The sequence below is a fragment of the Hordeum vulgare genome, chromosome 4H (assembly GCF_904849725.1).
Source record: "Hordeum vulgare subsp. vulgare chromosome 4H, MorexV3_pseudomolecules_assembly, whole genome shotgun sequence".
NCBI lineage: Eukaryota > Viridiplantae > Streptophyta > Magnoliopsida > Poales > Poaceae > Hordeum > Hordeum vulgare.
In genome coordinates this window covers 599,395,580-599,467,318 of record NC_058521.1, presented here as the reverse complement: position 1 = coordinate 599,467,318, position 71,739 = coordinate 599,395,580, and the positions used below count along the sequence as shown (strand labels likewise).

General features: G+C 45.8%; 3 protein-coding genes and 2 non-coding genes across 6 annotated transcripts in view; 1 reads left to right on the top strand and 4 right to left on the bottom strand.

Annotated features, from left to right (window-relative positions):
* Positions 1-3,878, top strand: part of LOC123450892 (putative ATPase, plasma membrane-like) — a 5,610-nt gene extending 1,732 nt beyond the window's left edge. The window contains exons 4-16 of the mRNA XM_045127937.1: positions 1-360; positions 434-568; positions 652-868; positions 916-966; positions 1,108-1,221; positions 1,320-1,466; positions 1,692-1,930; positions 2,036-2,065; positions 2,157-2,238; positions 2,604-2,764; positions 2,842-3,015; positions 3,399-3,522; positions 3,608-3,878. The exon at positions 1-360 is cut by the window's left edge and continues 612 nt beyond it. Coding sequence (XP_044983872.1) covers positions 1-360; positions 434-568; positions 652-868; positions 916-966; positions 1,108-1,221; positions 1,320-1,466; positions 1,692-1,930; positions 2,036-2,065; positions 2,157-2,238; positions 2,604-2,764; positions 2,842-3,015; positions 3,399-3,522; positions 3,608-3,747 — 1,974 coding nt within the window. The 3' untranslated portion in view covers positions 3,748-3,878. The remainder of the gene's footprint in view (positions 361-433; positions 569-651; positions 869-915; positions 967-1,107; positions 1,222-1,319; positions 1,467-1,691; positions 1,931-2,035; positions 2,066-2,156; positions 2,239-2,603; positions 2,765-2,841; positions 3,016-3,398; positions 3,523-3,607) is intronic.
* Positions 3,879-6,523: 2,645 nt separating this feature from the next.
* Positions 6,524-9,302, bottom strand: LOC123449943 (silicon efflux transporter LSI2). Its single transcript, XM_045127316.1, has 2 exons — positions 7,992-9,302; positions 6,524-7,256 (listed from the first exon to the last, which is right to left on the bottom strand). Exons 1-2 carry the CDS (start codon positions 9,145-9,147, stop codon positions 6,988-6,990), a joined length of 1,425 nt encoding a protein of 474 aa, XP_044983251.1. The 5' UTR covers positions 9,148-9,302; the 3' UTR covers positions 6,524-6,987.
* Positions 9,303-36,004: 26,702 nt separating this feature from the next.
* On the bottom strand, positions 36,005-36,076 carry TRNAC-GCA. Its single transcript has one exon. It is a non-coding gene; the product is annotated as a tRNA-Cys (tRNA).
* Positions 36,077-39,329: 3,253 nt separating this feature from the next.
* TRNAC-GCA lies at positions 39,330-39,401 on the bottom strand. Its single transcript has one exon. It is a non-coding gene; the product is annotated as a tRNA-Cys (tRNA).
* Positions 39,402-39,769: 368 nt separating this feature from the next.
* Positions 39,770-41,757, bottom strand: LOC123449942 (small nuclear ribonucleoprotein Sm D2-like). Of its 2 annotated transcripts, none has more exons than XM_045127314.1 (5): positions 41,653-41,757; positions 41,451-41,512; positions 41,265-41,342; positions 40,202-40,306; positions 39,770-40,109 (listed from the first exon to the last, which is right to left on the bottom strand). In XM_045127314.1, the coding sequence occupies exons 2-5, from the start codon at positions 41,472-41,474 to the stop codon at positions 39,993-39,995; spliced, it is 324 nt and encodes a 107-aa protein (XP_044983249.1). In that variant the 5' UTR covers positions 41,475-41,512; positions 41,653-41,757; the 3' UTR covers positions 39,770-39,992. The 2 variants fall into 2 exon arrangements, with proteins under 2 accessions (XP_044983249.1, XP_044983250.1); XM_045127315.1 differs by having other exon boundaries at positions 41,265-41,339.
* Positions 41,758-71,739: the final 29,982 nt, after the last annotated feature.

Sequence of the window (71,739 nt, the reverse complement as noted above, 5' to 3'; positions counted from 1 at the left end):
CCACAGCGTTATGCTCGACCGGGGCAACTTAAAGAAGGAATCATGGTTGCTGGCTGCTTTTGCTTTTCCCTTATACTTGTTGGTACTCTTGCTGAGGTAGTCTTAATATTGCTCTTCCGCAAACACAGCCCTGGGGGCATGCTGCACAATTGCCACTTTATGCCATTGATTGGTGGGATTCCAATGGCAATGCCTGTTGTCATCTACCTGGCATTGGCATTGGGATCTCTAAGGCTTTGTTTCCTGGGAATTGCTAGCCGAGGAACAGTTGCACTCGAAGATCTGGCCAGCATGGATGTGATGCTCTTCAACTTGACTGGTACCTTGACGTGTAATAAACCCTGTTTTTCAAGGGACAAGATCGAGTTGTTTGCTAATGGTGTTGACAAAGATCAAGCTATTATATTAGCTGCACGAGCATCAAGATCTCAACATCGAGTTGTTTGCTAATGGTGTTGACAAAGATCAAGCTATTATATTAGCTGCACGAGCATCAAGATCTCAACATGAATTCTATGTAGAGCCAATTGATGCAGCTGTTCTAAGCCTCTTGGATGATCCCGAACAGGTTCCTTTTCTCTCACTATTTTGTCTTTTAGTTCCTATATGTATTAATGTTTAATAAACTTAACAAGCATACTGACAATGTAGGCAAGAGCTGGTATTGAGGTCTTAGAGCACCATGAGCGCTTCTTTGTTGCACTGAAGTTGATGTTCCTAACTACATACATTGATAGCAACGGAGCCAAGTGCTGCGTATTCAAAGGTGATCCATCGAAGGCAAGTCACCGTGTCAAAAAACATAGAGACAAGCAACCAAGCCCCACTGCCATCACCATGCATGCGTTTGCAATTTTCCACATATTGTGTTAGTACAGGCTCATTCCTTGGTCATTTTTTGTTTTCATGCTATAGGTGGCTCATCAATGTGGCTCCAGCAGAGCAGTCAAAGAGAAAATAAGCATGGTAATGGATAATTTTGCTCTTGATGGGTATCAAGCCATAGCTGTAGGACACCAGGTGTGCAACTGAATTTCACATTAGCATTCTGCAATGCCCAAATTTATTGCATGTGTCATTTAATTTCTATTATTTTCCTCCAGATAGGCTCATGCTGGGAGTTCATTGGCCTTCTACCTTTCAGAGATGACCTTAGAAGTGATAGTGTAGCTTCTATTGATAGCCTTATCGATTTGGGTTTGGATATAAGAATCCTCACGGGTTATTCAGCCATTCAGCCATTCAGCTATCTTGCTTCAGCTATTGTCAATTCCTGTAATACATAGCTCTTCAGCAAACAGTTCATTTTCTCTCCTCAGAAAGTCCATTGCTGACTACAAAGCAAGTATGTGGAAAGCTTGGAAAACTAGGCATCAATGTGTTACCTGCCCACTCGGTGTTTGAGTTACGTCGTAATAACAGAGAAGTTCACTTAAACGTCAATGGGATTTCCGATCTTTTTCCAGGTATATTCTTATCTTTGGAGCGACATCCATTATTCACACTGCTGTCCCCCCTGCCAAAGGAAATCTTTGAAGAATTTTCTGCTTATTGTGTACAGTTTGAGTAGTACTTCTATGCTCTCAAGAAAGCAACAGCACACCCTTTTTTAATATAAAGGCTTTCTTTGCTTTGCAGAAGGCACAAAGGCACTAGTCTTACCATTTTGCTATCTTGATTTATTAGTGCAGAGGACAACAGTGATATAGTGAAAAGGTTAAGGGATTTCGGATGTCGTTGTGCAATGGTTGGGTATGAATTCCTTGATCATGATGCCATAGGTGAAAGCCATATTGGAATTTCAGTAGCTGAGGCCACTGATTACACCAAAAGTGAATCTGATCTTGTTTTGACTCAGCCTGGCCTGTTACCTATTTCATCAGCTGTGCAAATCAGTAGGGAGATCTGTCAGATTATGAGGGGTTACACGGTAAGTCATTTGAATGCATTTAAAATGTTTGGTTGCTGACATGGTATTTGGTGTCTAAATCATGATAGATGGCTGATCACTTGCAATATGTTGCTTTTGTTGCAGATCTACACTGTGTCATCAACTGTCCATCTTGTGAGTACAATTATGACAGTATATTGTGTTAATAGTTTTTATAATTGACTGTATTGTGCAATGCTAACTACGATCACTAATTTTATTGAAGGTTGGTATCCATGTCATTTTACTCTTGTGGAACTTTAATTTGTCAAGTTTCCTGGCTTTGGTGATCTCCACTTTTAGCTATTGTGAGTCTCAACTGCAAAATGCCCACAACCTTAATCTACTTCATACTCCTTCCGATCCAGAATATATGTCCTTTTAGACTTGGCCACAAGAATTAAGGGTGTATGTACAATGCCAATACTACCCTTCAGTTATTTCTACAATTTTCTTTCTTTCCTCCCAAATATCATAATTTCCTGAATTACAGGCTCAATTAATGAGCAGCGAAATAGGAACAACATGAGAAAAAGTTCAATGTGACCTTAGTAGGATCTACATTTCAGTTAAAGTTGAAAATGCTAAAAATACTTGCATTATAGATCGGTGGGAGTGTATTATTTGTATCTTCATTTTAGTGTTCAATTGTTATTGTCCTCTTGACTTGCAGGTACATCCTTTGCAACATTATTCGAAAGGGTGGAACTGAGTAATTCACCAGATAGATGGAGAGTTAAGAAAATCATTGCAAGCGGTGTTGTTTCTGGTAGCTACATAATTCTTAGCACAGCCATTTTTTTCAGGGCTGCAACACTTACAGACTTCGTTTCAGTGAGCTTTCTTTCTTCCGGTTTATATACGTTGTTTTGGTGTTGAAGTTGTTAGCTGATGTTGTAGTACATGAGCAGTATAAATTCGAAGGTAGATCGCTGATGGGCTCCGATGAAGAAACTAGAGCTGCCTTGTTCCTTCAAATGAGCATAGTGAACCAGGCTGTTGTACTGTTTGTTCATTCTGACGATTGCTGCCTTATCAGATGTCCTGGACCTGTTGTAGCATGTACTTTTATTTTTACTCAGATGGTGAGCTCATTTCCTCTTATGTATGTGTGTTTGCTGAGACCCTTCAATGCATGATAATTTCATCGAACTTCTGCCTTCTTATCAGCATGATAATTTGGCACAGGAACAATGTGTCTGGCTAGGAATGATTGTCTAACAGTTGACCATGTTAAGAGTTAAGCCATTGTATGGAATAAAGCTTGTGCTATTAACACATTGTTCAAGTAGGACGCTCATGTCATTCTTTCCTCCAATCAGTCCCGCCCACCTGAAAGAAAACAGAACAGATTTGTATTCATCCTATGAAGATCGTGTTGTGTAGAGATTTTGGTAGAGACAGTAAAGTTTCTTAGTGCTAGGTATGTCTCTTCTCGATACTCATCATATCAACTGTTTTCTGTCAGGTGGCAACCCATAAAGCCGTATATGGTGACTTGGATTTGGCACTACCAAAGGGTGTTGGTTGCCTCAGAGCAGGATTGATATGGTTGTACAACTTTGCGGTGCTCATGACCCCTCTTTTAATTTGTAAGTTTACTAGACATGGAATTACTTGATGTTCTTTCCTTCCACCCTCTGCTGCAACAGTAATTAATCTTCTGCTCTTCCGCAGGTCACACATGGAGACGCGCAAACATGACTGCTGAGAAATTGTTGGCAATATGCATACATTCAGCCATCATGCGTATAGCTTCGCTCTGGTTACTGTATGTAATACTTGATGTCAGGCTGCAGCAGCCAGTCTGTACTTAGATGCCTAAAGTATAGGAAACATTTTTGTAGCCGGTCATTTCGCAGTGTATAACCTGTAAATGCCCGAATATTGCTTTTGGCTCCCGAGCTCACTGGAGGCCTTTAAATTCAAACTTCAAATTCAGTGAAAATTTGTATTTTAATGTTTCAAAAAATTCTGAAAAAAAATACATAGATAAATGAAGGTATAATACACAAGTGTGTAAATTTTCAGAACAAAATACGTTGAAATGAGGGCTGTGCAAAAAAGACAAATCTGAGGCTGTTTAACACATGTTACTATTCATCATTTCAGACCATGAATTTGTCTTTTTTGTACAGATCACGTTTTAAAGTATTTTGACCTGAAATTTTACACACATGTCGGTTACATCCTTACATACATGCATATTTTTTTTCAGAATTTTTTGAACCATAAAAATTGAATTTGAATTTTTCAAAAATAAAGGCCTCCATGGCTCCCGGGAGCCAAAACGCCATTCTCGTAAATGCCTCAAGTGAATATATCTCGATACCAATTAATGCATTGGTCCCTCTTTATTCAGAGAACAGAATTCCGGTTTCACAGTATTGTACAAAAGTGCATTTCATTTTTATTTTATGCTTTACTTTAGATGTTTTCTGATATATATTTTTCTTTGCGTTTTCCTTAAAATCAGTTTATGGATTCTAATGCCTTCTGTGTCTTATCATTTGTCCTGTACCATGATGTCAGCTAGCTGAAAAGAGTTCATCGCCAACATGGCACCTTACTGAAAGTACTACGCTGAAAAGGTCAACCTCTAGTGTGAAGATAAGTAGATGTATCAAAATTGATTAATAAGCATGCTCTCTCTTTTTAATTGGTTTGTCATCTAGACAGTAGAAACAATAAATGCAGGTTATGTCCTGTAAAATATATATTTCCATCCTGTAAAATGATATGGCTTAAATGTCATCTGAACTGTCATTTTGGTAACTGTGCAATGTATCAATTATTAGGATTGCGACACAACAACTTCTGGAGTCCTCCGTAGATACTTTCTACGTTCCCAAGTGATGCGTAAAGATATCTTATCTTACCACATTTTGAGTTAATTTAGTTATCGCGGTGGCACTTGTGCAGGTCATGCGTGGCCATGGTCGCTGGGGAAACTCTCCAAGCCTGCATTTGCATATGCTCAATTGGCGCCTGCATCAGCAATAATTATATGGTGGTGCAGTTGGCATGTGTGATGGTGGTTGTTAGCAGGTGAGTTCCCAGCGTCATTCCTAGAAAATATTGTTATTGTGCAGATATTTATACAGTAGCAAAAAAATGTGTTGTCGGATGCGCAACGCTAGCATCGTAGTGGCATGCCTGCATGCATCATCCTTGAAATGTCATTTCAATTTTAAACTATGATGTAGATATTTATATGTTATGAAGTGGAGAATGTGTTGTCAGATGCACAGGAAGTCCATTTGCACTATAGGAAGGTTGCATCATCCTTAAAAGTATTCCACCAATTTTAAAAATGTGTTGTCAGATGGGCATTGGAGCAGGCGAGGTTCGCATCACCCTGTGAATTATAGAAGAGGGGTGGTTAGCAAGATATGAAGTTTTATAGCAGGAACTATGTTGGGATTGGTTAGCCATTTCCTGTAGAGAGAGGTCGTTAATAAAATGTAGCTTTTGTTGACCTTTTTTCTTGCCAGTGAGGAGAATATATTTATCAGATATTTTTCCTCGTGTATTCGGCACCTTCTCTTTTGAAATGCCGAATGTGGGGCAAAGATAAGACTTCTGAATATTTAAGTGTCGACACAGAAAGCATATATATACACGCTTAAGACTCAATCTTACAGGATTTGTTTATCACCGGCTGTATATGCTTGCGCTAAATATTCTACATTACTAGACATCAAGTTCCAGCTCATGAATTTAAGGGTCTGAACAAACTATGGTTCTGTTTCAAGATTCTTCTTTGTTGCTCTTAACCTGAAGCCCTGTTTAGGACGCGTAACTTTGGGTTTTGGGGCCTGAAGGTTTAAAATATCGCCACCTTTCTTTTTCTTTCTACAAAGGGGAAATGATCATCTTTTGGAGAATAGATCCTTACTAATTCCAACTGACCATCATCAACACTTGCGGAAACGCGTATGATTTTGCTCATAATTACTCTATTTTAGCTTCAACTTTGAGGAGAGGCTTTGATCCACAAGTACATGGCAAACAAGCTGCATATCTGACCGGCGGGATATTTGCAGCATAAATGAGACTTGAAGGAAAACACACTTGTGTGGATTCACCACCCCTCTGTCTCCCAACCTTAATTAGATCACTGGAAGCAAGAAAACATTGATGATAATTGCTTTTGTTTGCAAGATGGGAATACCCTCTTAATATGTATATTCTGTTGGGTAGGCTGCTGTCTTGGTAGCAAGACAAACAGCATGAGGTTAATTTTATTATAATACTAAACTATACTATGCCAGTAGAACAGGTGTTGGATACTATGATTGCCTTTTATACTACTACAAAACTAAAGCCAGTGAGATTTGCCATTTGGAAAGAGACGCTTACTTGCTTGATTGTCACCATTCTTATAACAAAGAGACAGAGGACCAGCTGATTCCCTGTCTCTGGGAGTTCCCAACAGCTGCCTAACAATACTTTTAGTATATCTTAGTACTAGTAACAAACAAGCTTAATTATGATGTACTTCCTCCATAAACTAATATAAAAGCGTTTAGATTAGTAATCTAAACGCTCTTATATTAGTTTAAGAGGGAGTAGTAATGATTAGTTAGGAGAGAAACCAACAGGAGATTTCTTTTCTTTTTTCTTCAAGTGCCATGCAAACACATGCAACCACATATATTGCACTTGCATATATAACATATGTGTTCTCTGGTCTGATGAAGCAAATCCATTAATCCATGCAGATCAATCACCAGTACAGTCCACAGTGCACTGCTTAATTAATTAGCACACCGTGCATGATAACCATCTCCCTCTCCCTCTCTTCTCACCATACATACATACATATACTAATTAATCAACGACGCACGCAGCAATTAACACACATACGAAAACGGAGGCTAGGACCTGTATGTACGTACGTACAAAGTGCCCGTATATACGCTTGTGTATGCACGTACGTATGTACAGGCTGCTGGTATATATATATATATATATATAAGGAAATTAAAGTGTATATTGCATATAGTTGGATCGGCGGCGGTGGTGTGGGCGATGCTGGTAGATGCATAGGGTGGCTACATCTTTCCGATGAGGGGGATGCCGACGGCGGTGACGATGAGGGTGGAGGGCACGCCGAAGATGAGGTGGTTCCAGAAGGTGAGCTCGTAGGCGTTGCGGGGCGCCCGGCGTGCCTGCTCGCACACGATCAGGTTCGCTGCTGACCCTAGCAGCGACAGGTTGCCCGCCACCGTGCTCACCCACGCCAGCAACAGCCAGGACCGCGTCACCGCTGCCGGCGAGATGAGCGCCGCCGCGGTAGCCACCTCGTTCCCCATCAGCAGCACTGCACATACCAAAAACACATGACCGTCACTTACACCGCCGGCAGGGACGGAGCCAACATGCAAGCATAGGGGGGCAAGTTTGTACATGAAGGGGGCAAAGTTCATATGAAATAAAAAAAATTGGCTACAACAATCACTATTATAATAGAAAAATCAATTTGTTAGGGGGGCTAGGCCCCCCCCATAGAATCGTCCCTGACCGCCGGAGCTTCCATTTGATTTACAACTCTAAAATAAGATTGATAGTGATAGTTAGAGTATTTAAGTGGGTGAGGATAAAATTAATCTTCTTAAAATTACTAAATTTGTTGATCTTTTGATGTTGGCCACTGGTCACCTATCACAAAAAACACCAAAATTAACTAATTAGGCTCGCTAGAGTCTAGTGAGTGAGTGATGACTAGACAGCAATTTTGGTCCGTTTCATCATACTTTAAAATTTGCTTGTTGTATTCGAAAAGAAAAACCATGCATGCGTGCAGCCGCACCAACATAATCAATTGCTACTTTGATTTGTTTGGAATATGCAGCAATTGATATTTTCTGTTACCCCCTGCTTTTTAATCGATATTTTCTACCGTTTTGAGTGCTTCAGTGTGTCACCCTTGACCCTTCTACATGTGACAAATTAGCTAGCTAGGGGTGTGCGTGTGTTTTATGCTCCTATATACAGTATTTATATATTTTGTGTACATGTTTGTAGTAAAAAAAAGTCCATGCATGCGTATGTATACCTGTTGGTACGTTGGAGGCGAGGTTGGAGAGGAGGAGGATGATGACGGAGAGCACGGAGATGCCGCCGGCGCTGTCCACCTTGGAGTAGGGCGCCATGAAGTTCCAGATGGCGCCCGGCAGCCCCGTCTTGTTGAAGCCGCTGACGGTGATGAACATGCCGGAGAAGAAGACGAGCAGCGAGTAGGAGACCTTGACGAGGCAGGGCTCGGCGTCCCGGAAGTCTACGACAACCAGCGCGATGGCGGTGGTGATGGCCGTCCACGACATGTTGAGCCCGGCCATGTAGGCCACCACCATGCCCACCGTCACGATGTAGGCGAAGCTCTTGAGGAAGAGCTTGCGCCGGTGCTCCGTGCACTGCATGAACCAGGGGTGCTTGGTGGAGAGGTTCTCCTCCATCATCGACTCGTTCCCGTCGTCGGCCATGGTGCCGTTGAAGGGGTGCGGGCTCTTGAGCGACGCCACGGACGGCGAGCGGCCGCCCTCCTCCACGACGGCCATCTGCTTGCCGTCGGCGTCGGGGGCCACGCCCTCGAGGTCCTTCCAGTACATGCAGAGCAGCATGACCATGTTGACGGCCATGCCGGCGAGCATGGCCGGCAGGATCCCGATGAGGAACCTGGGGAAGGAGATCTTGCTGTTGAAGGCGATGACGAGGTTCTGCGGGTTGCCGATGGGGGTGGCGCTGGAGCCGATGTTGGCGCTGGAGGCGAGCGCGAGGAGGAAGGGCTTGGCGGGCAGGTTGCGCTCGGCGGCGAGCTCGAGCACGAACTCGGTGAGCACGACGCAGCAGGTGTCGTTGGTGAAGAGCGCGGAGGCGAGCGCGGTGACGACGCAGACGCGGCAGAGCAGGTCGCGGCCGCCCTGGCTCTTCCACGCGAGGAGGGTGCCGAGGTGCTTGAACATGCCGGCGTTCTTGAGGTACCCACCGACGACCATGGTGGAGAAGAGCAGGCCGAGGATGGGGAGGTCGATGGAGGCGTAGGCGTCGTCGGGGCTGATCACGTGGAAGACGATCATGAGCACGGCGGAGAGCAGCGACCCCGCCGTCCGGCCGATGGGGAGAAACGGCACCGACGGGAACACCGCCATCATCCAGAAGACGGCGAAGGCGAAGGAGCCCAGCACCACCTTGGGGAGAGACGCGAGCGCCATGGCTGGCTGCCGGTGTGAGAGATCGAGATCGAGATCGAGCTATCTATCGTCTAAGGTTAGTGGCACTGCACCTGGAAGGTAGCTAGTGTGCATGCACCAGTACGTGTGGTGCTGGGCTCTGCTGGCTTGTAAGTAGTGAGGAGGACGGTCGTGGATCGGGGGTATATGTAGTGCTCGGGCGGGTGGTGGTGGCGCGCATGGAGGACAGGGTTGGAGCGGCATGCACTCCACTGTCGCTAGCAGGGTAGGGGTGCAAGGGGCCAAGGAGCTAAGAGTCAAATGAGGTGAGATCAAAAGGGTAATGTAAACTAAAGGCGCCGCTCCCGACGTCACCGCCCAATGTACGTGTGCACTGGGATATTATTGGCCCAAAACTATCTACCACTCCTACTAGCTAGGTGTGGCAAAATACATACATGTGATGTCAACTTGGACACCGTACGTATCACCAACCAATGTATGTATGCACTTGGGCTACACTATGTACACGGTATCCTCCCCACCCCCCAACCCTGACAGAGATCAAGTGGCATGTCACCGTATGACTTGCGGCCTAAATTCAAATTTAAACATTACGAAAAAAACTGAAAAAAAATCATGCACTCCATGCGCCCCTTGCACCCTACCCTGCTAGCGACAATGGAGTGCCCCTCCAACGTTAAATGCATGTGTGACAGAAGTAGTGCAAAGCATCTGATGGACGGTTCATGATGTATATATTTGCATTTAATTAAGCTATGTCTATTGTAGTTTAATCTTGAGCTTGTGAGTAGTATGATCTTTTGACTTTGAGTCTGCATCAGGAGGTGGAGAGTTTACACTATGAAATTGATTGATATGAATTTGAACTTACTAGTATTTAATACCCGGAACCTGATTTATGGAAGAAACCTACTTTGGTTCGTGCACATTAATGCCCCTAAAATGATCACTTATTGCATCCGTGACTTGCTTATATGTTGTTTGGAGTCTGCTCCGCTTGTTGCATTTTTCATATTTCATGTTATGTTTAATTTGCCTCTCATGTGTTGTCCCTTTCAGTGTCAGGATGTCTCAATATTCTAGAAGAGGAAGACAATGGAGCCACACTGTCGTTATATGATGCCACTTCTTCTTTTAGTGTTGAATAGGCTATGTTTTGTGTAATACCATTTGTCTGGGATGTGCAATTTTAGTTTGGAAAATTTATTTGTGTAATTTTACATTGGGGAATGAAAGTTGGTACAGTAGCTGAATGTGTTGTGCACATCACATAATGTTGATACAGTAGATGGATCAGAATAATGTTGTGAAAATAATGTATTGCATATAATGTGTGGCCCAACAAAATGCAATTTTTTTATAGGAACACTTTTTGGGCTTGGCCCATTGGGCTTGTAAAAATTTATATTGATTTTATTGCATCCCAACCCATGCCATGTCATATCTGACGTGTGGTACATGTCATTATTTTTGCCATGTCATATGTTTGCCACGTGGATGATGCCACATGAGCTTAGCCATGTCAGATCCTACATGGATGAGGCACAAGGGTAATAAACAAAATTTTGGCCATGACCTAATTCTTTTGGTCATGAAAATAGTGACCAAAACTTTAGAAAGGTCAAGTTTGTTCGTTCTTGACGGCCAACTGTTGACCTCCTCATTTTGGTCATAAGAAGGTCATAAATTGAAAATAATGACGATTCATTGACCAAAAAGGAGGGTCATTGTCGACCATATTTCTTGTAGTGAACACCCCATGCGCGCCATCACCACCCGCCCGAGCACTACATATACCCCCGATCCACGACTGTCCTCCTCACTACTTACAAGCCAGCAGAGCCCAGCACCACACTGGTGCATGCACACTAGCTACCTTCCAGGTGCAGTGCCACTAACCAAGCACAGCGAGCACTAACCTTAGACGATAGATAGCTCGATCTCGATCTCTCACACCGGCAGCCAGCCATGGCGCTCGCGTCTCTCCCCAAGGTGGTGCTGGGCTCCTTCGCCTTCGTCGTCTTCTGGATGATGGCAGTGTTCCCGTCGGTGTCGTTTCTCCCCATCGGCCGGACACACACAGTGGCGGAGCCAGGATTTGGATATAGCCGTTGATAGGGGGCAAATACATACACACTTGCGCACATCAGGAAAATATATACTAAATACTTAAGGTTTCGTCGATCGTTGGGGGGGGGCTGCCCCCCCCCCCCCCGTCTCCGCCCCTGCACACACACACACACCTCCATTCTCCAACCCTATACGTTGTCGTCATGGTCTCCTCCTCGCCCCTCCCTCTCTTTTCTTCTCACGGCCGTTCCCTTCACCCGCTCTTAGTCATGCCATTTCCCTCTTATTTTCTTGTCATCGCTCGCCACCAAGGGTAGGGGGCACCATGGCGAGTCAGCGACCCGCTAATGCATTCCACTAAAGCATCACTACGCTCATTACTCGTCGAATGTCCCAATGCATATTATGTGTGATCGTCATAGCTAGGTCATCGTTGTAAGTCACCTCGTCAATGCAGGTGGACACCATCGCATCGTCTCTTCAGTTGTGGGTTTCCATGGTAGCCCCCCCCCCCACACACACACCTCCCTTTCTCCTTCTTATCCGCCTCCCCCACCCCCACCCTCACCCCACTCCACCCCGCTCCCTCACATCCCATCCCCAACCATGGTTGTCGTCACCGCAGTCATCCCAAAGCAAAGTTTAAAATCATGTTAATAGGATTTGTTGGCCTTACCAAAATACCCAACATTTCAAAGAACAAATGCTTTTGGATTTCGATCCATGAATTCTATAAGTTTCAATGAAGTTGGGCCTGATTAAAATTTAGTTTGAATCTGGCTTGAAAGTTTGAGGTTATACAAAAAAAGGTAGCCCTCGGGCGCCTCTCCCGCTCTTCTTCTCGATCCCAGCTTCTCCCTCCACTCCACGCCGCCGCTCACCACCGAGTTAGGTCACAAAGTAACCTGCTAAGGCCTCACACTAAAGCATCATTATCGTGTGCAGCTAGTTGTAGGTCGCCGTTGTTGGTTGGCCCATCAGTCACATGCGTCGATGTCAGACCCCCCCCCCCACCACCACCACCGCCATCAATTCATCACATGTTAGATAAAACGAGATAAATGAGACACGAGAGAGACATATTTTTACGTGGAAACCCTTGCGGGAGAAAACCACGGATGCACGAAGGCGCAATCACTATGAGGGTGGAGTATTACAAGCACGAGACGACATGCCGTCTTTAGGTGTGACTATGTGGAGTATATATGAGGGGCAATACATGAGAGTCCTTGGAGGACAAGTAAACGAGTTGTACTCGTACGCGTCGGTACCAACGCAAAGGCCCACACCGTTTGTACTACGTCTAGTTCAATACGGTAGAATTTGGATCACAATTTAACAATCTCCACCTTGAGCCAAATTCCCTCCAGTAGTCGAAGAAAGTAAATAACTCCATCCAAATCAGCATAAACACCTTGTGCGTCAAAGTCCATAGGACTAGTGAGAAATACCAACTAAGCCTGAGCAAAGCTCAAACTTATTGGTAGGAACTGGCTTTGTCATCATATCAGCAGGATTATCATGAGTACTTATCTTGCATACCTTCAAATCACCTTTAGCAACAACATCTCGAACATAGTGAAATCTGACATCAATGTGCTTTGTTCTCTCATGATACATTGGATTCTTTGTAAGATATATAGCACTTTGACTGTCAGAAAATATGGTAGGGCAAGATGAGTCTTCACAAAGCTCAGTGTATAAACCTCTCAACCAGATAGCTTCTTTGCATGCCTCAGAAATAGCCATATACTCGACATTAGTAGTGGAGCAAGCCATATATACTGCAAAGTTGCTCTCCAACTCACAGCACAACCACTAATAGTGAAAACATAACCTCTGAGTGATCTTCTATTATCCAAATCACCAGCAAAATCAGAATCAACAAAATCAACAAGTCCATCTTCAGTTTTCCCAAACTGTAAATAAGCACTAGAAGTACCTCGCGGGTATCTGAAAATTCACTGAACTGCTTTCCAATGCTCTTTTCCAGGATTAGCCATGTATCTACTAGCGACACTCAGTGCATAAGATAAATCCGGACGAGAACAAACCATGGCATACATAAGTGAACAAACTGCACTCGAATAGGAAACTCTAGACATGTACTCAATATCTGCATCTGACTCAGGACATAAGCCTGATGATAATTTGAAGTGTGCAGCTAATGGAGTACTTACAGGCTTGGCATTATGCATATTAAAACGACGAAGAACTTTATCAATATATCCCTTCTGACTGAGATATAACCTCAGCTCTGATACCACTTGTTAGATAAAACGAGATAAACGAGACACGGGAGACACAAATTTTTACGTGGAAACCCTTGCGGGAGAAAACCACGGACGCACGAAGGCGCAATCACTATGATGATGGAGTATTACAAGCACGAGACAACATGCCATCTTTAGGTGCGACTACGTGGAGTATATATGAGGCACAATACATGAGAGTCTTTGGAGGACAAGTAAACGAGTTGTACTCGTACGCGTCGGTACCAACGCAAAGGCCCACACCGTTTGTACTACGTCTAGTCCAATATGATAGAATTTGGATCACAATTTAACATCACATCCTCCTCTTATTTCTCTTTCTTCCTCCAATTGGCTCTGTCAGGCTGAAGCTAGTGTGTTGGCCCTCCACATAGAGTGCAGTTTTGTCATGGTTTCGCTCTGAGCCAGGGACGATTCCACGGGGGTCACATTGCCCCTTGATAGCGATCAGGTATTAGCTGATTTTTATGTGTACGAACACAATTTCTGGTTGTCTCGCCCCCCCCCCCCCCCTATGCCTCCCATAGCGAAAGCCATGTATATATCACGTGGTGATAACAGGAAGCGCACCACAATAAAGCTCATGTATATTCACGCAAAGGCAGCGGTCGAATGCCCAAATATTAAGAAAATTATAAAAAGAAAAACAGCCCACCGTGAAAGAAACCGTCCCTGCGATTGAAAAAACCTACTCATCGCCGGCGCCTAGATCATCTACCGTCGAGAAGGGAAGGCGACTGGCAAGAGCCATCGCGTAGATCCACAGGCACATTCCGGTCGGCCGTCTATACGAATGAGTGACCAAACGTGGACAAAGGGTTAGTTTATTTTTCGATTCTCCAATTGTGTTTGTGTAGACATGAAGATGAAGAGAGATGAATCAATTCATATTTTTTAATGTCATGTGGTTCAAGCTGTCAGCCATGTGAATATGATTCAAACACAAACGATCTGCAACCTAGCCAAGAGAACCATCCTAATCCTCTTGAAGGTCATTATCAACGATTATTGTCTTAGCCAGCATAAAGTGGATTAAGGGCAGCACCATCACAAGGGACCACCATGGACATAACAATGCATGACTTCCTCTATGCCTCCATGGTACGACCCCTCTTATCAACTTCAAATCTTTTTTTTGTCTAACATGAATAATCGTTGATTGATTGGAATCAATTATTTGTAGTACACTGTACCAAATTTTGCTATATAAATTTGAAAACTGAAGTTGTCTTGCCAAAGATGGACAATTTGGTAGTGTTTACAGCAATGAAGGATGTGGCGATAGTGGTGAGCATGGACGCTGTCGTGGGTATAAGTCTGACAGTAGATATGTAGGGTACGAAAGGATGGGCAAAGCCTTAGCTACGGCGAGGTTGTATGAGTTCAGGCCCCTCTACGGTGGAGGTAAAATCACTACGTCTCAGTGCTCTTGGGAGCTTGATGTCGAGTGGAATATGGATTACAGTGAAATGCTAACCCCTGCACCAGTAGGGAAGGGCGGCTTATATAGAATGCGTTGCCCTTCACAACGGTTCGGTGCACAGGGGTGGAGTAGTGGCGAATAAATGCCTACGTTACAGGTATCGTATGCCTTAAATGCTAATAAAGGTACGTGAAAACGTATGACCGTTGCCCTCCAGGGGGGTTACGATGTACAGAGTGGAATCCAGTCGGTAAGTTTGATACGTTTCGAATGCTCATCTCCGACTGGATGATGGAGGGATCGTCACCGACTGGATGATGGGAAGTCCTTAATTCAGTCGAAACTGACTAAGGGCCTTGTCCCTTATGAAGGGTAGTCCTTGGATAGGACCTATAGGGCAGGCCTATGACCCTACCCTGGGACTATAACCCCATCATTAGTCCCCGAATGGATCGGGGTTGGAACGACGAAGCGATGCTTGGAGTACGGATCCGACTGGTATGGATGCGACTTTGGCGTTGTTTGCCTCGACCCATTTTATCCTCTTGACCAGTGATCCGAGTGGGTATATCTATGAAACGAACCGTCAGAGACCGAGTGCTTCCGCAGAATCTTTTGACGTGACCGGTCAACTGACAGCGGCGGATTTTCTGGGATCCTCAAATTTCGGTTGCCGTGCGCTCAGCGGGGATGACGACATCGTCATCGAGTAGTTTTTGCCGCCTCGATTACCGCGCCTTCATCTCCTCCACTAATACCGCAGCAACCGGTCGGGGGATAATATTTCGGGGCCACCTACTAGTGACCGAGTCGGAACCTTATTTAAACCTCTCCAGTGAAGGTTTCTCGTTGCGCTCGCCTGATAACTCACACTCGCCCCGCTTCTCCCATGGCTTCCTGCGTACCCCAAGCTTCTTCCTTCCTCTCCTCCCCCACAGATCTGCAGCCTCCACCATGACGAAGGGCATACGAGCAAGCTCGAGGCGCGAAAGAAGAATAAGGCGGCGGCTCCTGCTCAGCGGCGACAGCGGGCACTGCCGGCGGGTTGGATCCAGGGGGATTTCCTCCCCTCCACGGTGACGGCGAACGACATGCTGGAGCTGGTGGAGCAAGGTATGATCGAGAACAAGTCATGGAGGCTGCCGGCGGAGGGCGAGACGGAGCCGGCGCCCCAGGAGGGGGAGCGCGTCTTGCTGCTCAGTCACGTGTACCGAGGCTTCTCTCTGCCTCCTCATCCCTTCTTCAGAGGTATCATGAACCACTTCGGGGCGCAACTCCACCATTTTCCTCACAACGCAATAGCTCATCTTTCTGCCTTCGTCGTGCTTTGCGAGTGTTTTATCGGTTGTCCTCCCCATTGGGGGCTCTTTAAGCACATCTTCCCGCTAGATCCCAAACCATCAAAAGACTTAGCCAGTCGGACGACAAAACTCATATCCTCCAGCTCTGCGGAGGCTTAGGCTTCTAGAAGAAAAACAAAAGTAGCTATCCTGCTCTTCAGTTGTCTGAGTCCGTTAGGAACTGGCAGTCGACTTGGTTCTACTGCCAGGACGTTGCTTGTCTGAATGCTGCAACTGGACTGCCACCCTTTAGCCTAGACCGACCGGCTCCGCCCCGGCAGCTTGCGCTCACGAAGATGGAAAAGATCCAGATTCAGCCTCTGGTCGATGCGCTGGTAGATGTCGTCCGCAAGTGAGTCACCGGCATAGATTTGCTGGAGAATTTTCTGGGTCGGCGCATCCAGCCTTTGCAAGCTCGACACCACGCCATGTGGCACGACACGGGGCCTGAGGACTCCACTCAGACTCAACCCGAATGCGTGACTGGGGAGGTTGTGACGGCGTGGGTCTGCAGCATCACACACGCCTGCGATAACCCCAGAGGAGCCCGGCGAGTGAAACCCTTCAGCGCGGACAATCCTCCTCCGAATGAGGTGAGTATATCTTGTCGAGTGCTCACAATTGTCTTAGTTTTACCGTTTTTTTTCTTGTATCACTGTCTGACGTCTGATGTTGTCGACTGTATCTCGTGCAGGCATGGACCAACTGGTTTTCTCCCGTCTCGAACGGGAATCCGGCTGAGGAAGAGGAAGGTAGCCAGGAGGGCAGCGTGGAGAGCGTCGAGTACGTCTCCGACAGTGGGGAGACGGAGGAGGAGTCCGAAGAGGAAGAGGGGGAAGATGAGGAGCAGAGCTCGCCACCCCCACCACCAGAGCCTCGAACTAAGCGCCGTCACGAACCCGTGACTTCGTCGGCTCCTCCAGCGGCCCCGAGTGCCCCGCCAGCTCCTCTCGTGGTTCCGAGCGCCTTGCCAGCCACTCCCATGGTTCCGAGTGCTCGGAGCACAAAGAGGACCAGGGACGCTGCTGCTGAACCCACGGGCCAACCTTCCAAGGTGGCCAAACCGAGTGGATCCAAGCCCCAGAAGGCTTTGCCTCGGATGAGGATCGCCGTTCCTGTTGCCTCAGCGTAAGTGTCTTGTTCTCCTATCTTCTTTCAGTATTTGATTGAACTCGTGCTTATTAGTCGAGTGGATTTTACTCGACAGAGCTGCTACCTCCGCCACTTCTCCGCCATGCCAGGAAAACGATCCCATGGATACGGACAACGTTGCCACATCCCAGCAAGGTACGTCGTGACGACTCCGAGAGCTTACATTATTGTTTCGCGAATTCAGTCTTTGATTTTGCCCTTTTTACTGTGGTCTCACGTCGTTCAGTCGGGCTTCCTTCAGAGGTGATTCATCTGGAGGGGGACGACCAGAAAAGGTCCGAGCAAGCTTCGGTGCCTGTCCTTGAGGTTGTTCCATCTGCTACCGCTCCCGCCATGGACGCGCCGCCAACCAAGACGATGATGTCGACTGAAACAGTGCTCATCGCGGCTGAACCGACTGGAGCAGGACTTGGGATGCCCAAGGAGTCTCTTGTCGTGTCAGGTCCGTCGACCGTCCAATACGACGCCCAACGCCTCCCGGAAGATCAAGTGGGAGCTGCCAAGGAGGTCATGGTGCAGGTGGAGTTGATGGCGGGTGATGCCAAGAGTGCGTACGACTCCATCGCATCTGTGTACAAGCGAAGCTTGGAACTCCGGGACGATATCCGAGTAAGTGGGCTAGTAAGTATTTGCTTTCCTCTTGTAACCCACTGGGTGTTTAAGCGATATACTCGGATACAGTATGATTATTTTGCAGTGGGTTCACTCTGAGTGAACCCAGTGGGTGTAGTCCCCGAGACTTCTGTCGAGTGCTTGCACCGGCAGTTGTCTTTATATACATTTTCTTTAACTTGATCAGATCAAAACTAATCTGTCCGAATGTTACCAGTGGGGGCACTCCGAGTGCACCTACTGGAAGTAGTCCCCGAGAGTAATTTTACTCAGGTCGGGTAGTAGTAGCCTCGTAGGCTTGTTTTTGTTATGTAGCTCAATAGGGCGGACCTGTTTGCGCCTCATGCCAGTGGGGTCACTCTTAGTGAACCCACTGGGTGTAGTCCCCGAAACCGCTGTCGACTGCTTGCGTCGGCAGGGGTCTGAAGAACTTTGAGCTTTTATTGTTTTCCTTGTTGAATTTGTTTGACCTTCTCTTCGCGCTGATTTGCAGAAGACTTGCGAGATGGGATGAGCGTACAACGCTCTGAAGGCTGAAAAGATTCAGTTTGCTGCGGAACTAGAGGCGGCTGTGCATGACTTGGTTGGCGTGAAGGGTGCTCTTGCTGAACGAGAGAAGTCCTTGGAGGAGTCCCGTGAGGCAAACAAGGCATTGGTGGCCGAAATTGAGAAAATGGGGAAACAAAGAACTGAGCTGATGGGTCAGATGAAGTTGATGAACAGTCGGTGCATATCGCAGGAGAAGTACGTCAGTGACTGGGCTAGGAAGATGATTGCGCTGCTCGGTGGTAAGTTTATTCCGAGTGCTTCTTGACTTTGTATTTCATTCTGCGCTTACTTTCTGCTCGTCTTGTCTTTGCAGATTTTTGTATGAACGCTGAGACTAAAGCAGCTGACGTTGAGCGGTCGGTTATTCCAAACGTTCCACTCGGCGACGACGCTAATCGAGACATGCTCTGAGCGCACATTCGCCTTGGCAAAGTGGGACCTTTCATCGGTCGCCTGAGAGAGGTCGTCGGCTGAATCGACAAGGAGTTGTGGCCCGAAGACGAGTCCCGGCGAGAGATGGAGGGGTTGATGACTCGGCTGGAGGACGTCCCGAACCGAGTGCAGGCGTGGAAGAAGTCTGCTGCTCGCTCTGGTGCGGACGTGGTGCTGTCGCTGGTCTGAGTGCACTGCAAGGAAGCTCGCGAAGAGAAGTTGAAGGCGCTGCAGGTCGTCAACACCAAGAAGCTTCGATTCAAAGATTTCATGGAGACCTTCCTTGAGAGCGCCACTCGCATCGCAGACGGGATCGACCTCGACACTTTCGTGGAGCCTGCCAGTCCCAGTGCCAGTCCTGACGACGCTTGAAAAACTTTACCTCGGCATGCCGAGTGGTAGTTGTATCAAACTTTGGCCACTGCTGTTGGTCGTCACATTTGTGGTTCACATTTGCTGTTGGTAGTTGTATCTACACCGAACCGACTATCTTTAAACCAACTTTGAATTCGAATCGAATATTTTCTCTTCCTTTGTCAAAAACTGTTGGAATTATGCCCTAGAGGCAATAATAAATGTATAGTTATTATTATAATTCCTGTATCAAGATAATAGTTTATTATCCATGCTATAATTGTATTGAATGAAGACTCATTTACATGTGTGGATACATAGACAAAACACCGTCCCTAGCATGCCTCTAGTTGGCTAGCCAGTTGATCGATGATAATCAGTGTCTTCTGATTATGAACAAGGTGTTGTTGCTTGATAACTGGATCACGTCATTAGGAGAATCACGTGATGGACTAGACCCAAACTAATAGACGTAGCATGTTGATCGTGTCATTTTGTTGCTACTGTTTTCTGCGTGTCAAGTATTTATTCCTATGACCATGAGATCATATAACTCACTGACACCGGAGGAATGCTTTGTGTGTATCAAACGTCGCAACGTAACTGGGTGACTATAAAGATGCTCTACAGGTATCCCCGAAGGTGTTAGTTGAGTTAGTATGGATCAAGACTGGGATTTGTCACTCCGTGTGACGGAGAGGTATCTAGGGGCCCACTCGTTAATACAACATCACACACAAGCCTTGCAAGCAATGTAACTTAGTGTAAGTTACGGGATCTTGTATTACGGAACGAGTAAAGAGACTTGCCGGTAAACGAGATTGAAATAGGTATGCGGATACTGACGATCGAATCTCGGGCAAGTAACATACCGAAGGACAAAGGGAATGACATACGGGATTATACGAATCCTTGGCACTGAGGTTCAAACGATAAGATCTTCGTAGAATATGTAGGATCCAATATGGGCATCCAGGTCCCGCTATTGGATATTGACCGAGGAGTCTCTCGGGTCATGTCTACATAGTTCTCGAACCCGCAGGGTCTGCACACTTAAGGTTCGACGTTGTTTTATGCGTATTTGAGTTATATGGTTGGTTACCGAATGTTGTTCGGAGTCCCGGATGAGATCATGGACGTCACGAGGGTTTCCGGAATGGTCCGGAAACGAAGATTGATATATAGGATGACCTCATTTGATTACCGGAAGGTTTTCGGAGTTACCGGGAATGTACCGGGAATGACGAATGGGTTCCGGGAGTTCACCGGAGGGGGGCAACCCACTCCGGGGAAGCCCATAGGTATTTGGGGGGTCACACCAGCCCTTAGTGGGCTGGTGGGACAGCCCACCAATCCCCTATGCGCCAAGGAAGAAAAAAATCAAAGGAAAGAAAAAAAAAAGGAGAAGTGGGAAGGGGGAAGGACTCCCTCCCACCAAACCAAGTAGGACTCGGTTTGGGGGCGGAGAGTCCTCCCCCCTGGCTCGGCCGACCCCTTGGGGATCCCTTGGACCCCAAGGCAAGGTCCCCCTCCCTCCTCCTATATATATGGGGCTTTTAGGGCAGATTTGAAACGACTTTCTCACGGCTGCCCGACCACATACCTCCATAGTTTTTCCTCTAGATCGTGTTTCTGCGGAGCTCGGGCGGAGCCCTGCTGAGACAAGATCATCACCAACCTCCGGAGCGCCGTCACGCTGCCGGAGAACTCTTCTACCTCTCCGTCTCTCTTGCTGGATCAAGAGGGCCGAGATCATCGTCGAGCTGTACGTGTGCTGAACGCGGAGGTGCCGTCCGTTCGGTACTAGATCGTGGGACTGATCGCGGGATTGTTCGCGGGGCGGATCGAGGGACGTGAGGACGTTCCACTACATCAACCGCGATCTCTAATCGCTTCTGCTGTACGATCTACAAGGGTACGTAGATCACTCATCCCCTCTCGTAGATGGACATCACCATGATAGGTCTTCGTGCGCGTAGGAAAATTTTGTTTCCCATGCGACGTTCCCCAACAAAAAATTCTTGACACGATTTTGGCTCGTGGTTTCTGTTTGGCGTTTCTTGGTGAAGCCAGTGGCAAACATGCGGAGCATGTAATTGTCAGTTGTCTTGACATCTGCATGAGCCTCAGTGAGGGTCTGCTAAGCCTCCGAGTGGATCTCTAGGATACACTCGAAGGGAGTTGTTTACTTAGGCGATTCTTGATCGCAGACAAGTCCCCGAGTGCGGTGTTTAGAGCACACTCGGAGAAAGTTAGTTCTTAGGCGATTCTGGATCGCAGCTAAGTCCCCGAGTGCGACGTTTAGTGCACACTCGGAAAAAGTTTGTACTTAGGCGATTCTTGATCGTAGCTAAGTCCCCGAGTGCGACGTTTAGTGCACACTCGGAGAATATTAGTACTTAGGCGATTCTGGATCGGAGCTAAGTCCCCGAGTGCGACGTTTTAGTGCACACTCGGAGAAAGTTTGTACTTAGGCGATTCTGGATCACAGCTAAGTCCCCGAGTGCGACGTTTTAGTGCACACTCGGAGAAAGTTTGTACTTAGGCGATTCTTGATCGCAGCTAAGTCCCCGAGTGCGACGTTTAGTGCACACTCGGAGAATATTAGTACTTAGGCGATTCTGGATCGCAGCTAAGTCCCCGAGTGCGACGTTTTAGTGCACACTCAGAGAAAGTTTGTACTTAGGCGATTCTGGATCGCAGCTAAGTCCCCGAGTGCGACGTTTAAGTGCACACTCGAAGAAAGTTTGTACTTAGGCGATTCTGGATCGCAGCTAAGTCCCCGAGTGCGACGTTTAGTGCACACTCGGAGAAAGTTTGTACTTAGGCGATTCTGGATTGCAGCTAAGTCCCCGAGTGCGACGTTTAGTGCACACTCGGAGAAAGTTAGTACTTAGGCGATTCTGGATCGCAGCTAAGTCCCCGAGTGCGATGTTTAGTGCACACTCGGAGAAAGTTTTTTTTTTGAGACCGGAGTCTGCCAACGCGGAAGAATTTTGAATCTGCAAAAACTCAATCTGCTTTGTATTACTTCAACGATACTTGTTCTTTACATTGCTTCAGTCGACGGTCACGTGTAGAAGCGCTTTAGGAAATCTCCGTTCCATGCTCGCGGCTCGTCCGTTTCCGTGTCGAGGTTGTAGAGTCGATATGCTCCGTTGTTCAGCACCTTGGAGATGATGAAGGATCCTTCCCAGGCGGGAGCCAACTTGTGAGGTCTCTGTTGATCCACTCGGAGCACCAGGTCGCCTGCTTGGAATGTACGACTCCTGACGTGTCGCGCGTGAAAACGCCGCAGATCTTGTTGATAAATGGTTGAGCGAGTCAGTGCCATCTCGCGCTCCTCCTCTAGAAGATCCACTCCGTCTTGCCTTGCTTGCTCTGCTTCGGCTTCGGAGAAGAGTTCAACTCGTGGAGCGTTGTGAAGCAAGTCACTCGGAAGGACTGCTTCTGCTCCGTAAACAAGGAAGAACGGGGATCGCCCTGTAGATCTATTTGGGGTTGTGCGGAGACCCCACAGCATCGAAGGCAGCTCGGTGACCCATGCGTCGGCAGCATGTCCTACTTCTCGCAAGAGTCGAGGCTTCAACCCTTGAAGAATAAGTCCATTCGCCCGCTCTGCTTGCCCATTTGTTTGGGGATGCGCCACAGATGCAAAATCCACTCGGATACCTTGGCCTGTACAGAAACCTTTGAATCTGTCCGAGTCAAAGTTTGTGCCATTATCAGTGATTATGTTGTGCGGTACCCCGAATCTGGAGATGATGTCCCTGACAAACTTGATGGTCGTAAGGGCGTCGAGCTTCTTGATGGGTTTGGCTTCAATCCACTTGGTGAACTTGTCGACTGCCACCAACAGATGAGTGAATCCTCCTTGGCATGTCCTGAATGGACCGACTGTATCTAATCCCCACACTGCAAACGGCCAAACAAGAGGGATTGTCTTCAACGCATATATTGGCTTGTAGGACTTGTTCGAGTAGAACTGACAGCCTTCTCATCGGTCGACCATATCCTTCGCCATTTCATTCGCCTGCAACCAGAAGAAGCCAGCTCTGAATGCTTTGGCGACGATTGCCCTTGAGGAAGCGTGATGACCGCAGGTTCCCAAGTGAATTTCTTCCAGGATTAACTGTCCCTCCTCAGGGGAGATGCATCGTTGAAGGACGCCTGAAACGCTTTCTTTGTACAACTGGCCATCAATGACGGTGAACGACTTCGACCTGCGGACGATCTGTCTGGCTTGAACTTCGTCTTCTGGTAATTCTTGCCTCAGGATGTATGCAATGAACAACACAGTCCAATCAGGGATGATAGCAAGAATCTCCATGATCAAATCAACCATAGCAGGGACTTCGACTTCAGTCGGATCTGTCGAGCTCTTTGGTTGTACTAGTTCCTCTGTGAAAGGATCTTCTTTAACTGAGGGAAGGTGAAGGTGCTCGAGGCAGACATCACTCGGGACTGGTCTCCGAGTGGATCCAAGTTTTGCCAATTCATCAGCTGCCTGGTTTTTCAGTCGCGGAACATGGTGGAGTTCCAGACCTTCAAACTTTTTCTCGAGCTTCCTCACCGCATTGCAGTATGTGGTCATGGTGGGGTTCCTTACATCCCACTCCTTCATCACTTGATTAACTACCAAATCTGAATCGCCATAGACCATCAGGCGACGGACGCCGAGTGCGATGGCCATGCGCAATCCATAAAGGAGAGCTTCATACTCTGCCTCATTGTTGGAGGAATCGAAGTGTATCTGCAACACATACTTGAGTTTGTCACCTTTTGGCGATATGATCACAACGCCAGCGCCGGAGCCATTCAACATCTTGGACCCATCGAAGAACATTGTCCAATGATCCGAGTAGATGTGGGTCGGTTGCTGTTGTTCTACCCATTCTGCTATGAAGTCCGCCAGAGCTTGAGACTTTATAGCTTTATTGGCCTCGAACTTGATGTGGCAGTATAGCATCTCCATTGCCCACTTCGCCACTCGGCCCGATGCGTCCCGATTGTGGAGGATTTCCGACAACGGAGCATCAGAAACGACAGACATCGAGTGGTCTTGGAAATAATGAGCCACCTTCTTCGCAGTCATGTAAATCCCGTAAATAAGTTTTTGATAGTGGGGATACCTCTGCTTGGAAGGAGTCAGGACTTCGGAGACATAATACACTGGCCGCTGAACCTTGTATCCTTTGCCTTCTTCTTCGCGTTCGACTGTGAGAACAGTGCTGATGACTTGATTTGTAGCCGCGATGTACAGAAGAAGGGGTTCTTTACTGAACGGAGCAGTAAGAACCGGCTGGGTGGAAAGTAGGACTTTGAGGTCGTCGAATGCGATTTGGGCTTCGTCTGTCCACTCGAAAGTATATGATTTCTTCATGAGTCGGTACAGAGGTAGTGCCTTCTCGCCGAGTCGAATGATAAACCTGCTCAAAGCCGCTAGGCAACCTGTGAGCCTTTGAACATCGTGTATTCTGACCGGCCGCTCCATTAGGACGATGGTCCCGATCTTTTCGGGGTTGACATCGATCCCTCGTTCGGAAACGAAGAAACCGAGTAACTTTCCGCTGGGAACACCGAATGAACACTTGGCTGGGTTGAGCTTGATATCGTACCTACGAAGGTTGGCGAATGTTTCTGCCAAGTTAGTCAGCAGGTCGGAACCTTTGCGTGACTTGACTACGATATCATCCATATACGCCTCCACATTTCGACCGATCTGGTCAAGGAGGCATTTTTGGATCATGCGCATAAAAGTTGCTCCTGCATTCTTCAAACCAAATGGCATAGTGATGTAGCAGAAGCACCCGAATGGGGTGATGAAGGCTGTTTTTAATTCATCGGGGCTATACAAACGGATCTGATGATAGCCCGAGTAGGCATCAAGGAATGACAAACGCTCGCAACCCGCAGTCGAATCGACAATTTGATCGATGCGCGGGAGCGGGAAATGGTCTTTCGGGCAGACCTTATTGAGATGCTTGAAGTCGATGCACATTCGGAGAGACTTGTCCTTCTTGGGCACCATAACAACATTGGCGAGCCACTCGGAGTGGTGTACCTCGCGAATGAAGTTGGCTGCCAAAAGTTTAGCCACCTCTTCTCTGATTGGCTTTCTCTTGTGCGCGGCGGACTGACGCAGGCGTTCTCGGACAGGCCAAGCAGCAGGATCCACATGTAGTCGGTGCTCAGCCAACTCCTGGCATGTCAGCGGGCTTCCATGCGAAAATGTCCCAGTTCTCACGGAGGAATTGGATGAGCTCGGCTTTCTATTTTGGATCGAGGGTGGTGGAGATGTTCGTCGGGGCAGCGGTGTCGTCCGTCGGGTGGATGCTGACCTTTTTCGTTTCTCCCGCCGACTGGAATGCGGACTTCGAAGCTGGCTTCTTCGAACGCATCAAGTCAGCGGGGTCGGCTGTCTTCTTGTACTCCTCGAGCTCGAGGATAGCCATCTGCTGATCGGCGATCCTCGATCCCTGCTGCAGACATTCCTCGTCCCGCTGCCGATTGGCTATGACTGTGATCACACCTTTGGGACCTGGCATCTTCAGATTTAGGTATATGTAACATGGACGGGCCATGAAACGCGCATACGCCGGACGGCCGAGAATCGCGTGGTATGCACTCTAGAAGTCCACCACCTCGAATGTCAGCTTTTCCTTGCGGAAGTTCTTGTCGGAGCCGAAGACGACGTCCAACGCGATCTGGCCGAGTGACTTGGCCTTTCATCCAGGGACGACCCCGTGGAACTGCATGCTACTCTCGCTAAGTTTGGACATCGGAATGCCAATCCCTTTGAGAGTGTCGTCGTACATGATGTTCAAGCCGCTGCCGCCGTCCATGAGGACTTTGCGCAGTCGGACTCCTTCCACCACCGGGTCGACGACCAGGGCCTGCCTCCCTGGGGTGGGTACGTGCGCTGGATGATCCGACTGGTCAAAGGTGATCGCAGTCTGAGACCATTTGAGGAACGTGGGGTTGGTTGGAGTGGCCATGTTCACCTCCCTGTTCACCAGCTTCAGCCGACTCTTACTTTCCACGTCAGCAAAAATCATCAGTGTTGCATGGACTTGGGGGAACGGATCCTCCTTGTCCTCTTCATCTTGTTCATTGTCCTTTTCACTCGGCTACCCTTCGCCGAACCCCTGGATCAGGAGGCGACATTGTCGAGTGGTATGCTTCGGAAATATGGCGTTGCCTTCTTCATCCATCTTCGTGTGGATTGGACATGGCTGGTCCAGGATGTGGTTTCCGAACTGCTTCTTCTTGGGGGTGAACTGAGCCTTCCCCTTGCCCTTGAACTTGGCATTGGTAACGGCTGCGGCCTCTGCCTGCGGAGTGGACGGAGCTTTCTGCTTCTGCTTCGGAGTGTTGTACCCATCTCCATCGGCGACTGCCTTGTGCTTGCCGCTGTGAATGCGGTCCTCTTCTTCGCCATTTGCATAGCGTGCCGCTATCTCCATCACCTTGCTCATGGAGATGTCGCATGTCCGACCAAACTTCAGGTACAGATCTCTGTACCGCACGCCTGCCTTGAAGGCGCAGACTGCTTGGTGCTCTGTGACGTTCTCCACCGTGTGGTAGAGGGTTGTCCAACGCTGGATGAAATCGCGCAGGGGTTCATTCTGCTTCTGGACACAGTGCTAGAGCTCCACGAGACCAGCAGGGCGTTTGCACGTCCCCTCGAAGGTCCTGATGAAGACTCGGGCCAGATCTGCCTAGCTGTAGATGCTTGAAGGAGCCAACTGGTTCAGCCACGCTCGTGCCGAGCCGTCGAGCATCAGGGGGAGATGTTTCATGGCGACCTGGTCATCCCCACCGCCGATCTGGACTGCCACTCGGTAGTCGTCCAGCCACGTTTCTCGCTTGGATTCTCCTGTAAACTTGCTGATCCCCGTCACCAATCGGAAGTTGGGAGGGATGTCAGCCGAACGGATGGCTCGACTGAAACACTCGAGGCCAGAGACGATGGTCCTGCTTCCACTCGAACGGTCTCTATCGTGACCATCGCGGTGGGCTCGGCCCCTGTCGACCCTCCTCTGGGCGATGTGTCCTCTTGCGTCGGGCCTTGGATCATAAGTGTCACCGATCGAACGCCGATCATCATGATGTCGGGGCCCGTAGGGCCCACCCCGCGGAGGGGTGCGTGAACGGCGACGATCTTCGGGATTCATGGAACGACTGCATCCTCTGTGTCGCTCATGAGAATCGGGGCTGAAAACTGACCGATGCGTGTTCACGTGAACAGAACTGTTGTGGATCCTGTTGTGCGACTGGGAGACCGCCGAATTCTGCTGTTGCGCCGTGTGCAACAGGGCACGAATCTGCTCGATCCCTCTGCCAGCCTCTGAATCAGTCGGCTGGAGGGAATCGGCTATCTTGGCGACGACGGCGAGGTTGAGGACGGGTGTGCGGAATACCTCCACGTTGCTCTGACGAGTGCGCCGACTGGCAGAACGGCGGGGCTGACTGCGAGCGCCAGATGTTTCATCGACCTCGTGCTCGTTTCGACCGGTTTGGCGGGGACTTTCATGTGAATTGGCCATGTACACTTCGGCTGCAGGCTCGCGACCCAAGTACTCGGAAGGCAACTCAGTCGGAACCGAGTCCGAGCGCTGGGACGGCGGCGCAACTACAACCGATTCGAGGACCGCCACTTGTGAAGACGCGTTCTGGCGCGCCTGGGCGTGTTGCACCCAACGTTGGAGCCGCGGACGGCGAGACCGCTTGTTGCGGCGCGCGACGGGGGCGAAGGCCGACACCGGAGCCGACTGCTGGAGAAGAAGGATGCCGCGGGCGCCAGCACGGAAGTGCGTAGCCCCGCGATTGGGGAGCGCCTCGACGTCGAGAGGAGCATCCCGAAGCCATGCCAAATCATCGACGACGAAGGAGAGAGCGTCGAAGAGGATCTCATGACCCATGCACAAATCTCCACCGGATCACATGATGAAAAGATGTAGTCGCAAACTCGCCGGAAGTCGCTTAGACGCCTGCCCCACGGTGGGCGCCAACTGTCGTGGGTATAAGTCTGACAGTAGATATGTAGGGTACGAAAGGATGGGCAGAGCCTTAGCTACGGCGAGGTTGTATGAGTTCAGGCCCTCTACGGTGGAGGTAAAAGCCGTACGTCTCAGTGCTCTTGGGAGCTTGATGTCGAGTGGAATATGGATTACAGTGAAATGCTAACCCCTGCACCAGTAGGGAAGGGCGGCTTATATATAGTGTGTTGCCCTTCACAATGGTTCGGTGCACAGGGGTGGAGTAGTGGCGAATAAATGCCTACGTTACAGGTAATGTATGCCTTAAATGCTAATAAAGGTACGTGAAAACGTATGACCGTTGCCCTCCAGGGGGGTTACGATATACAGAGTGGAATCCAGTCGGTAAGTTTGATACGTTACGAATGCTCATCTCCGACTGGATGATGGAGGGATCGTCACCGACTGAATGATGGGAAGTCCTTAATTCAGTCGGAACTGACTAAGGGCCTTGTCCCTTATGAAGGATAGTCCATGGATAGTACCTATAGGGCAGGCCTATGACCCTACCCTGGAACTATAACCCCATCAGACGCCATTCATCTTCTTCGAGGCGCCATCTTGAGGTCCTACCATTGCTCCTACCTTGCCATTCTCAAGGGGTCAAGGGTGATCCGGATTTGGCGGCTCAAATGACAATAGTCCCCGAGATATCATGATCATGCATTCATGCACGCAAGTTCGGTCGCAACAACGTGCGTTATAATTTTTAGAAATGCAATACAAACACGGACCCTCGCATACATCCTAGTGATAAACTAAACAATCTTCTTGGGAATGATTTGGCTAAAAGTCTGTCAGCTGATCAATTCTGTCAAAAAGTAGGGTTGCCATATGGATCAGAGCCCTTGACACTGGGCAAAGGTAGGCAGCCTGAGCCTTCACTCTCCATGGAGCTACGGCTACCGACGCTCGATCTCCAAACAGTATATGGAGTGTGCTTCCATTTCAAAAGGTGCTGATAGTTAGTGCACTTTGCTCACATCGTCAAAAAGGCTGATGGACAAACAAACCCCTGATCCATCTCCCTCTGCACAAAACCACATACATATACCACTAGTATATTAGCTACTGCCTAATGATTTTCCAGCTGGCCTGGCACGATTAGGGCGGGGGGATTAACGACTCACGATCAGGCACCAGTGATTAGCGCGTGCGTGCCCGTCGGTGCTAATCGTGCGCTGACGCTGATTAGCAGGCTAGTTAGGCCATCGTTCGGGCTTCAAAACAAACCGGCTATATATGGAGCAGTTGAGCCCGGTATATATTTGCTCCCTTCGTTCTAAATTAATTACTTGGAACTTCTAACTTTTGTCTTCAGTTCGACTGTTCAGGGCCTCTTCGACTTACATGATTTTTCCTAGAATTTTTAAACATTTGGAATGCTTAAGGATTTTTTTTTTCTATGCTGGTTGTTTGTTCGCACGAATAAACCTTATAGAAAAAAGAAGTTCTAAGGTTTTCTTTGATAGGAATGTTGTCATGCACTCAAAACTCGTGAAAAGAAATCTTTAATTTTGTTTTTGTGGTGCAATCAAACAAGCCAAAATCACGTGGGGTTCAGAAGGGCGTGTGATCGTGTGAATCTACGATTATTTTTTGATTCCTGCATTTTTTTTAAAATGTTGTGAATCAAAGATGCCTTTAATTTTGACCAAGTATGTAGAAAAATATGCTGATATCTACAACATCAAATAAAAATATATACTGAGATTATGACAAACCTAATGAAACTACTTTGATATTGTCGATATTAATTAACATGCATGTTTTTTCTACAAGCTTGATCAACCATAATACAAGCTGAACTTAGGGCAAAACCAGAACTTTGAGTAATTCGGAGCGTAACGAGTACAACTTATCAACTCGCACTGCCACTTTCAGAGCTAGCTGCTAGCTAAAGTACAGATGTTAATCAGGCCGCAGCCGACTGCTCTCTTTCATTATATGCACTTTAGGCAAGTGTCAGCTTCAACCTTTCATCAACAATTAATTAATCTTTTAACTGGTGGTGATTAACTTAACGGGGCGATTGATTAGAAGGGGCCACAGCCGGTACTCTCACGCCATTGGCCCTGGCCAGCATTAGACGCACGAGAGAACTAACGCGATATGATTAAATAGGATGATGTGTCGGTCTGGCATCCGTCGTGGAACATTTCGTGGTGGGGCGTGGCATATATGTGTACGGCACGATCCAAGTGTGTGCTGCCATGATGCAAGCAACCATGGATGGCACAAAAGAATACTACTCCACATGTCACATCTCTTCCACATGTCAAACTCTAGGGGTTTTATCGCCTTTTGGCAAGAAAGGGGCATGCTTAACTGACGAGTGTGGGTTCTTAGCACATCCTTCTATCTAGGCCATTCATCTTTACATCAAGATCCATGCTCCCTTGCGATAGAAGTTTTTTTTTACTTTGGTGTGACATAAATATCTTGAATGGGGGAGTTTAGAACAAGATTTGTTATTACTTTCATATTTATGGTGCACCAAGAAACCGAAAATATCTCTGCAGAGTGTGAGCAGCATGGTTACACTCCCACGAGGCGGCCAAGACAACAAAAGAAACCTAAATGTCATGATGAATCTTTTAGTTTGTTTGTAGCATGCTTTTGTTTGGTACTCATTTCTTAAACAAGCTCCCCTTTTCGACGAGTTCCTTAACTAAGTAGTGCTTTTGCAAAGCTCGATCACTGACCATATCCGTTAGTAAACAGTAGTTGAAAATATGTATGAAGATCCACAATACTCTAGCTAGGTGCAATGTGAGGTTAAAAAGTGCAACCACTGTTTAATTATTTAATCGATTGATTAACTCCACTGCTTCCCAAGTGGTCTAGGTAGTGAGCATATAAATTAGGGAACCTAATCAGCAAATTGCCAATTAAGGGGAAAAGCTGGCTCAACTAGCCTAGAACCGGAAATATCACACACCACACGCCATACGTGCATGCATGTTGCCCTGCAAGCAGCACGCCAAGTGGAATGGATCTCCCAGCCCACCATCTAGCTAACGATTGACATGCATGAAATATCTACATTTAGTACTTCTTAAGGCGGCTACTAATTACCTCATGTGGTTAGTTAATTGGGTGTGTCTAGGTCTCAGCCGATTGAGACTTCGCGAAGTCTCAGTCAAGTAGTATAATATGCAAGAAGAAAAAAAAACTAAAGAAAAAAATATGCACGAATCTTAACGTAAAATCAATGGATTATAGTATCGACTGAGACTTCGTGAAGTCTAGCAAAGCCGTAGTTAATTACTATCGTGGTCACAAAGTCACAAACGCATGATCTGATTTGTCTTCCTCGATTGCGTATTCAAGCTAGTACTTGCGCTTGTCACCTAGATACATTCATTTGAATGACAACTAATTTTGAATGGAGGGAATAGTTGTTAGGATATTAAACACATGATCTGATTTGTCCTCCTTGATTGCGTACTGAAATTAGTCATAACACGATGAGTGTGCTATAGTATAGCACATATGACGGACGGGAACGTTTGGTGTTCCTGGGTGTATATACATCATATATACGAAAAAATATAATAATTCAATAAAAAGTTAAAATATTCTGAAAATATTTTTGAAATAAATTTGACCTTCCATTATGCTTGTAAGAAAATTTCCACACAAAAAACTTACACGTTGACGTCTTTTCAAAAAGACAAATTTTTGGTCAAAATAGTATGAATAGTAACCTATAATAGCAAATAAATTTTGCCTTTTTTGCCCAGAAGTCTATGTTAGTTTTTTTCATGAAATTTTTGATACTACTGCATAACAAAGTCAACTATAATCCCAAAATATTTTTGAACTATTTTAACTTTCTTATTTAATTATTAAAAAAAATCATATGATGTACATATGCAACTAGAAACCAAAATGTATTTCCCACATGACGGACTAGTTGCATCTAGCAATTTCGCATATGAACCATATGGGTTGGTTGGGAAGTTTTACGGGTGCAGGTTCTCAAGGGGCGCGGTTTGAAAGGTCTGCCATAGAACCATGCCCCTTCCTATACGTACATGGGCTCTCCCTTCTGTCTCCTCTAATAAGAAACGTTTCATCAACAGGTTGGAGCATATATTGACACGTATATCTAGAGATTTACACTAGCAAATAAATGTTAACTCTTTTGACACGTAACATACCACTAGCTCGAACCTGATTTAGTCAGTTCTTTTGGTGGCTTTTTTGAGCTTCTAGAATAAGCTGCTTCTTACCCAGCTTATTCTAGAAACACAACTAAAAATATTTTTATAGAAGTCTACTAGTCAAGTCTTAATTAATAGACTTCTAGAAAAATAAATTTGATTGGGCTTCTAGAATAAGCTGAGTAGGGGATAGCTTATTCCAGCTTATTCTAGAAATAAGCAAAAGAACTGGCCATACGTGGCACGTGTCTGGTAGAGGATGAGTCAGGCGAGTGTGTGTGCGCCCTTGCTCTCTTTCCTCGTGCTATACTCCGTCCGCGAATAAGTGTATTTCTACCTTTTGTCTTAAGTCAAAGTTCTAAAATTTTGACCGATTTTATAGAAAAGAGTGGTAACATATATGACATCAAATTATTATATTATGAAAATACATTTGAAAACGGATCTAATGATACTAATTTAGTGCTATAAATGCTACTACTTTTCCCTATATATAAAGTTGATAAAAAATTTAAAACTTCAACTTAGAACAAAAACTAGAAGTACACTTATTCACGGACAGAGGGAGCATGTTTATGCATTGGTGTTTTCCTCGTCCACTTGCAATGTGAGGCCAAACTTTGTACACATTTCATCCAAGTCAAATGGGCCTGGGATTTCAAAATTTCACTGGTCTAGGGTCTATATTTTAGCGGGCTGACGCCCACAAAATTCGAACAATAGCATACATGCAATTGGTAATTACTCCAGTGATCTAATTTACATATTTTTACAGAGGAGGGTACTAATAATTAGCGCAAGGAAGGAGTTAGGAAATCTACATGCAGGATCAATCAGCAAAGAATGATCGCATACAAAGTTTCAGACACTTGGGCGCTAACTGCATATACACGTCAGGCATGACCAATCTAGCACGCTAGCTGGCTATAATCAAGCTAGCTACTGCGATGGAGGAGAAGAGAACAAGTGCTTCTACTCATACTCCTCCTACTAATTAATCCCCAGAGAAAATGGGGGTCAGCTAGTGAGCTAGCAAATGCGTCCAACTTGCAGTAGTTATCTGCCTGGTCGTAGGCATATGCAAGCTCGATCGACCAGCCGGCGACTGAACATGTCGGACGATCACAGCCTCCGATCCCCTCTTCCCGTGGCGATTAGCAGCTAGCAGCTAGCAGCTAGCTAGAATATATAGCTCCGTGAGACTCTGATCGATCGACTGAGCGTACTACACGTTGCACAGACAAGAGAGATTGACCATCACGTACAAAACTTGTTCCCAGTGTCCATCCTAATTGTGTTTTCTAATTAAAGCCTAGCTAGCTAGTTCACATTCTGTCTGACCCGCTTTTAACCTGACGGGCTACATCGATCGATAGATAACCAATGCAGTAGCTAGGTTCTGAATATCTCTGTGTACTAGTGTTGTCCCATCAATCCATGACTTAACACATATTGCTGCATATGTAAGTGCATGCGGCGTCAGACTTCATGGTGGCTTTAGTTTTGCGCCTTCCAATCGATTTGGCTGCACGCATGCAGATGATCGACGCAGCAGTGCTGCTGATTTGATGCAGGGTGATTGTGTTGCTTGCTACCTAGCACACCTTCGCTCCCACGTCTGTCTTCAGCACTTGCTTGCATCATCGGTCTCGAGACAAAACAAAAAGTAGAAACCATATAAAATCAGGATCATACATAGGAGGATGATCGCCTTTCTTTGTTTCTATACATGGATAATTTCATCGGGTCTGGTGTCTGGATAATTTCAGGTAGCGGGGAAAGTATATTAAGCAATTGGGTCATGGTTTTCCACAGTATCAAAACCTGAAACTAATAAGTATACAATTACTAATATAGAAAGAAAAATGACTTAGGTATTTGGTTGCCGTTTCCTTTTTGAATCAACGGGCATTGATGTGTATGACCTCTTTATGTTTGTTACGCCTTGATCGGACGTTAAGAGACTCGGTAACATCTCCCATTTCTCGAAGTCTGATCGTTTTCATCGGTCACATACGACTGAAAGCCGTTTTGTTTTTGTTTTACTCCATCGTCTAACTCTGACGAACGTGATACCACGCAACCATGAGTTTCACTTGTGGAATGATTACACGTGAACGACATGAGCCATCAGTCATGTCTTGAGCTATCTATCTTCAATCTTCTTCGCCCTGCGACTTGTGGTTGTGGAGCCTGCGTCGGCACCAACATCGATCCTCCTCACTGCATGCAAGTGCAACAAGCCAGCCACTAGCTAGTAGTTGCTCACCTAATCTACTGTTAAGAAGGTTGTCATCCATCCTGATCGATCAGATGCATGCTTAGTGCATGGTCATTACCTCACTCATTCCCTAGCTTAACTCCATTGATTTCGGGCGTACTGGCCTCCTTTTTTTTGAACCGGGCTTCTCCCCTTTCCATTATAACATAACGGAAATACAATGTCATTCGAACCAGAACCAGAGAAAGAAGGGAAAAGAAAGAAGCGAGCTCGTGACAATACCAGGAAACCCACCGTCTACGTCTGTCATCAGAAACACAGACTATGGGACGAAAATCTGGTATCATCAAAAACCACGTCAAGCAAACTACCCTACCAACTCAAAAATACCACCAAACATCCCTTACAGCACAGCACCAACCAGGCTTACTGGCCTCCTTTTGCTCTGCCTTGGCAAAACTTCTTCTATGTCATCTCCTGTATGGGACATTGGGGAACTGGGACCCACGTGTTAGACTAACTAAGGTGTATTAACATTGGGAACTGGGGCCCACGTGTTAGACTAACTAAGGTGTATTAACATTGGGAACTGGGACCCGCGTGTTAGACTAACTAAGGTGTATTAACGTGGGAAACTTTACGAAAGAACAAAAAAATAAAACGTGAAGAAGGGCCCAACCGGGTTCGAACCGGTGACCTATTGATCAGATGCATGCTTAGTGCATGGTCATTACCTCACTCATTCCCTAGCTTAACTCCATTGATTTCGGGCGTACTGGCCTCCTTTTTTATGAACCGGGCTTCTCCCCTTTCCATTATAACATAACGGAAATACAATGTCATTCGAACCAGAACCAGAGAAAGAAGGGAAAAGAAAGAAGCGAGCTCGTGACAATACCAGGAAACCCACCGTCTACGTCTGTCATCAGAAACACAGACTATGGGACGAAAATCTGGTATCATCAAAAACCACGTCAAGCAAACTACCCTACCAACTCAAAAATACCACCAAACATCCCTTACAGCACAGCACCAACCAGGCTTACTGGCCTCCTTTTGCTCTGCCTTGGCAAAACTTCTTCTATGTCATCTCCTGTATGGGACATTGGGGAACTGGGACCCACGTGTTAGACTAACTAAGGTGTATTAACATTGGGAACTGGGACCCACGTGTTAGACTAACTAAGGTGTATTAACGTGGGAAACTTTACGAAAGAACAAAAAAATAAAACGTGAAGAAGGGCCCAACTGGGTTCGAACCGGTGACCTATTGATCTGCAGTCAATTGCTGTACCACTGAGATATAGACCCTCTGATGATACAATTTGTTCACAACATTTGAGAACAAACAATCCTTAATCAACGTCCGGGGAATGTGGCACGTTTCCCTCTTCTTCTTTTGCGAAAAGAGCAAAGTATTGTTGCGTGGTACTCCCTCCATTCCATTGTTGTTTGTATTTATTCCTGGAAAGGATTGTGATATTGAAAAGGCATTTTTTTTAATATGTATACTCTAAAAAATGTGAATTCTTGGGTTAAATACTACGTGACCGGATTTTGTTTGGCTTTCTGTGTTTTTCATTTCTCTTGTAGATACCGAGGCAAAGGGAGGGGGGGGGGCAACTTACCATGAAAACAGGCGACCACATTCTATATGGTCACGGATCGAAAGTCGTTCCTACTAGATACATATACAAGGCTTTTTTTATTATCCTTTTAAATAATCACATTTTACACACACAAACCATTATATGAAACAACAATTTGATGCATAGAATCAGCACTGCAAGTGACATAATGACATCAAAAAACCGTCCATATTCCTCAAAGTACTTAATTAAGAATTAATCTACTCCTTTGTAGGAAAAAACATGTTTCGTGCACACATATTTCTCGGAAATGTAATGCAACCAAAGGCATAAAGGTGGGTGGGGGCTATACTGAAAAAATGTGCATTAGAGGGGACCAAATGCAATGATTAACTACATTGAAGCTAAATTTTCAAGAGTCGGTTTCAATTCTCAGCCTTTGAAGAATAATTAGATGAGAAATTTGTATTGGTTGGATTCCGGGAGCTTATACTTTCCTAGATTGGTATACAATGCAAAATGACCTAGGTATTTGATTGTCGTGCCGTACATATATCTACGTACTCATGCATTGCATGAACTCTCTAGGTTTGTTTCTGATCGATCGATCCAGCGTCAAGAGAGTCAATGAAAATCTCCCTTTTTGTCGGAAATATGATCGTGTTTGCCGATCACGACTGAAAGCGATTTAGTGTTTGCTCGACCGTTTAGTCTCTCGGCCACGTGATACGCCAACCATAAGTGGAGTGCCTTAGTTTCAGTTGCAGAATGATTACACACGAACGACATGAGCCATCATTCATTCATGTCTTATCTTAAGCTATGTGTTCTGTGAATCCTGCAGCGTCAGCACCAACATCCTCCTCCCTTCCTGCAAGGAGTCAATCACTACTTCCTCACCTAATCTGCACTGCTCTTTCTTTCTTTCTTTCGTTCTTTCTTTGCTGGTACATTGTACTTATACTGTTATTACGGTTGGCAATCATGCCAGCTGCTGAATCAGATATTCAGATGTATGAACGAACGAATGAAATGAAGCCATCGGTGCATGGTCATCAGTCTCATCATCTGCCTAGCTTAGTAGCTCCTTTGATGCCAGGTGTCTCCTTTTGTGAGCCGCCGCCTCCCGTCGCCCCCCCCCCTCTAACCCCCTCCGGTCGCCCCCGTGGGCGACCAAGGGGTAACCCTAGCCGCCGCCGTTGGTCCTCCCTCGCTCCTCCTTCATCCTCGCCGCCGCCAGCAGTGTCGCCGGGCGAAGCCTGGCCGGCAAGGGCGGCGGCAAGGATCCTCTCCCCTTCACGCGACATGGGTGGCGCGGGACGGCCGTTCGTGAGGAGGCACCGGACTAGCGCGCGGTGCGGCGGCGCTGCATGTGGATCCTAGCGGTGGCGTGCGGAGCGCGTCGACGACTGGGGTTCGTTCTTGCAGCGCAGTGTGGCGGCTGCAAGAGGGGCAAGACATGGTGGTCGCGTGCGTCGTCGAGTTCGGGTCAAATCCTTCTGGATCCGGCGCCCGGAGGCCGTCGGCCAGCGCAGGGTGGTGGTACTCGTCACTGTTCAGATTGGATCTTCATTGATCCAGATACCCGCGGTGTGCTTCTCTCCTGCGGTTTCCTGGCGTTGCTGGCATGGCCGCAGATGAAGCTGGTGGAGGAGATTCAGATAAGGGGAAACCCATTGGTCGGCCCTCGCCGGCCGCGCCGCCGACCATGCTCAAGGGCGCCGTTTTTCTTCCTGGAGACGTCGGTCTACGTCTGCTCCTCCACTTCCTACCTCACTACCTCTCGGGTGAAAACCCTAACTCCGGTGGGCGGCGGCGGCGTCCTTGACGTCGTGACCTTCCTGAAGGCGTCGCCTTGAGGGCTGAGTGGTGGTGGGCACTATGTGGGTCCTGGACAGTTGCTGGTGGTGGGCACTGCTTCGGGGGAAACCCTAAGATCTGACTTTCCAGATCGGACGATGGCGGTACTGCGGTGACGTTTTTCTCTTGGTAGCATCGTTTGTGGAGCAGTGCTGGATGACAGAGGCGGGAGATGGAGCGGCTTCGTCTGGCCCGAAGATTTGGTGAAACTATCAAGTCATGCCTATCCGACAAGTGCTACGCTATGTCATGCCTGGTTGGTAGGTGTTACGCACGACAGTTCTTCCAGAATCTTCGTGTCTGGACGAATGAGCGCATGGCAGTGACGCTGTTTGGCGCCATGGTGGCGTCGATCATCTTGCACGGAGCTTTCGGTGGAGATGTCAAGTCATGCCTGGCTGACAGGTGCTACGCTGTGTCATGCCTGGTCGTCAGGTGCTACGCACGACAAATCTTCCAGAATCTTCGCGTCTGGACTGACGAGCCGTGGTGGCGTCGACGGATGGACGGACTGGCAAGGATGGTACAGATCTCTGTCCTGAAGATGGGTTAGCGGCCTGGTGATGATGGCGGCATCTAAAACGTGTGCATGTGGTGTACGCTTTAGGTCTACTGCACCGGTTGTGGGTTCCGATACGTTATGTGGATGTATCGGTGACGACACCGGTTTTAGATATGGTTTCTTGTTAGACCTATATTGAATAATTAATAAAAATGGCCGTATGCATCGATTGATGCAAAGGCGGGGGGTTTGAACCTCCTTTTCCAAAACAAAACAAAAAAAGGTGTCTCCTTTTGTTTTTGTGTTGGCAAAACTTATTCCATGTTTTCTCCTGTACATCCATTGGGAATTGGGGCCCACAAACTTTAGGAAAAAAAAAGGCCAAAAACAAAAGGAGAAGAAGCCAAGAAGGGCACAACAAACTTTAGGAAACAAAACAAAAAAAGGTGTCTCCTTTTGTTTTTGTGTTGGCAAAACTTATTCCATGTTTTCTCCTGTACATCCATTGGGAATTGGGGCCCACAAACTTTAGGAAAAAAAGGCCAAAAACAAAAGGAGAAGAAGCCAAGAAGGGCACAACAAACTTTAGGGAAAAAACAAAAAATAGTGACGAAGGGCCCAACCGGGTTCGAACCGGTGACCTATTGATCTGCAGTCAATTGCTCTACCACTGAGCTATGGACCCTTGGATGTTCAGCTTCATGTACTCAATTTACATGTATTTACCAATACGCATTGATTTCGATGTTATTATTTTATTTTTGAAATAGATTTCGATGCTTCGTTGTCTGGGCCACGTTCTTTATGGCCGCTCTCCTTCGAAATATAGTGTGAATGACTCCCAAGGATTCAGATGGAAAATATTCCTGAGGATACAAATCCTGTGCAATTCTTATAAATCAAAGGAGCCAGCGGTATTTGAGATCCAGAAGGTGCCGTGCAAATGGATTGCGCTGCAATATGATATGAACAATCAATACACGATGCCTCCATACGACTGAACTGAACGGGCAACTGCCAATTCACAAACTCGATGGAACGCGAAACAAAACATTCTGAAACTGAAAACTCTCTTCAGACGATACTATCACTTGCACGTTGTTAGATTACTACAAAAGACATGAATTCATAACACATCGAGACTACAGCGAAAAACCACTAATCAGTAGCCTTGATAACGTCTCTTACACACTCACTGATTCAGAGCATCCAGCATACAAACTAACAGCAGCATAGCGAAAAGAAACTCTTCTGGTTCACGCCGAGTCGTCCAAACTCATTTCGGGTTCCTGAGGACGATGATGACCGAATCCCCGCGGAGGAACATCTTGCTTATGAACCTGTCCTTGTTCACCGGGAGGGCCTTCTTCTTGCCTTTACCAGTCTTTGGAACCTGTTACAAGTGGAATGGTTGTCAGTGGACGGAGAAATACAACACAAGGCAAGGAAACGGTGCATTTAACGGTTGGGATAATTTCCTCATACCTCAGTCCACATCTCCCTGACGTTCTCGAGAACCATGTTGCAGTGACGGTCAAATGCCCTCACGCGACCAAGCAACTTCTTGTTGTTCCGGCAGTTGATAAGCACCTACAGGAGAAGAGAGCACACATTATCAGAAGGACGGGTAATGTGGAAAACATCATCTACCGTATTTGTTACTGAGTAGAAAGTAAAATGACTAGTGAACTTTGAAATTACCATAATCAAATAAAGCATCAAAATCTGCGACAGCAAAATGAATAATTATGCTATATTACGTGTTGATGCATTTAACTTTGCAGTAGTAAGTGGGGCGCAAGTGCAGAAACCTACAGGGTAGAAGAAAATAACCAAAGCATTTGCGATTTACATGATAATCACATCAAGCAATATAAAATCTCTGATAAACGATAACATGATAGTTAAGTCTGCTCATATATTACACGTTGAAGCATTTAACTTTGCATTACTAAGAGAGCAACACTGGGTAATTGGTTGACCAAATGGGTACAGAGAAAACTATCGTATCTACTCACAATTACATGATTGGGCAGCTATTACCAAATGCAATAGACAAAAGGCTGCACAGAAACTATGGTTAGTACTCAACGATTACTCGTACACGATGGTGAATATACCCTTGCAGTACTAGACTATTACCAAAGGCATTCGACCAAAGGTTGCGCCTAAAGTATGGTTAATTACTCGTATATCAAGTGATGCTGCACTAAACTTGGTCGTACCAAGAGAACAGCATGCATTACTGCCAAAGGCATTTGACGATCGCATGGGAAGAAACTGTGGTTAAATACTTTCATATATCACTTGATGTTGAAGTTGAACTTCATTTTGTAGTAAGGCATTACTGCCAAAGCCAATTGGCGAAACTACAGTTCACTTGCAAGGCGGGATCACAGGCAACTGAATCGACTGAAACACGAGCAGGTGAGGTGTTCAGTCCAAACAGATATGCAGACGGACAGCAGGTACCACTAGAACATAGAATCTGCCCTTGATAAGCTGCTGAGATCTCAATCAACAGAGGCGAGAAGTCGACCAAGCCAACCTGGGTGTTGTTCTTGACGCTGAGCATGAGGATGGAGAGGGGGCCCGTGCTGAACTCCTCCTCCTCCTTCTTCCCCTGCTGCAAACCAAGCAAAGAGAGAAACCAACGACCGTGTCAGCTCAGCTAGCTGCGATGTATGAGAAGGCATGTGGCTCCAATAAGCTGCGAGAGGTGCCGGGTGCTTACATCGACAGGCGCCACCTCCGCCATGGACGCGACGGCTGGCTGACGGGGCGAAGGCCGGCGACCTGCACGCGGAGCAAACCGAATCAGTGCGAGATCCGCGCGGCAAGAGAACCCTAGGCTTCGGCGGCAGCGGCCACTGGGCAGGGGCGCGAGATCCTGGAGGCGGGACTGGGATAAGAGGCGTATGGGGAGGAGCTCGTACCTCAAAACCGGGGGCGAACGGCGGGGAAGGACGGGAGCGGCGATGGCGGCGGGTCGAAGTTTTGGGGAGGGGGAGCGCGGTGGCGGGGGTGCGGCCGGATAGAGAGAGAGGCCGGAGGAGGGGCTTCTTCGTTTCGCTAGGGTTCTCGCGGGCCTCTGGGCTTCGTTCCACTGTTTCTTTGTCGGTGCCAGCCCGAACCAAAATAGTAGGCCTTGTCTGTTTAGTGGGCCTTTTGTGAACAGGCCGAACCAAACACGTTTCTTTATCAGCTGCATGGTCTTGTCTCAAAATAAAAAATAAACAGCTGCAAGGGGCCGTATCCTCCTCAAAAGTCGGAAACAACCTCTCGATCGGTATTCTCTACAACTATTAAACAATCAAACAAGAACTTTCCTACGTGCACCCTATAAATTGTCTCACAACACCGTACGACCGATCAACACCGTACGATTAGCCCCACAAATCTTAATCTAACGACCATCACTGATTTAATAGTTTTAGGTGTGCATTTAGCAATTTCCAACGACTGGCCGTACTCCATCACCGGAGGATGCCCGCATCTCTTCTCGCCCTGCCTCCTCGCATCTATCGCCGCCGCCCCTTTCTAAAAAAGAACCCACATGCCCGGCGGCGCACAACCCTCCTCCATCGAGTAGCGGGAGCAGAGCGGGGTGCAGCAGGATCGGCCTACGTCGACGGGCGGCTTGGTTTCTCTCCTCCATCGAGCAGCGGCGGCCTTGCGGGACGCAGCAGGCTCTGCCTTCGTCGGTAGCTATGGGGTCCTGATACGTCTCAAACGTATCTATAATTTTTTATGGTTTCACGCTGTTATCTTGTCTTCTTTGGATGTTTTATGTACCTTTTATATCTTTTTGGGGACTAACTTATTAATTCAGTGCCAAGTGCTAGTTCCTGTTTTTTTCTGTGTTTTTTACTCTTTTCAGATCTGATTTTGGAACGGAGTCTAAACAGAATAAAAAACCCGAAATGACTTTTTCCCTAACGGAAGCAGATCGGGGGGCCTCTAGGCCAAGCCACGTGGGCTCCAGGGAGCCCACAAGCTCCCACTCCGCCACCAGGGGAGGCGGCGGTGTGAGGGCTTGTGGCCTTCCTGACCGCCCCCTGACCTAGATCATTGGCCTATATATATTTCCAAATATTCAGCAAAAAAATAAGGGGAGCCTCGAAAATACTTTTCCGCCGCCGCAAGCTTCCGTTTCCGCGAGATCTCATCTGGAGACCCTTCCCGGCGCCCTGCCGGAGGGGACTTTGGAGTTGGAGGGCTTCTTCATCATCATCATCGCCCCTCCAATGACTCGTGAGTAGTTCACTTCAGACCTACGGGTCCGTAGTTAGTAGCTAGATGGCTTCTTCTCTCTCTTGAATCTTCAATACAAAGTTCTCCATGATCTTCATGGAGATCTATCCGATGTAATCTTCTTTGGCGGTGTGTTTGTCGAGATCCGATCAATTGTGGACTTGTGATCATATTATCTATGATATATATTTGAGTCTTTGCTGATTTCTTATATGCATGATTTGATATCCTTGTAAGTCTCTCCGAGTCTTGGGTTTTGTTTGGCCAACTAGATCTATGATTCTTGCAATGGGAGAAGTGCTTGGTTTTGGGTTCTACCATGTGGTGACCTTTCCCAGTGACAGTAGGGGCAGCAAGGCACACATCAAGTAGTTGCCATCAAGGGTAAAAAGATGGGACTTTTATCATTGGTTTGAGATTATCCCTCTACATCATGTCATCTTGCTTAAGGCGTTACTCTGTTCTTATGGACTTAATGTTGGAGAACGTCGCATGGGAAACAAAAATTTTCCTACGCGCACGAAGACCTATCATGGTGATGTCCATCTACGAGAGGGGATGAGTGATCTACGTACCCTTGTAGACCGTACAGCAGAAGCGTCAGTGAACGCGGTTGATGTAGTGGAACGTCCTCACGTCCCTCGATCCGCCCCGCGAACAATCCCGCGATCAGTCCCACGATCTAGTACCGAACGAACGACACCTCCGCGTTCAGCACACGTACAGCTCGACGATGATCTCGGCCTTCTTGATCCAGCAAGAGAGACGAAGAGGTAGAAGAGTTCTCCGGCAGCGTGACGGCGCTCCAGAGGTTGGTGATGACCTTGTCTCAGCAGGGCTCCGCCCGAGCTCCGCAGAAACGCGATCTAGAGGAAAAACCGTGGAGGTATGTGGTCGGCTGCCGTGGAAAAGTCGTCTCAAATCAGCCCTAAAACCTCCGTATATATAGGTGGGAGGAAGGGGACCTTGCCTTGGGGTCGGCCGAGTCCAAGGGGGAAGGTTCCCCCCCCCCAAACCGAGTTGGACTTGGTTTGGTGGGAGGGAGTCCTTCCTTCTCTTCCCACCTCCTCTTTTTTTTTCTCCTTGATTTTCTTCTCTAGGTGCATAGGGCCCTCTTGGGCTGTCCCACCAGCCCACTAAGGATGGTGTGCCACCCTCAAGGCCTATGGGCTTCCCTAGGGTGGGTTGCCCCCCCCCCCCCCCCCCGGTGAACTCCCGGTACCCATTCGTCATTCCGGTACATTCCCGGTAACTCCGAAAACCTTCCGGTAATCAAATGAGGTCATCCTATATATCAATCTTCGTTTCCGGACCATTCCGGAAACCCTCGTGACGTCTGTGATCTCATCCGGGACTCCGAACAACATTCGGTAACCAACCATATAACTCAAATACGCATAAAACAACGTCGAACCTTAAGTGCGCAGACCCTGCGGGTTCGAGAACTATGTAGACATGACCCAAGAGACTCCTCGGTCAATATCCAACAACGGGACCTGGATGCCCATATTGGATCCTACATATTCTACGAAGATCTTATCGTTTGAACCTCAGTGCCAAGTATTCATATAACCCCTTATGTCATTCCCTTTGTCCTTCGGTATGTTACTTGCCCGAGATTCGATCGTCAGTATCCGTATACCTATTTCAATCTCGTTTACCGGCAAGTCTCTTTACTCGTTCCGTAATACAAGATCCCGCAACTTACACTAAGTTACATTGCTTGCAAGGCTTGTGTGTGATGTTGTATTACCGAGTGGGCCCCGAGATACCTCTCCGTCACACGGAGTGACAAATCCCAGTCTTGATCCATACTAACTCAACTAACACCTTCGGAGATACCTGTAGAGCATCTTTATAGTCACCCAGTTACGTTGCAACGTTTGATACACACAAAGCATTCCTCCGGTGTCAGTGAGTTATATGATCTCATGGTCATAGGAATAAATACTTGACACGCAGAAAACAGTAGCAACAAAATGACACGATCAACATGCTACGTCTATTAGTTTGGGTCTAGTCCATCACGTGATTCTCCTAATAACGTGATCCAGATATCAAGCAACAACACTTTGTTCATAATCAAAAGACACTGACTATCTTTGATCAACTGGCTAGCCAACTAGAGGCTTGCTAGGGACGTTGTTTTGTCTATGTATCCACACATGTAAATGAGTCTTCATTCAATACAATTATAGCATGGATAATAAACGATTATCTTGATACAGGAATTATAATAATAACTATATTTATTATTGCCTCTAGGGCATAATTCCAACAGTCTCCCACTTGCACTAGAGTCAATAATCTAGCCCTCACATCATCATGCGAATTACATTGTAATAAATCTAACACCCATACAGTTCTGGTGTTGATCATGCTTTGGCCGTGGAAGAGGTTTAGTCAGCGGGTCTGCTACATTCAGATCCGTGTGCACTTTGCATATATTTACGTCCTCTCCTCGACGTAGTCGCGGATGAGGTTGAAGCGTCGTTTGATGTGTCTGGTCTTCTTGTGAAACCGTGGTTCCTTTGCTAAGGCAATGGCACCCGTGTTGTCACAGAACAAGGTTATTGGATTCAGTGCGCTTCGCACCACTCCAAGATCCGTCATGAACTGCTTCATCCAGACACCCTCCTTAGCCGCCTCCGAGGCAACCATGTATTCCGCTTCATATGTAGAATCTGCTACGACGCTTTGCTTGGAACTGCACCAGCTTACCGCACCCCCATTAAGAATAAATACGTATCCGGTTTGCGACTTAGAGTCGTCCGGATCTGTGTCAAAGCTTGCATCGACGTAACCTTTTACGGCGAGCTCTTCGTCACCTCCGTACACGAGAAACATCTCCTTAGTCCTTTTCAGGTACTTCAGGATATTCTTGACCGCTGTCCAGTGATCCACTCCTGGATTACTCTGGAACCTACCCGCCATACTTATGGCCAGGCTAACATCCGGTCTAGTGCACAACATTGCATACATGATAGAACCTATGGCTGAAGCATAGGGGACGGAGCGCATATGCTCTCTATCTTCATCAGTTGCTGGGCACTGAGTCTTACTCAATTTCGTACCTCGTAAAACTGGCAAGAACCCTTTCTTGGACTGTTCCATTTTGAACCTCTTCAAAACTTTATCAAGGTATGTGCTTTGTGAAAGTCCTATCAGGCGTTTTGATCTATCCCTATAGATCTTAATGCCTAGAATGTAAGCAGCTTCTCCTAGGTCCTTCATAGAGAAACATTTATTCAAGTAATCCTTTATGCTCTCCAAAAACTCCACGTTGTTTCCAATCAGCAATATGTCATCCACATATAATATTAGAAACGCCACAGAGCTCCCACTCACTTTCGTGTAAATACAAGATTCTCCAACCACTTGTATAAACCCAAATGCTTTGATCACCTCATCAAAACGTTTGTTCCAACTCCGAGATGCTTGCACCAGTCCATAAATGGATCGCTGGAGCTTGCACACCTTGTTAGCATTCTTAGGATTGACAAAACCTTCGGGTTGTATCATATACAACTCTTCCTTAAGGAAACCGTTAAGGAACGCCGTTTTGACATCCATCTGCCAGATTTCATAATCGAAAAATGCAGCTATTGCTAACATGATTCTGATGGACTTAAGCGTCGCTACGGGTGAGAATGTCTCATTGTAGTCAATTCCTTGAACTTGTGAAAAACCCTTTGCCACAAGTCGAGCTTTATAAACGGTCACATTGCCGTCAGCGTCCGTCTTCCTCTTAAAGATCCATTTGTTCTGAATAGCCTTGCGGCCCTCAGGTAGTACCTCCAAAGTCCACACTTTGTTCTCATACATGGATCCTATCTCGGACTTCATGGCTTCTAGCCATTTGTTGGAATCTGGGCCCACCATTGCTTCTTCATAATTTGCAGGTTCATTGTTGTCTAACAACATGATTGATAAGACAGGATTACCGTACCACTCTGGAGCAGCACGTGGTCTCGTCGACCTGCGTGGTTCGACAGAAACTTGAACCGGAGTTTCATGATCATCATCATTAACTTCCTCCTCAACCGGCGTCGCAACGACAGAGGTTTCCCCTTGCCCTGCGCCACCATCCAGAGGGATGAGAGGTTCGACAACCTCGTCAAGTTCTATCTTCCTCCCACTCAATTCTCTCGAGAGAAACTCCTTCTCGAGAAAAGCTCCGTTTTTAGCAACAAACACTTTGCCCTCGGATTTGAGAAAGAAGGTGTACCCAACAGTCTCTTTTGGGTAACCTATGAAGACGCACTTTTCCGCTTTGGGTTCCAGCTTTTCAGGCTGAAGCTTTTTGACATAAACATCACATCCCCAAACTTTAAGAAACGACAATTTTGGCCTTTTGCCATACCACAGTTCGTATGGTGTCATCTCAACGGATTTTGATGGTGCCCTATTTAAAGTGAATGCAGCTGTTTCTAATGCATAACCCCAAAACGATAACGGCAAATCAGTAAGAGACATCATAGATCGCACCATCTCTAATAGAGTATGATTACGACGTTCGGACACACCATTACGCTGTGGTGTTCCAGGCGGTGTTAACTGTGAAACAATTCCACACTGTCTTAAGTGAGTACCAAACTCGAAACTCAGATATTCACCCCCACGATCAGACCGCAGGAACTTGATCTTCTTGTTACGATGATTTTCCACTTCACTCTGAAATTGCTTGAACTTTTCAAATGTTTCAGACTTGTGTTTCATCAAGTAGACATAACCATATCTACTCAAATCGTCAGTGAAGGTGAGAAAATAACGATATCCGCCGCGTGCCTCTACGCTCATCGGACCACACACATCGGTATGTATGATTTCCAATAAGTCACTTGCACGCTCCATTGTTCCGGAGAATGGAGTCTTAGTCATCTTGCCCATGAGGCATGGTTCGCATGTGTCAAGTGAATCAAAGTCAAGTGACTCCAAAAGTCCATCAGCATGGAGTTTCTTCATGCGCTTTACACCAATATGACCTAAGCGGCAGTGCCACAAAAATATGGCGCTATCATTATTAACTCTAACTCTTTTGGTCTCAATGTTATGTATATGTGTATCGCTATCAAGATTCAATATGAACAATCCTCTCACATTAGGTGCATGACCATAAAAGATGTTACTCATAGAAATAGAACAACCATTATTCTCTGACTTAAAAGAGTAACCGTCTCGCAATAAACAAGATCCAGATATAATGTTCAGCTCAACGCAGGCACTAAATAACAATGATTTAAGTTCATCACTAATCCTGATGGTAACTGAAGTGAAACTGTGCCGACGGCGATTGCATCAACCTTGGAACCATTTCCTACGCGCATCGTCACTTCATCTTTCGCCAGCCTTCGCCTATTTCGCGGTTCCTGTTTCGAGTTGCAAATATGAGCAACAGAACCGGTATCGTATACCCAGTCACTACTACGAGAGCCGGTTAAGTACACATCAATAACATGTATATCAAATATACCTGATTTTTCTTTGGCCGCCTTCTTATCTGCCAGATACTTGGGGCAATTGCGCTTCCAGTGACCCATACCCTTGCAATAGTAACACTCCGTTTCAGGCTTAGGTCCAGCTTTGGGTTTCTTCGTCGGATTGGCAACAGGCTTGCCGCTCTTCTTCGAATTACCCTTCTTGCCTTTGCCGTTTCTCTTGAAACTAGTGGTCTTATTCACCATCAACACTTGATGCTCTTTACGGAGTTCAGACTCTGCGACTTTCAGCATCGCAAACAACTCGCCGGGAGACTTGTTCATCCCTTGCATGTTGTAGTTCAACACAAAGCCTTTATAGATTGGCGGCAGTGATTGAAGGATTTTGTCAGTGATAGCCTCTTGCGGGAGTTTAATCCCCAGCTCAGCTAGATGGTTTGAGCACCCAGACATTTTGAGCACATGTTCACTGACAGACGAGTTTTCCTCCATCTTGCAAGCATAGAATTTATCGGAGGTCTTATACCTCTCGATCCGGGCGTTCTTCTGAAAGATAAACTTCAACTCCTGGAACATCTCAAATGCTCCATGACGCTCAAAGCGACGTTGAAGTCCCGGTTCTAAGCCATACAAGACTACACATTGAACTATTGAGTAGTCCTCCTTACGTGCTAACCAAGCGTTCTTAACATCCTGATCAGCCGTAGCGGGTGGTTCATCTCCTAGCGCAGCATTAAGGACATAATCCTTCTTCCCAGTTTGTAAGATTAGCTTAAAATTACGAGCCCAGTCTACAAAGTTGCTTCCATCATCTTTCAACTTAGCTTTCTCTAGGAACGTATTAAAATTCAGGGTGACTGTCGCGTGAGCCATGATCTACAACACAAATATATTCAAAGTGGACTTAGACTATGTTCAAGATAATTAGAGTTTAACTTAATCAAATTATTTGCTAAACTCCCACTCAAAAAGTACATCTCTCTAGTCATTTGAGTGGTTCATGATCCACTTACACTAGCTCAAGTCCGATCATCACGTGAGTTGAGTATAGTTTCAGTGGTAAGCATCCCTATGCTAATCATATCATCTATATGATTCATGATCGACCTTTCGATCTCATGTGTTCCGAGGCCATGTCTGCACATGCTAGGCTCGTCAAGCTTAACCCGAGTGTTCCGCGTGCGCAACTGTTTTGCACCCGTTGTATGTGAACGTTGAGTCTATCACACCCGATCATCACGTGGTGTCTCGAAACGACGAACTGTAGCAACGGTGCACAGTAGGGAGAACACAATTTCGTCTTGAAATTTTAGTGAGAGATCACCTCATAATGCTACCGTCGTTCTAAGCAAAATAAGGTGCATAAAAGGATTAACATCACATGCAATTCATAAGTGACATGATATGGCCATCATCACGTGCTTCTTGATCTCCATCACCAAAGCACCGGCACGATCTTCTTGTCACCAGCGCCACACCATGATCTCCATCAACGTGTTGCCATCGGGGTTGTCGTGCTACTCATGCTATTACTACTAAAGCTACCTCCTAGCAAAATAAAAAAACGCATCTGCAAGCACAAACGTTAGTATAAAGACAACCCTATGGCACCTGCCGGTTGCCGTACCATCGGCGTGCAAGTCGATATTTTCTATTACAACATGATCATCTCATACATCCAATATATCACATCACATCGTTGGCCATATCACATCACAAGCATACCCTGCAAAAACAAGTTAGACGTTCTCTAATTTTGTTGTTGCATGTTTTACGTGGTGACCATGGGTATCTAGTAGGATCGCATCTTACTTATGCAAACACCACAACGGAGATATATGAGTTGCTATTTAACCTCATCCAAGGACCTCCTTGGTCAAATCCGATTCAACTAAAGTTGGATAAACCGACACTTGCCAATCATCTTTGAGCAACGGAGTTACTCGTAACGATGAAACCAGTCTCTCGTAAGCGTACGAGTAATGTCGGTCCAAGCCGCTTCAATCCAACAATACCGCGGAATCAAGAAAAGACTAAGGAGGGCAGCAAAACGCACATCACCGCCCACAAAAACTTTTGTGTTCTACTCGAGAATACATCTACGCATGAACCTAGCTCATGATGCCAATGTTGGAGAACGTCGCATGGGAAACAAAAATTTTCCTACGCGCACGAAGACCTATCATGGTGATGTCCATCTACGAGAGGGGATGAGTGATCTACGTACCCTTGTAGACCGTACAGCAGAAGCGTTAGTGAACGCGGTTGATGTAGTGGAACGTCCTCACGTCCCTCGATCCGCCCCGCGAACAATCCCGCGATCAGTCCCACGATCTAGTACCGAACTGACGGCACCTCCGCGTTCAGCACACGTACACCTCGACGATGATCTCGGCCTTCTTGATCCAGCAAGAGAGACGGAGAGGTAGAAGAGTTCTCCGGCAGCGTGACGGCGCTCCGGAGGTTGGTGATGACCTTGTCTCAGCAGGGCTCCGCCCGAGCTCCGCAGAAACGCGATCTAGAGGAAAAACCGTGGAGGTATGTGGTCGGGCTGCCGTGGAAAAGTCGTCTCAAATCAGCCCTAAAACCTCCGTACAAGGTGTCCGTTGAAGGTTTTAGGGCTGATTTGAGACGACTTTTCCACGGCAGCCCGACCCCATACCTCCACGGTTTTTCCTCTAGATCGCGTTTCTGCGGAGCTCGGGCGGAGCCCTGCTGAGACAAGGTCATCACCAACCTCCGGAGCGCCGTCACGCTGCCGGAGAACTCTTCTACCTCTCCGTCTCTCTTGCTGGATCAAGAAGGCCGAGATCATCGTCGAGCTGTACGTGTGCTGAACGCGGAGGTGCCGTCCGTTCGGTACTAAATCGTGGGACTGATCGCGGGATTGTTCGCGGGGCGGATCGAGGGACGTGAGGACGTTCCACTACATCAACCGCATTCCCTAACGCTTCTGCTGTACGATCTACAAGGGTACGTAGATCACTCATCCCCTCTCGTAGATGGACATCACCATGATAGGTCTTCGTGCGCGTAGGAAATTTTTTGTTTCCCATGCGACGTTCCCCAACAGTGGCATCATGAGCTAGGTTCATGCGTAGATGTCTTCTTGAGTAGAACACAAAAGTTTTTGTGGGCGGTGATGTGCGTTTTGCTGCCCTCCTTAGTCTTTTCTTGATTCCGCGGTATTGTTGGATCGAAGCGGCTCGGACCGACATTACTCGTACGCTTACGAGAGACTGGTTTCATCGCTACGAGTAACTCCGTTGCTCAAAGATGACTGGCGGGTGTCAGTTTCTCCAACTTTAGTTGAATCAGATTTGACCGAGGAGGTCCTTGGATGAGGTTAAATAGCAACTCATATATCTCCGTTGTGGTGTTTGTGTAAGTAAGATGCGATCCTACTAGATACCCATGGTCACCACGTAAAACATGCAACAACAAAATTAGAGGACGTCTAACTTGTTTTTGCAGGGTATGCTTGTGATGTGATATGACCAACGATGTGATGTGATATATTGGATGTATGAGATGATCATGTTGTAATAGATAATATCAACTTGCACGTCGATGGTACGGCAACCGGCAGGAGCCATAGGGTTGTCTTTAAACTAACGTTTGTGCTTGCAGATGCGTTTACTATTTTGCTAGGATGTAGCTTTAGTAGTAATAGCATGAGTAGCACGACAACCCCGATGGCGACACGTTGATGGAGATCATGGTGTGACGCCGGTGACAAGAAGATCGTGCCGGTGCTTTGATGATGGAGATCAAGAAGCACGTGATGATGGCCATATCATGTCACTTATGAATTGCATGTGATGTTAATCCTTTTTGCACCTTATCTTGCTTAGAACGACGGTAGCATTATGAGGTGATCTCTCACTAAAATTTCAAGACGAAATTGTGTTCTCCCCGACTGTGCACCGTTGCGACAGTTCTTCGTTTCGAGACACCACGTGATGATCGGGTGTGATAGACTCAACGTTCACATACAACGGGTGCAAAACAGTTGCACACGCAGAACACTCGGGTTAAGCTTGACGAGCCTAGCATGTGCAGACATGGCCTCGGAACACATGAGACCGAAAGGTCGAGCATGAATCGTATAGTTGATATGATTAGCATAGAGATGCTTACCACTGAAACTATTCTCGACTCAGGTGATGATCGGACTTGAGATAGTGGATTTGGATCATGTACCACTCAAATGACTAGAGAGATGTACTTTTCGAGTGGGAGTTCTTAAGTAATATGATTAATTGAACTAATTGTCATGAACATAGTCTAATGGTCTTTGCGAATTACGATGTAGCTTGCGCTATAGCTCTACTGTTTTTTATATGTTCCTAGAGAAAATTTAGTTGAAAGTTGATAGTAGCAAACTTTGCAGACTAAGTCTGTAAAACCGAGGATTGTCCTCGTTGCTGGGCAGAAAGCTTATGTCCTTAATGCACCACTCGGTGTGCTGCACCTCGAGCGTCGTCTGTGGATGCTGTGAACATCCGACATACACGTTTTTGATGACTACACGATAGCTCAGTGCAAAATACTTAATGGCTTAGAAGCAAGGCGCCGAAAACGTTGTAAAACGTCACGGAACATAAGTGATGTTCTAAAGAGATGAAATTGTGATTTCATGCTTGTGACCTTGTTAAGAGGTACGAGACCTCCGACAAGATTCTTTGTCCACAAAGTAAAGGAGAAAGGCTCAATCGTTGAGCATGTGCTCAGATTGTCTGAGTACGACAATCGCTTGAATCAAGTGGGAGTTAATCTTCCAGATGAGATAGTGATAGTTCTCCAAAGTCACTGCCACCAAGCTGTGAGAGCTTCGCGATGAACTATAACATATCAAGGATACATACAATGATCCTTGAGCGATTCGCGATGTTTGACACTGCGAAAGTAGAAATCAAGAAGGAGCATCAATAGTTGATGGTTTGTAAAACCACTAAGTTTCAAGAAGGGCAAGGGCTAGAAGGGATACTTCGTGAAACGGCAAAACAATTGCTGCACTAATGAAGAGACCCAAGATTAAACCCAAACCCGAGATTAAGTGCTTCTGTAATGAGGGGAACAATCACTGAGGCAGAACAACTCTAGATACTTGGTAGATAAGAAGGCTGGCAAAAGTCAAAAGAAGTGTATTTGATATACATGATGTTGATGTGTACTTTACTAGTACTCCTAGTAGCATGTGGGTATTGGATACCGGTTCGGTTGCTAAGTGATTAGTAACACGAAATGCAAGCTACGACATAAACGGAGACTAGCTAAAAGCGAGGTGACGATACGTGTTGGAAGTGTTTCCAAGGTTGATATGATCAAACGTCGCACGCTCCCTCTACCATCGGGATTGGTGTTAAACCTAAATAATTGTTATTTGGTGCTTGCGTTAAGCATGAACATGATTGGATCGTGTTTATTGCAATACGATTATTCATTTAAAGAGAATAATGGTTACTCTATTTTCTTGAATAATCACCTTCAATGGTTTATTGAATCTCGATCGTAGTGTTACACATGTTCATAATATTGGTGCCAAAAGACATGAGGTAATGATGATAGTACCACTTACTTGTGGCACTGCCGCTTGAGTCATGTTGTTATAAATTGCATGAAGAGGCTCCATGCTGATGGATCTTTGTACTCACCTGATTTCGAATCACTAGTGACATGCAAATCATACCACATGAGCAAGGCCTTGTTTTCATTGAGATGAAACAAGATAGTTACTTCTTGGAAGTGATACATTTTGATGTATGCAGTCCATGGGTGCTAAGGCACGCAGTGGATATCATTATGTTCTTACTTCACTGACGATTTGAGTAGATACAGGAGTATTTACTTAATGAATCACAAGTCTGAATTGTTGAAAAGTTCAATTCCGTTTTAGAGTGAAGCTCGTCGTAACAAGAGGATAAACTATCTACGATATGATCATGGAAATGAATATCTGAGTTACGAGTTTTGGTACACAGTTAAGACAATGTGGAAATTGTTTCGCAGTTCATGCCACCTGGAACATCATAGTGTGATGATGTGTCTGAACGTCATAGCCACACACTATTTGGTATGGTGCATACTATGATGTCTCTTATCGAATTACCACTATCGTTTATGGGTTATGCATTAGAGACAACCGCACTCACTTTAAATAGGGCACCGCGTATTTCCGTCGAGATGACACAGTATAGACTGAGGTTTAGAGAAATCTAAACTGTCGTTTCTTGAAAGTTTGGGGTTTCAACACTTATGTGAAAAGGTTTCAGTCTGATAAGCTCGAACCCAAAGCGGATAAATGCATCTTCATAGGATATCCAAAACAGTTGGGTACATCTCCTATCTCAGATCCAAAAGCAAAGTGTTTGTTTCTAGAAACGGATCCTTTCTCGAGGAAAGGTTTCTCTCGAAAGAATTGAGTGGGAGGGTAGTAGAACTTGATGAGATTACTGAACCATCACTTCAACCAGTGTGTAGCAGGGCGCAGGAAGTTGTTCCTGTGGCGCCTACACCAATTGAAGTGGAAGCTGATGATGATGATCATTGAGCTTCGAATCAAGTTACTACAAACCTCGTAGGTCGACAAGGTCGCGTACTGCTGCAGAGTAGTACGGTAACCCTGTCTTGGAGGTCATGTTGTTGAGCAACAGTGAACCTACGAGTTATGGAGAAAGCAATGGTGGGCCCGGATTCCCACAAATGGCTGGAAGCCATGAAATCCGAGAGAGGATCCATGTATGAAAACAAAGTGTAGACTTTGGAAGAACTACTTGATGGTCATAGGACTGTTGAGTAAAGATGGATCTTTAAAAGGAAGACAGACGATGATGGTGATAAGTCACTATTAAGAAAAGCTCGACTGGTCGCAAAGATGTTTCCGACAAGATCAAACAGTTGACTATAACGAGACTTTCTCACTCGTAGCGATGCTGAAAGTCTGTTAGAATTATGTTAGTAGTTGCTGCATTATTTATGAAATTTTGCACATAGGATGTCAAAACATTGTTTCCTCGACGGTTTCCTTGAGCAAACATTGTATGTGATACAACCAGGAGGTTTTATCGATCCTAAAGATACTAGCAAGTATGCAAGCTCCAGCGATCCTTCAATGGACTGGTGCAAGCATCTCGGAGTTGGAATATACACTTTGATGAGATGATCAAAGAATTTTGGGGTTGTACAAGGTTTATGAGAAACTTGTATTTCCAAAGAAGTGAGTGGGAGCACTATAGAATTTCTGATAAGTATATGTGGTTGACATATTGTGGATCAGAAGTAATGTAGAATTTCTGTAAAGCATACAAGGTTCTTTGAAAGGGTTTTTCAAAGGAGTACCTGGATTGCGCTACTTGAACGTTGAGCATCAAAAATCTATGGAGATAGATCGAAAGCGCTTAATGGAAGTTTCAACAAGATGCATGCCTTGACAAGTTTTTTGAAGGAGTTCAAAATATATCAACAAAGAAGGAGTTCTTGGTTGCGTTGTAAGGTGTGAATTTGAGTAAGACTCAAAACCCGACCACGGCAGAATAAAGAGAATAGACGAAGGTCGTCTTCTATGCCTTAGTCGTAGACTCTGAAGTATGCCATGCTGAGTACCGCACTTGATGTGTGCCTTGCAGCAAGTCTGTACACAGAGTGATCCAGGATTGAATCACTGATCAGCGGTCAAAGTTATACTTAGTAACTAAATAGACTAAGGAATTTTTCTCGATTATGGAGGTGGTTAAAGAGTTCGTCGTAAAGGGTTACGTTGATGCAAGCTTTGACACTAATCCGAATAACTATGAGTAGTGAAACGGATTCGTATAGTAGAGTAGATATTTGGAGCATTTCCGAATAGCACGTAGTAGCAGCATCTATAAGATGACATAAAGATTTGTAAAGAACGCACGGATCTGAGAGTTTCAGAACCGTTGACTAAAACCTCTCTCACGAGCAAGACGTGATCAGACCCCATAACTATATGGGTGTTGGATTCGTTGGAATCACATGGTGATGTGAACTAGATTATTGACTCTAGTGCAAGTGGGAGACTGTTGGAAATATGCCCTAGAGGCAATAATAAATTAGTTATTATTATATTTCTTAGTTCATGATAATCGTTTATTATCCATGCTATAATTGTATTGATTGGAAACACAATACTTGTGTGGATACATAGACAAAACATTGTCCCTAGTAAGCCTCTAGTTGACTAGCTCGTTGATCAAAGATGGTCAAGGTTTCCTGGCCATAGGCAAGTGTTGTCACTTGATAACGGGATCACATAATTAGGAGAATCATGTGATGGACTAGACCCAACCTAATAGACGTAGCATGTTGATCGTGTCATTTTGTTGCTACTGTTTTCTGCGTGTCAAGTATTTGTTCCTATGACCATGAGATCATATAACTCACGGACATCGGAGGAATGCTTTGTGTGTATCAAACGTCGCAACATAACTGGGTGACTATAAAGATGCTCTACAGGTATCTCCGAAGGTGTTCGTTGAGTTAGTATGAATCGAGACTGGGATTTGTCACTCCGTGTGACGGAGAGGTATCTCGGGGCCCACTCGGTAATACAACATCACACACAAGCCTTGCAAGCAATGTGACTTAGTGTAAGTTGCGGGATCTTGTATTACGGAACGAGTAAAGAGACTTGCCGGTAAACGAGATTGAAATAGGTATGCGGATACTGACGATCGAATCTCGGGCAAGTAACATACCGAAGGACAAAGGGAATGACATACTGGATTATATGAATCCTTGGCACTGAGGTTCAAACGATAAGATCTTCGTAGAATATGTAGGATCCAATATGGGCATCCAGGTCCCGCTATTGGATATTGACCGAGGAGTCTCTCGGGTCATGTCTACATAGTTCTCGAACCCGCAGGGTCTGCACACTTAAGGTTCGACGTTGTTTTATGCGTATTTGAGTTATATGGTTGGTTACCGAATGTTGTTCGGAGTCCCGGATGAGATCACGGACGTCACGAGGGTTTCCGGAATGGTCCGGAAATGAAGATTGATATATAGGATGACCTCATTTGATTACCGGAAGGTTTTCGGAGTTACCGGGAATGTGCCGGGAATGACGAATGGGTTCCGGGAGTTCACCGGGGGGGGGGGGCAACCCACCCCGGGGAAGCCCATAGGCCTTGAGGGTGGCGCACCAGCCCTTAGTGGGCTGGTGGGGCTGCCCAAAAGGACCCTATGCGCCTACGAAGAAAAAATCAAGGAGAAAAGAAAAAAAAAGGAGGAGGTGGGAAAGGAGAGAAGGACTCCTCCCACCAAACCAAGTTGGACTCGGTTTGGGGGGGAGTCCATCCCCCCTTTGGCTCGGCCGACCCCCTTGGGTCTCCTTGAGCCCCAAGGCAAGGCCCCCTCCCTCCCACCTATATATACGGAGGTTTTAGGGCTGATTTGAGACGACTTTTCCACGGCAGCCCGACCACATACCTCCACGGTTTTTCCTCTAGATCGCGTTTCTGCGGAGCTCGGGCGGAGCCCTGCTGAGACAAGGTCATCACCAACCTCCGGAGCACCGTCACGCTGCCGGAGAACTCTTCTACCTCTCCGTCTCTCTTGCTGGATCAAGAAGGCCGAGATCATCGTCGAGCTGTACGTGTGCTGAACGCGGAGGTGCCGTCCGTTCGGTACTAGATCGTGGGACTGATCGCGGGATTGTTCGCGGGGCGGATCGAGGGACGTGAGGATGTTCCAATACATCAACCGCGTTCCCTAACGCTTCTGCTGTACGATCTACAAGGGTACGTAGATCACTCATCCCCTCTCGTAGATGGACATCACCATGATAGGTGTTCATGCGCGTAGGAAATTTTTTGTTTCCCATGCGACGTTCCCCAACACGGAGATACCTGTAGAGCATATTTATAGTCACCCAGTTACGTTGCGACGTTTGATACACACAAAGCATTCCTCCGGTGTCAGTGAGTTATATGATCTCATGGTCATAGGAATAAATACTTGACACGCAGAAAACAGTAGCAACAAAATGACACGATCAACATGCTACGTCTATTAGTTTGGGTCTAGTCCATCACGTGATTCTCCTAATAACGTGATCCAGTTATCAAGCAACAACACTTTGTTCATAATCAGAAGACACTGACTATCTTTGATCAACTGGCTAGCCAACTAAAGGCTTGCTAGGGACGGTGTTTTGTCTATGTATCCACACATGTAAATGAGTCTTCATTCAATACAATTATAGCATGGATAATAAAAGATTATCTTGATACAGGAATTATAATAATAACTATATTTATTATTGCCTCTAGGGCATAATTCCAACAGTTAATACACTAGATGCATGCTGGATAGCGGTCGACGTGTGGAGTAATAGTAGTAGATGCAGAAAGTATCGGTCTACTTGTTTTGGACGTGATGCCTATAGATATAATCATTGCATAGATATCGTCATGACCTTGCGCGGTTCTATCAATTGCTCGACCGTAATTTGTCCACCCACCGTCTACTTGCTTTCATGAGAGAAGCCACTAGTAAACACTATGGCCCCCGGGTCTATTCACATCCATTGTTTACACCTCCGCTTTTACTTTGCTTTGTTACTTTGTTGCTTTCAGTTCTCACTTGGCAAACAATCTATAAGGGATTGACAACCCCTTCATAGCGTTGGGAGCAAGCTTTTGTGTTTGTGTAGGATCTTGAGATACTCCGCCACCGAATTGATACCTTGGTTGTCAAACTGAGGGAAATACTTACCACGGATGTGCTACATCAGTAACATCACCCTTTCCGCTTCGAGGGAACACCAACGCAAGGCTCCAAGGCCACGGGGGAAATCCTTTGCATACTTGCCTAGGAAGTCCCTTAAGGCGTAGCCGCAGCTGAAGGATTTCTGGCGCCGTCGTCGGGGATCTTTTTGAGGTAGCAGAAGTATTTCTGGCACTGTTGCAAGGGAAGCACAGCTGACATCAGGTCCCTCTCCTCTATCGACCATCGGCGGCAACGCGAGACGCAATGGGCGGACAGGGACAACGCTGGGTGCGGGGCCTGGCGGTGAAGCTGCGGGAGCCGACCCTTGTGGCGTGGGCGCGCGATGGTGCCAGGGCGTGTGCGTGAAGGCGACGCATTCCTCCCGCTTCCGGCATGCCGCGGCATGGGCCTCTTTGCTGTTGTCGTGCTCCTTGATGCCAACTCCTTCCTTCCGCCACTAGACATGCACACCATCATACCTTGCCCTCAGCCCGATGGCCATGGAAAGGTAAGTAGCATCATTCTTTTTTTCCTTTGAAGCAAATAGAAGATAAATAAATTATCTCGCCCACTATTCCATCCCGTGGAATGAGCTGGGATCCTGCATACTTTTTGTTGATTCATACCTTAGATCTAGCATAAATAGAATAATCTTATAAAAAATTGGACCACCAAGTTTTGTATTTATGCTTATAAAGCTTTTCATTCTCTACTTTGATGGTCTGAACATTCTAATTGAGGAGAAACCTATTAGTGCCCTGAGTGCATCGATTCTATGCAGCTATAAAGGTGAATGAATCAACCAAAAAGTTACAGTATGGACAAAAAAATTATGCAGAGAAATCACCTAAATCAACAACAGTCATAGGTTGTTCAGGTGGGGTGTGTGGCCTCGATCCCATGCATGCAAGCACGCAACTCATAGATGGCAAAGAGCGGGCATGTTTACCCTTTAGAATGCATGTTTTATAGGATAGAAATGGACTCTGCAGCAATACCAGTGATACATGCTGAAATTTTTCTGACACAATCTAGAAACATAGGAACCAACAAACTATGTTGCAATATTTAAGAATAGATGCAAGACAAGGAATAATTGATCCAGTGTGAAAAACAAGTAGTCAATGACACTGTTCTCACATAGATATGTAAATTCTATCCAATTTTATTATTCACACACAACAGAAAATATTATTAGTGTGAGAAAATTGTAATGGGTGCATGGAAAACAACAATTTGTGCTTCAAACATGTTAGTAATGGGTGCATGGAAAACAATAAATTTTGCTTCAAACATGTTAGTTACTGCACAAACAGTTGTTGCATTACGAAAAAGAAAATATATGGTATATGAAGCAAATAAATATTGATAGCAGCGCGGTTGTGTGTTGGGAAAGAGTAACTTGCAAGGATATAACTAAATGTTGTGCTCGAGAAAAATAGTCAGAAAAGGACAATAATTTATACCATTGTCAAGAGGCCTATCGAGAGTTGGATGTGCACGGGTCTCGTGAACACGACCTCGATCTGCATGGATCCGGTAACGGTGATCTCGATCTGCACGAATACGTCCATGAAAAGTTGGATCTACAAAAGGGATGGTCACTGCAGCAATGCCATCACTACAGATCGACATGCAGGAACGCATGTTGTGGGGACAGGGAATCCATCTGTTGTATCTAGATATAAGAACACTTCCAGAAGTGAATGTAGAAGTGTTGAGACAACAAATACATCATTCTTCAGTCTTTTTGTGCTGAGATCTTAGTTATATACTCCCTCCGTTCCTTGATATAAGATATATAGATTTTTGAGAAAAAGATTCAAAATATAAGGTATATTGCCTTGCACCACTCATTTGGATAATTTTTTAGGGATCTGATTACATTTCCTTACATCATGCAAACTCCTCTATCTTCTGATGTCAATTAGTCAGGTGTAATCTCACCCAAAACTTATGAAATTTTCCCTTCACATGCATTCTTTAATTTCCGTGCCAAAAACTATACACCCTATATTTAGGAACGGAGGGAGTATAGTTCTTCAGACCCTCTTGTTTTATTTTTTTCTCTTTGTCAATCAGTGTTTTTAGTCATATTACCTAGAAAACAATCTGTCCTTACAGTATTCGTTCTTCAGTCTATTTTTTTCCAACTATATGATCTCATTCCATAATTTGTAGGCATGAGTGAGCAATATGGATGATGCACGTGAACAGATTGGCACTGCCATCTCGACTACACTGAAGGAGATCAAGCCTATTTCCATCAGCATCAACTGGAACCTTCCCTTGACATGCATCCTTCTCCTTTCTTTTTTCTCTCCCGAGGTAAGTTGGCATGCTCCATGTTCGTGCATCAGGAGGATGAGATGGATATGTGTTCGGTATTACCGATTTTGAGGAACTCCTCATTTGTCAGCCTGTCAAACCAGATGAGCCTCAGAGGAACTAAGAGAAATGACTATTCATTTCCCACTCTTGTCATCCTCTCTATTGTCAATTTTCCATTCGAGTGATCCTTGAATGTATTGATGGGGAACGTCGCATGGGAAACAAAAATTTTCCTACGCGCACGAAGACCTATCATGGTGATGTCCATCTACGAGAGGGGATATTCGATCTACGTACCCTTGTAGATCGCACAGCAGAAGTGTTAGTGAACGCGGTAGATGTAATGGAACGGCCTCACGTCCCTCGATCCGCCCCGCGAACCGTCCCGCGATCCGTCCCACGATCTAGTGCCGGACGGACGGCACCTCTGCGTTCAGCACACGTACAGCTCGACGATGATCTCGGCCTTCTTGATCCAACAAGAGAGACGGAGAGGTAGATGAGTTCTCTGGCAGCGTGACAGCGCTCCGGAGGTTGGTGGTGATCTTATCTCGGCAGGGCTCCGCCCGAGCTCCGCAGAAACGCGATCTAGAGGAAAAACCGTGGAGATATGTGGTCGGGCTGTTGTGGCAAAAGTTGTCTCAAATCAGCCCTAAAACCTCCGTATATGTAGGGGGAGGAGGGGGAGCCTTGCCTTGGGGCTCAAGAGGCCCCAAGGGGGTCGGCCGAGCCAAGGGGAGGGAGTCTTCCCCTTCCAAACCGAATACAACTAGGTTTGGAAGGAGGAGTCCTTCCCCCCTTTCCCACCTCCTCTTTTTTTCTCTTTGATTTTCTTCCTATGGCGCATAGGGCCTTCTTGGGCTGTCCCACCAGCCCACTAAGGGCTGGTGCGCCACCCCCAAGGCCTATGGGCTTCCCCGGGGTGGGTTGCCCCCCCCCCCCCGGTGAACACCCGGAACCCATTCGTCATTCCCGGTACATTCCCGGTAACTCCGAAAACCTTCCGGTAATCAAATGAGGTCATCGTATATATCAATCTTCGTTTCCGGACCATTCCGGAAACCCTCGTGACGTCCGTGATCTCATCCGGGACTCCGAACAACATTCGGTAACCAACCATATAACTCAAATACGCATAAAACAATGTCGAACCTTAAGTGTGCAGACCTTGCGGGTTCGAGAACTATTTAGACATGACCCGAGTGACTCCTCGGTCAATATCCAATAGCGGGACCTGGATGCCCATATTGGATCCTACATATTCTACGAAGATCTTATCGTTTGAACCTCAGTGCCAAGGATTCATATAATCCCGTATGTCATTCCCTTTGTCCTTCGGTATGTTACTTGCCCGAGATTCGATCGTCAGTATCCGCATATCTATTTCAATCTCGTTTGCCGGCAAGTCTCTTTACTCGTTCCGTAATACAAGATCTCGCGCTTACACTAAGTCACATTGCTTGCAAGGCTTGTGTGTGATGTTGTATTACCGAGTGGGCCCCGAGATACCTCTCCATCACACGGAGTTACAAATCCCAGTCTCGATCCATACTAACTCAACGAACACCTTCGGAGATACCTGTAGAGCATCTTTATAGTCACCCAGTTACGTTGCGACGTTTGATACACACAAAGCATTCCTCCGGTGTCCGTGAGTTATATGATCTCATGGTCATAGGAACAAATACTTGACACGCAGAAAACAGTAGCAACAAAATGACACGATCAACATGCTACGTCTATTAGTTTGGGTCTAGTCCATCACATGATTCTCCTAATGATGTGATCCCGTTATCAAGTGACAACACTTGCCTATGGTCAGGAAACCTTGACCATCTTTGATCAACGAGCTAGTCAACTAGAGGCTTACTAGGGACAGTGTTTTGTCTATGTATCCACACAAGTATTGTGTTTCCAATCAATACAATTATAGCATGGATAATAAATGATTATCATGAACAAAGAAATATAATAATAACTAATTTATTATTGCCTCTAGGGCATATTTCCAACAGTCTCCCACTTGCACTAGAGTCAATAATCTAGTTCACATCACCATGTGATTCCAACGAATCCAACACCCATATAGTTATGGGGTCTGATCACGCCTTGCTCGTGAGAGAGGTTTTAGTCAACGGTTCTGAAACTTTCAGATCCGTGTGTTCTTTACAAATCTTTATGTCATTTTATAGATGCTGCTACCATGTGCTATTCGGAAATACTCCAAATATCTACTCTACTATACGATTCTGTTTCACTACTCATAGTTATTCGGATTAGTGTCAAAGCTTGCATCGACGTAACCCTTTACGACGAACTCTTTAACCACCTCCATAATCGAGAAAAATTCCTTAGTCTATTTAGTTACTAAGGATAACTTTGACCGCTGATCAGTGATTCTATCCTCGATCACTCTGTGTACCTCTTAACAGACTTGCTGCAAGGCACACATCAGGTGCGGTACTCAGCATGGCATACTTTAGAGTCTATGGATAAGGCATAGAAGACGACCTTTGTCTATTCTCTTTATTCTGCCGTGGTCGAGTTTTGAGTCTTACTCAAATTCACACCTTACAACGCAACCAAGAACTCCTCCTTTGTTGATCTATTTTGAACTCCTTCAAAAACTTGTCAAGGCATGCATCTTGTTGAAACTTCCATTAAGTGCTTTTGATCTATCTCCATAGATCTTTGATGCTCAACGTTCAAGTAACGCAATCCAGGTATTCCTTTGAAAACTCCTCTCAAACAACCTTGTATGCTTTACAGAAATTCTACATTACTTCTGATCCACAATATGTCAACCACATATACTTATCAGAAATTCTATAGTGCTCCCACTCACTTCTTTGGAAATACAAGTTTCTCATAAACCTTGTACAACCCCAAAATTCTTTGATCATCTCATCAAAGTGTATATTCCAACTCCGAGATGCTTGCACCAGTCCATTGAAGGATCGCTGGAGCTTGCATACTTGCTAGTATCTTTAGGATCGATAAAACCTCCTGGTTGTATCACATACAATGTTTGCTCAAGGAAACCGTCGAGGAAACAATGTTTTGACATCCTATGTGCAAAATTTCATAAATAATGCAGCAACTACTAACATAATTCTAACAGACTTTCAGCATCGCTACGAGTGAGAAAGTCTCATTATAGTCAACTGTTTGATCTTGTCGGAAACATCTTTGCGACCAGTCGAGCTTTTCTTAATAGTGACTTATCACCATCATCATCTGTCTTCCTTTTAAAGATCCATCTTTACTCAACAGTCCTATGACCATCAAATAGTTCTTCCAAAGTCTACACTTTGTTTTCATACATGGATCCTCTCTCGGATTTCATGGCTTCCAGCCATTTGTGGGAATCCGGGCCCACCATTGCTTTCTCCATAACTCGTAGGTTCACTGTTGCTCAACAACATGACCTCCAAGACAGGGTTACCGTACCACTCTGCAGTAGTACGCGACCTTGTCAACCTACGAGGCTTGTAGTAACTTGATCCGATGCTCGATGATCACCATTATCAGCTTTCACTTCAATTGGTGTAGGTGCCACAGGAACAACTTCCTGCGCCCTGCTACACACTCGTTGAAGTGATGGTTCAATAACCTCATCAAGTTCTACCACCCTCCCACTCAATTCTTTCGAGAGAAACCTTTCCTCGAGAAAGGATCCGTTTCTAGAAACAAACACTTTGCTTTCGGATCTGAGATAGGAGATGTACCCAACTGTTTTGGATATCCTATGAAGATGCATTTATCCGCTTTGGGTTCGAGCTTATCAGACTGAAACTTTTTCACATAAGTGTCGAAGCCCCAAACTTTCAAGAAACGATAGTTTAGATTTCTCTAAACCTCAGTCTATACTGTGTCATCTCAACGGAAATACGCGGTGCCCTATTTAAAGTGAATGCGGTTGTCTCTAATGCATAACCCATAAACGATAGTGGTAATTCGATAAGAGACATCACAGCATGCACCCTACCAAATAGTGCGTGGCTATGACGTTCAGACACATCATCACACTATGATGTTCCAGGTGGCATGAACTGCGAAACAATTTCCACATTGTCTTAACTGCGTACCAAAACTCGTAACTCAGATATTCATTTCTATGATCATATCATAGACAGTTTATCCTCTTGTTACGACGAACTTCACTCTGAAACAGAATTGAACTTTTCAATATTTCAGACTTGTGATTCATTAAGTAAATACTCTTGTATCTACTTAAATCGTCATTGAAGTAAGAACATAATGATATCCACTGCGTGCCTCAGCACCCGTTGGACTGCATACATCAAAATGTATCACTTCCAACAAGTTACTATCTTGTTTTATCTCAATGAAAACAAGGCCTTGCTCATGTGGTATGATTAGCATGTCACTAGTGATTCAAAATCAAGTGAATATAAAGATCCATCAGCATGGAGCCTCTTCATGCAATTTATACTAACATGACTCAAGCGGCAGTGCCACAAGTAAGTGGTAGTAACATCATTACCTCATATCTTTTGGCACCAATATCATGAACATGTGTAACACTACGATCGAGATTCAATAAACCATTGAAGGTGATTATTCAAGCAAAATAGAGTAACCATTATTCTCTTTAAATGAATAATTTCTATTGCAATAAACAAGATCCAATCATGTTCATGCTTAACGCAAGCACCAAATAACAATTATTTCGGTTTAACACCAATCCCGATGGTAGACGGAGCGTGCGACGTTTTGATCATATCAATCTTGGAAACACTTCCAACACGTATCGTCACCTCGCCTTTAGCTAGTCTTCGTTTACGCCGTAGCTATCATTTCGTGTTACTAATCACTTAGCAACCGAACCGGTATCCAATACCCTCATGCTACTAGGAGTACTAGTAAAGTGCACATCAACATCATGTATATCAAATATACTTCTTTCGACTTTTGCCAGCCTTCTTATCTACCAAGTATCTAGAGTTGCTCCGTCTCAGTGACTGTTCCCCTCATTACAGAAGCACTTAGTCTTGGGTTTGGGTTTAATCTTGGGTCTCTTCATTAGTGCAGCAACTGTTTTGCCGTTTCACGAAGTATCCCTTCTAGCCCTTGCCTTTCTTGAAACTCAGTGGTTTTACTAACCATCAACTATTGATGCTCCCTTTTGATTTCTACTTTCGCAGTGTCAAACATCGCGAATCGCTCAAGGACCATTGTATCTATCCTTGATATGTTATAGTTCATCACGAAGCTCTCACAGCTTGGTGGCAGTGACTTTGGAGAACCATCACTATCTCATCTGGAAGATTAACTCCCACTTGATTCAAGCGATTGTCGTACTCAGACAATCTGAGCACACGCTCAACGATTGAGCTTTTCTCCTTTACTTTGTGGACAAAGAATCTTGTTGGAGGTCTCGTACCTCTTAACAAGGGCACAATCATGAAATCACAATTTCATCTCTTTAGAACATCACTTATGTTCCGTGACGTTTCAAAACGTTTTCGGCGCCTTGCTTCTAAGCCATTAAGTATTTTGTACTGAACTATCGTGTAGTCATCAGAAACGTGTATGTCGGATGTTCACAGCATCCACAGACGACGCTCGAGGTGCAGCACACCGAGTGGTGCATTAAGGACATAAGCCTTCTGCGCAGCAACGAGGACAATCCTTGGTTTTACAGACTTAGTCTGCAAAGTTTGCTACTATTAACTTTCAACTAAATTTTCTCTAGGAACATTTAAAAAACAGTAGAGCTATAGCGCAAGCTACATCCTAATTCGCAAAGACCATTAGACTATGTTCATGACAATTAGTTCAGTTAATCATATTACTTAAGAACTCTAGTCATTTGAGTGGTACATGATCCAAATCCACTATCTCAAGTCCGATCATCACGTGAGTCGAGAATAGTTTCAGTGGTAAGCATCTCTATGCTAATCATATCAACTATACGATTCATGCTCGACCTTTCGGTCTCATGTGTTCCGAGGCCATGTCTGCACATGCTAGGCTCGTCAAGCTTAACCCGAGTGTTCCGCGTGTGCAACTGTTTTGCACCCGTTGTATATGAACGTTGAGTCTATTACACCCGATCATCACGTGGTGTCTCGAAACGAAGAACTGTCGCAACGGTGCACAGTCGCGGAGAACACAATTTTGTCTTGAAATTTTAGTGAGAGATCACCTCATAATGCTACCGTCGTTCTAAGCAAGATAAGGTGCATAAAGGATTAACATCACATGCAATTCATAAGTTACATGATATGGCCATCATCATGTGCTTCTTGATATCCATCACCAAAGCACCGACACGATCTTCTTGTCACTGGCGTCACACCATGATCTCCATCATCATGATCTCCATCAACGTGTCGCCATCGGGGTTTTCGTGCTACTCATGCTATTACTACTAAAGCTACGTCCTAGCAATATAGTAAACGCATCTGCAAGCACAAACGTTAGTTTAAAGACAACCCTATGGCTCCTGCCGGTTGCCGTACCATCGACATGCAAGTCGATATTAACTATTACAACATGATCATCTCATACATCCAATATATCACATCACATCGTTGGCCATATCACATCACAAGCATACCCTGCAAAAACAAGTTAGACGTCCTCTAATTATTGTTGCATGTTTTACGTCGTGACCATGGGTATCTAGTAGGATCTCATCTTACTTACGCAAACACCACAACGGAGATATATGAATTGCTATTTAACCTCATCCAAGGACCTCCTCGGTCAAATCCGATTCAACTAAAGTTGGAGAAACCGACACTCGCCGGTCATCTTTGAGCAACGGAGTTACTCGTAGCGATGAAACCAGTCTCTCGTAAGCGTACGAGTAATGTCGGTCCGAGCCGCTTCAATCCAACAATACCGCGGAATCAAGAAAAGACTAAGGAGGGCAGCAAAACGCACATCACCGCCCACAAAAACTTTTGTGTTCTACTCGAGATTACATCTACGCATGAACCTAGCTCATGATGCCACTGATGGGGAACGTCGCATGGGAAACAAAAAATTTCCTACGCGCACGAAGACCTATCATGGTGATGTCCATCTACGAGAGGGGATATTCTATCTACGTACCCTTGTAGATCGCACAGCAGAAGCGTTAGTGAACGCGGGTGATGTAATGGAACGTCCTCACGTCCCTCGATCCGCCCCGCGAACCGTCCCGTGATCCGTCCCACGATCTAGTGCCGAACGGACGGCACCTCCGTGTTCAGCACACGTACAGCTCGACGATGATCTCGGCCTTCTTGATCCAGCAAGAGAGACGGAGAGGTAGATGAGTTCTCCGGCAGCGTGGCGGCGCTCCGGAGGTTGGTGGTGATCTTATCTCGGCAGGGCTCTACCCGAGCTCCGCAGAAACGCAATCTAGTGGAAAAACCGTGGAGATATGTGGTCGGGCTGCCATGGCAAAAGTTGTCTCAAATCAGCCCTAAAACCTCCGTATATATAGGGGGAAGAGGGGGAGCCTTGCCTTGGGGCTCAAGAGGCCCCAAGGGGGTCGGCCGAGCCAAGGGGAGGGAGTCCTCCCCTTCGAAACCGAATCCAACTAGGTTTGGAAGGAGGATTCCTTCCCCCCTTTCCCACCTCCTCTTTTTTTTCTCTTTGATTTTCTTCCTATGGCGCATAGGGCCTTCTTGGGCTGTCCCACCAGCCCACTAAGGGCTGGTGCGCCACCCCCAAGGCCTATGGGCTTCCCCGGGGTGGGTTGCCCCCCCCGGTGAACACCCGGAACCCATTCGTCATTCCCGGTACATTCCCGGTAACTCCGAAAACCTTCCGGTAATCAAATGAGGTCATCCTATATATCAATCTTCGTTTCCGGACCATTCCGGAAACCCTCGTGACGTCCGTGATCTCATCCGGGACTCCGAACAACATTCGGTAACCAACCATATAACTCAAATACGCATAAAACAACGTCGAACCTTAAGTGTGCAGACCCTGCGGGTTCGAGAACTATGTAGACATGACCCGAGTGACTCCTCGGTCAATATCCAATAGCGGGACCTGGATGCCCATATTGGATCCTACATATTCTACGAAGATCTTATCGTTTGAACCTCAGTGCCAAGGATTCATATAATCCCGTATGTCATTCCCTTTGTCCTTCGGTATGTTACTTGCCCGAGATTCGATCGTCAGTATCCGCATACCTATTTCAATCTCGTTTACCGGCAAGTCTCTTTACTCGTTCTGTAATACAAGATCCCGCAACTTACACTAAGTCACATTGCTTGCAAGGCTTGTGTGTGATGTTGTATTACCGAGTGGGCCCAAGATACCTCTCTGTCACACGGAGTGACAAATCCCAGTCTTGATCCATACTAACTCAACGAACACCTTCGGAGATACCTGTAGAGCATCTTTATAGTCACCCAGTTACGTTGCGACGTTTGATACACATAAAGCATTCCTCCGGTGTCAGTGAGTTATATGATCTCATGGTCATAGGAACAAATACTTGACACGCAGAAAACAGTAGCAACAAAATGACACGATCAACATGCTACGTCTATTAGTTTGGGTCTAGTCCATCACATGATTCTCCTAATGATGTGATCCCGTTATCAAGTGACAACACTTGCCTATGGTCAGGAAACCTTGACCATCTTTGATCAACGAGCTAGTCAACTAGAGGCTTACTAGGGACAGTGTTTTGTCTATGTATCCACACAAGTATTGTGTTTCCAATCAATACAATTATAGCATGGATAATAAATGATTATCATGAACAAAGAAATATAATAATAACTAATTTATTATTGCCTCTAGGGCATATTTCCAACATGTATTAGTAGACAAAATGACATGTTTTTTTTATCAGCTATGATATGTGTTTCCATTGGATACTTGCCGCTTTCCGATGGGCAGACTTTAGCTTGAGAAGATTTTTGCGAAAATATGGTGGTGCTTTTGCTATGATGGAAATTCAGAATAGAGTGGTGTTCCATACTAGATTGATACACGTAGGAATTTGTGACTGAGTTTTATGTTTAGAGCTAGATACCTGCTCTCCGCTCTTCACCTATCCTAGAACTCATTTCATCTTTTGTGTTGTCATAATGTGTCCATTAGTCTATATTCTAGCTGAAAGTTTCAGAGTTGTCAATTATTTTTGGAACTCGGTTCACATAGTAGCTAGTCCTTTTTTGGGACATATTTGTTGTGTCTTTTTCCCATTTAGTCTTGTATTTTGTCGTACATAGTTCAATTAGCTTCAAGTGCAACATAGGACCGAACATGACACACCGCTCGATGGTCTTATATTCTTCAAGCAAGGATGGAAGAAGTTCCTCACTTATTTCAGACCGTATGTAGTCTATATTAAAATATTAAAACACATATTATATTTATGAATGTAGAGAGTATTTTCATAATTATCATGTATGGTTATAATATTAGTTGAGACGTGCGTTGCACGTGCATACTTACTAGTCGGTAAAAAAATTGATTAAACCAGATCTCTTTTTTTCTAAACGTTCGGACTAACTCAGCGCTCCTCATATCCATCTCAAATCTCGAAACGTTATGAGGGGGATCATGGATGCTTCCAGCCATGCCTGGTCAGTCTCCCACATAGAACGCGACTCCGTCCCGAATCATCTTTTCTCTTTTCTTATTCATTGTTTTCTTTATTTCTCTTCTTCTTCACCAATTACGCGTAAGTGATCGGACATATGAAAAAATTAATAAGAAATGCAGCTGCATGGATGTAAAATATAGGCTTAAACGAACACGGCCGACTGGCCACTCGCATCCGTGGATGTTTAGAAGTCATATTTGCTAAAGTGTATACGTGGATTGCCTAGCTCTTTCCATCAATTCAAGTCCTGACTTTCGCAGTTTATTCAAAAAATGTTGTCGCCCTCTATGTGTTCATGTATAGGCATCTTAGTCATATCTTTGAGTTTGTTCATGTGTTGCCTTTTTACGTCACACGTGAGCGAGGATTTTGAAGTGTATATGTGAATTTTCTAGCCCTTTGCGTCGGTTCGGACATTTGGTTGTGTTGGCTAGTGCATGAAACTTAACAATATTTGCTAAGTCCGGGTGTAGATGCTCTTAGTTACTTGTCGACTAACACAATCACGCGGAATCAAGGGACGCATGTGTTTCTCGTGTAGCCATCACCACCGCCGGAGGAGAATTTAGGTCCCTTCTCCTTCGTTTGCCATCTTGGCGTTGAAAGGTGGAGGACCTCTGATCTTTAATATCTCCATGTTATTTATCAACGTCTAGCGAGATCATCAT

What these genes read in the sequence shown, in the direction of transcription:
- LOC123449943 (XM_045127316.1), bottom strand. Translation starts at nt 9,147, where the DNA reads ATGGCGCTCGCGTCTCTCCCCAAGGTGGTGCTGGGCTCCTTCGCCTTC. An exon ending in CGCCTCCAACGTACCAACAG is followed by an intron (nt 7,257 to 7,991) that starts GTATACATACGC and finishes TGGTATGTGCAG; the next exon opens with TGCTGCTGATGGGGAACGAG.
- LOC123449942 (XM_045127314.1), bottom strand. Translation starts at nt 41,474, where the DNA reads ATGGCGGAGGTGGCGCCTGTCGAT. An exon ending in CGGAGGTGGCGCCTGTCGAT is followed by an intron (nt 41,343 to 41,450) that starts GTAAGCACCCGG and finishes CTTGGTTTGCAG; the next exon opens with CAGGGGAAGAAGGAGGAGGA. An exon ending in TCAGGGAGATGTGGACTGAG is followed by an intron (nt 40,110 to 40,201) that starts GTATGAGGAAAT and finishes CACTTGTAACAG; the next exon opens with GTTCCAAAGACTGGTAAAGG.